The sequence below is a fragment of the Corvus kubaryi genome, unplaced genomic scaffold, assembly GCF_017639235.1.
Source record: "Corvus kubaryi isolate FWS band 111438036 unplaced genomic scaffold, C.kubaryi_AGA036_p1.0 37357, whole genome shotgun sequence".
NCBI classification, from domain to species: domain Eukaryota; kingdom Metazoa; phylum Chordata; class Aves; order Passeriformes; family Corvidae; genus Corvus; species Corvus kubaryi.
In genome coordinates this window covers 16879715-16948567 of record NW_024581117.1, presented here as the reverse complement: position 1 = coordinate 16948567, position 68853 = coordinate 16879715, and the positions used below count along the sequence as shown (strand labels likewise).

Genomic DNA, 68853 nt, shown 5'->3' with positions numbered 1-68853 from the left:
CTCCTGTTCCAAGGGTTCATCCTGTTGGAAACCCAGTAGCACTTGGTCCTGCCAAGCACCAAGCCCGTGGGGCAGAAATGGCATCCCTCGCTCTCTGCGGACACACGGACGGATCCCAATGCACTGAGGCACCACTGTGGAACCAGAGGGAATCTCCGGCCTCCCTTTTCTGCTAAAAAGAGCATCCAATGTCTAGGCATGCTTCTAAAAACAATCCCATGAGGGCAGTTTGCTTGAGATAAAAGTACTGTCGGCTGGCTTACGCCAGGTGCCATCTTCTGTGAGGAGACAGCTCAGATGGCACAGTGACAGCAGACAAACAGTCACTGCTTGTAACACAGCAAACTACAAATGCCAAGAGCTGATGCTTGTGCATCTTCTTCAAAAGAGTGTAGAGAAAAAAGCGAGGGAGGTTAAGAGCAAAATTTTAAAATGCTGCACCAGGCTCTGTCTAAAAGAGTGTACAGATTTATAAATTCTAAAGCCAGGATGTGTTCTGTAGAGATTAACCAGAAATGGCTTCATATGAATATTTGCTCCTGCTGTCATCTCCCAGGAGAAGGGCAGTTTCTCCAGTGTGTCCTGCAGGTAGCAGAGGCAGCACCCCATGGCACAGTGCGCTGCAATTGCTCCAGGTGTTAATTTTTGGGAAATGAGCCAAATGCTGCTGTGGTATCTGTTGAGTTCACACTTACTGGCAACCAGAGCACCCGCTTGTGTGTTTGCCCTCAAAAGACAGCCTTAGTTGAAGCTCTGCTGTCACTGCACAAGGAACTACTGATGTGAAAAGTTTTCCCTTCTTTTGCTGCTGCCCATCTCTGCCTTTCCCCCCCTGCAACTATTCTGCAACACAATTGCTTCAAAATGTTCCTTTGCATAACCTAAATGCCTTGGGGTGTTCGTCAGGTTTGCCCTCGATGTCTAAAAACCACAGTGCTTGTATGAGGATGGTCCCAATGTTCCACTTGCAGTGTTTGAAACCCAGCCTTTATATCATGAGGTCAAAATTAACCCTAGGGGCCACAGAAACCTTTAACCTCTTAGAACTCTCCTGAACACCTGGGCAGTTTGGCTATTGCCACTCTTCCCACTGATAAGTTTTATGGAATAGCCCCAGGAGTCAGCAGCCTTCAAATCCTTCTCCTTCAAATCAGCTGGTTTTGGTATCCTTGTGGTCTAAGTAAATGTCAGCCCCAGGTGTGGGAAGTTAGACTGATGAGTGGTGGGACAGCCCCAGGTGTGGCCGGTGAAGGTGATGAGGGGTCCCACCTGATTCACGCAGAATAGAGTAGATTTTAATCCATGGATTAAGGGAACTAACAGACTGGATAATGCTATAGTGGCTAGTAGTTCCTGCCTTATATTTTGTGCAGAACAAAAACTCTTCTCAAAAGATATGACAGAGTGGTTTGGGTTAGAAGGGGCCTTAAGGAGTGTCTTGTCCCCACCTTCTGCCATGGGCAGGGACATCTTCCACTAGACCAGGTTGCTCCAAGCCCTGTCCAGCCTGGGCTTGGACACTTCCAGGGATTCCGGGGCAGCCATAGCTTCTCTGGGCAACCTGTGCCAGGGCCTCACCACCCTACATGTATCAATTTCTTCCTGATATTCAATCTACCCTGTCCTCTGTCAGTTGAAAGCCATTCCCCCTTATCCCAAGTCTCTCTTGGAGCTCCATTTAGGCACTGGAAGGGGCTCTGAGATCTCCCCGGGGCCTTTTCTTCTCCAGATGAACACCCTGAGCTCTCTCAGGCCAGATCCAAAGCTGAGGGGCTCCAGCCCCAGATAATTAATAACTAGGGTGGACTTAAAAACTGGGTTTTTTTGGTGGTTTGTTTGTTTGTGGTTTTTGTTTGAGGGTTTTTTGGGGGTTTTTTTGTATTTTAACCAAAAAATACCTCTTTTTTAAGGTTTTTACCGCCTCCTTCCAAGTGAGGGCGCCACTTTCCCGCTGCCCTTCCGCCCTGAGGGGGCGCGGCTTTCCTGCCGCCCCCTCCGCCCTGAGGGGGCGCGGCCAGCGGGGAGCGGCAGGCTCGGGGCGGAGCGCGGCCGCGCCGGGACCCCGCGGGAAGGAGGAGGAGGGAGTAAGGAAGGAAGGAAAGAAAGGAAAGAAAGAAAGAAAGAAGGAAGGAGAGAGCCGGCGGTAGCAGGAGTGATGGTGAGCGGGGAGTGCGAGGCCGGTATGGGGAGAGAGAGAGGGGTGTCCCGTCGCGGCCTGCGAGGTAGCGAGGCCCGGGCCTTGTCCGGCAGGGGCCGGGTGTGGGCTGGGGGATCCCGGTTGGACCTCAGGGGATGCCTGGCCGAGCTCGGCCGCCGGCGGGGTGCAAGGGTGGGTGGTCAGGTCCTCTCTTCGGCCCCCACCCGAGGCTCATACCCTTTACGTAAACGTGTCTCTCTTATTTATGCACTGCTTTACTTATTCCCCACAATTACCTAGTTTTGGGGTAGAGAGGATTAGAAACGGTGTTTTCGCTTGTCTGTGTTTATTTCACTTGGGTGGGGCAGAATGGTATCTTCCTCAGGATTTTGGTGAAGGTGCTGATTTGGCTAAGAGAAATCGTGTTTGCTGCTTAATTATATATTTTTTTAGAGACACTCTTTGCTTATTGGCTATTATTTTTTATCTGGAAGCAAACTTCAGGACTGCTTGGAATATAGCTGGCCCTAGCCCACGTTGGCATGGCATGAATCTTGCAGTTCCTCAAATCTGGAAGGGGTTTTTTGGTTGCTTGGTTGGGATTTTTTCCCTATCAGCAAGGGAAATTGAAATCACAGCTGCTGAGTGATAAACAAAACATTATCTTTGTCTCACTCCTTTGTCCCACTTGGTTACTCCATTCCCAAGAACCCAATTGCTGTTGCTTCTTTCTGCTTTGGTGTGGAGCTGTGTGCTGCCATGGGTAGCCTGGGACAGCACCAAGGGCCTGCACAGCTTGTGTTTGGGTTGCTTTCAGCTGCCAGAATTTGACACTGGGTAAATACTTTGCTAATTGTGCAGGGGGTGGTCTAGACTGGCCTGGGGTTGCTGGAGCCATGCTGTGTGGTGAGGCTGTTCTCACCTCAGTCCCTTCTGTGCCAAAGCTTTGCAAAGAAAATTGCTACTTATTGCACCTGAAGACCTGCTCAGGTCTGCTCTTCTATTCACTAGACTATTCAGAAGCTATTGCATAGGATTCATGGCTTCTGGAAAGCTTAGGAAGTTGGCTTTGTACTTGGGGACTGAGGTTTCCTCTGGAGAAACACTGATACATAACGTTTCTCCTAAACTGTGGTTTCACTTTGCCACCCTTCCTGTGATCTTAGCAAAAGGCAGTGTGGAAATTTTCTTACCTAGACAGAGTAAAATCTTTCTTTTTCCATGTCTTGCTCATGTCCAGTCTACTCAGAACTTCTCATCCTCTTTCTATCCTTAGAAGTTGTGTCTGAAACACTGAGCAGGGAAGGGTCTGCTGAGGTAACGCCTCACTCACTTCCCGCCTTGGATTTCTGCAGCAGTGTTTGGTGGTGTGGAGATAAACCTAATCACAGCATTTATTGCATGTGGTTTGCCTGGTCTGGCAGCAATCACAGCCTTGCTGTGACTCCTGTGGTCAAAGGGATTCAGTAGAGCCCCTTTCTGAGTAATGATTTTGGGGTTCTGCTTGTCTCTTCTTCCAAACACACAACTCTGCCAATAAAAAGATGTCTCCATCTCATCTTCTGCACCAGCTGCTCCCACCACAGAACAGCTAAGGAGGACTTGGGGTGCTGGTGGGTGATGGCTGGCCATACCTGAAACCCCCCGTGCCCTGGGCAGCAGGGTGGGCGGGGGATTCTGCCCCTGCTCAGCTGAGATCCCACCTGCAGAACTGCCTCCGGCTTGGAGGGGCCCAGCACAGGAAGGACGTGGAACTGTTGGAGTGAGTCTGGAGGAGGCATCAGGATGATTAAAGGGATGGAACACCTCTGCTATGAGGAAAGGCTGGGAGGATGGGATTGTTCAGCCTGGAGAAGAGAAGCTTTGGGGTGACCTAATTGTGGCCTCCAGTATCTGAAGGAGCTGAGAAGGTAGGTGGAGAGAGACTCTTTACAAGGGACAAGGGGGAATGGCTTCACACTGACAGAATGTTAGGTTTAGATTAGATATTAGTAAATAATTCCTCCCTGTGAGGGTGGTGAAGCCCTGGCACAGGTTATCCAGAGAAGCTGTAGCTGCCCCTGGATCCCTGGAAGTGTCCAAGGCCAGGTTGGAGGGGCTTGGAGCACCTGGTCTAGTGAAAGGTGTCCCTGCCCATGGCAGGGGGATGGAATGAGATGATCATCATGATCTCTTCTGAACCAAATGAGTCTGTGATTTTACTATTCTATTGCTCCTGTTTTTTGCATCCCAGGCAGTGAAAGGCATTCCCTTTCAAGTACTAGCAGGCCTACTATGTGTTTTAGTCCTGCCCTTAGAGCATGAACTGAGATTTAGGATTCTGCCAATTGATGTAGTAGCAGGTGTTCTGGTCTATTTGCTGTGGTGATTGTGATACAGTTTTCTGTATTAGGAAATATTTGAAATATAGAAATTTGCATGTAAAAGTCATAATCCTTTGTGTTCTGAGCATTTCCTTTGTCTCTCTTTGCTCATCAAGATTTATCCATGCCATATCAGGAAGGGCATGTGACAGATATTGCAGGGGTCGAAGGGTTCTGTGTGTTGGTGTTGATAAGATGATTTTTGAGGATTCTGCCCTATGGTTGGACTTGCCCAAGAGCAGAGCCCTTAATGGATAATAGCAACATTCAGTTTGTGCTGATACTGGGGGCTTTGTCCAAGGCTTGCATAACGCTGCTGGGAAGCTGTGCCAGGGCTTGGTGCTGCCTTTGTTCATGGATGCCTGCTCCCAGTACAATTGCCTTGCTAGGGTTTCCTTCTGGACAGCTTCTGCCAAGACTTCATGTCTTAATGCTGCGGGTGCCTCTGTGTATGCTCTCAAAATATTTCCAAGAAACACCCATTTTATTGTCCAGAAGGCATGCAGTGATCTGAGGCTGAGAGGAGGCCAAGTGGAGGAATGATATGTGTCCAGATGAGCCCCTGCATGCCGGGAACTGGGTGCCTCTTTTACCCTAATTATTGTGGGTGTCAGCAGAGGATGTTTCCTTGCACATTCTTGGAGCTGGTGACCCACAGAGATCCTTGATTAGTTTATGTGCAGCATCCATTGGGTGGATCCTGTTTCTTGTGAGGTCTGTGCTGCCTGGAGTGTGCCTAGATGTTTGCAGAAACTTTTATAAATTGGTTTGCCTAAGTGAGCAAAGTGAACACGACACCTTGTGTGTATTTTGAGTTAAATGAAATTTGAACTTGCACCTGATTTTTGGAGGCCTTTGGGTTCCTGTAAAATCATACATATTTTGAGCCTCCAATCAGCCTTTTCCCATTTTGTTTTGGTAGTTTTACATTCCATCTCCGCAGTGGAAGCTGGAATGCTGTTGATCTTACTCTGACTTGCTGCCTTGTTTGTTTTTGTGCTGAAGCTATAATTAGCCATTGTTTAGCCACTCCTCTTGAACTCTCAGGGCTGGTGGGACAGTATATTCATGCATTCATTTTGCAGACATTGTACATGGCCAAAGAAACCCCCCAAACTGCTGTCATTCTGGAAAAAGAAAAAGTTTCAGTATGGCAGGGGTGGAAATAAATACAAGGCAGATGAAACTAGTGGTATTGGGGACCTGTGGTAAGATGAGCGTGGCCTGAATGTGGTTTTAATTTCACTTAGTTCCGCCCATACATCCGAAAGTTCATGATTTTTGATTTCTGAGAGATCATGCATCCAGTGTCGCTCTGTCTGCCCACATCCTTTGGTCAGGATGGACACCACATGGTCCAAACCTCGAGCTGTAATTAGGAGCTGACTAACAAATATTCCCTGCCTGGTGCTGATGTAAAGATATTTGTCAGGCTGGGGTTGGCAGAGAGGGATGGAGGAACAGAGTCATTACTGGGGTGCGAATCAAAACACTGTAGGCACAGACAGCAATAAGCACCCTCTGAAGAGGCTGGGGTAGTGTTGCTCAATCCCATTCCCGGCTCTCCAGTAGGAAGTTGGCAGGCTGGTGGCTCTGAGTCCAGGACTTCCCTGTGGCCAGGCTGGTTATGCTGGTCAGATGTGCCTTTTGTGGACAGAGCACGTGCAGGCAACAAGGTGTCAGTGAAGGCAGGGCTAATTGAAGCTTTCCTTCTGCTTAGGAGCAGAATAAATAAGCAAAGCTGCCGTGTCCTTGCTGGCTTTCTGTGGTTTGTTTTCAGTCAGGAAGCTTCTACTCGGAAAAACTCGTTGTATTGGAGCAGAGGCCTTAATTACAGTGGAAGTACCGGTATTGCACGTGCTCCCATAATTGGAGCTGACCTAACTTGTGCTGTTGGAGCCATCTCCCTTGGCCTTGATTTGCTGTGTGCTGACTTGTGTGACGGCCACCTCCTGCCTCAGCTCTGGGGACGTGAGGGAAGCTGATGGCAGATACAGACGTTCAGGTTAGGGTGTGGGGAAGTGGTCAGAGAGTCCTTGGTTTGGGAACCGTGTGGATTCAAGTGAAAGCTGAGAATGTGGTATAAACTGACAGAGAGCAGGTTTAAATTGGATATTAGGAAGAAATTCTTCCCTGAGAAGGTGGTGAAACCCTGGCACAGGTTGCCCAGAGAAGCTGTGGCTGCCCCTGGATCCCTGGAAGTGTCCAAGGCCTTGCTGGATGGGGCTTGGAGCCACCTGGTCTAGTGTAAGGTGTCCCTGCCCATGGCAGAAGTTTGGAACAAGATGGTCTTTAAGGTGTCTTCCAGGCCTTTCTGTGATTCTTTGATCTTAGCACTTCCTCTTTCCACAGTCAGCCTCATGGTATTGCATAACATAAACTTTCCTTTAAAAGCGACTTTTATTCTGTGGCCCCATTTTAAACCCACTTTTATAGTTCTTTTGGAGGAAGGAAAGTTCAGCTGATAAAATCTTTCTTCTCATTTTTGTCACAGGTAAACTCAGGCAGTGTTTCCATTTCCACAGAAACAGAAGGCACTTGTAACAAAACTCTGAGGTTCTTCAGTTTATTGCCTTTCTGCTTCTCTCTCGTGCTTTTTTTTTCTTTTAAGCTTTTTTATGTCCTAAAACTCACAGCCGAGGAAATGCTGTTCTGGCAAAAATACAAAATGTGCTCTCATTAGCTTTGGCATTCCTCCCCTCTCCCTCTTCTATCATCTCGGACAGAAGAGCATTACTGCAGTTAATTTGTGCTCTTTTGTAGTGGTGTAAGGGCTATCCCTGGAACCAGCTCAGCTAGCTAATGGCTTTTAGAAATAAAGTACAAAGGATGTATTCCTAATCTGTGCAGCTAAAAATTCAATATGTAAACTGCTTAGGTAGCTGAGTGCATTATGTCAGTACAAATGAGCACTGCAAGTCCTAATGATAGCAATTAGTATTTTATCTGATACCTGGGTCTGTCTTACTGCTCTGCGAATTAAAAACAAATCCTCCAGTGGAGATTTTTTTTTTCTCCCCGCTCTTTAGTGTGCTAATAAGTTGGGTTATTAAACTGCTTCTGAAATAATCCTGTGTCTTGTGAAGCTTTTGTGTGGGGAGGGTTCTCTTACAGAAATAAAACCAGCTTATCTACTCTCTTCTAACGGGAAGGGAAACCTTTAATTTTTGATGCCTTCAAAAATAAGCAGGTTATTGTCTTACATGAAATTCTGTTCTGTAGACAGGTTTAAAATCAGGTCAGCCTGTTGTCTTTAGCCCAGCTGGGGAAGCAGTAAGAGTTTTTCACTCTGAGCAGCATCTCCAGGGCTGCAGGGGAAGGGATTCCGATGGCTGGGCTACACAGAAGCTGTTTATTCCCCCTGCCTCTTCCCTGTAAAATGAAGAAGTGGTATGGGACTGCAATCGTAGAGAATCCCAGAATGGTTTGGGTTGGAAGGGACCTTAAAGATCATCCAGTCCCACCTCGTGCTATCAGCAGGGACACCTTCCACTAGACCAGGTTGCTCCAAGCCCTGTCCAACCTGGCCTTGAACACTTCCAGGAATAGGACAGCCACAGCTTCTCTGGGCCTCACCACCCCCACAGGGAAGGATTCCTTCCTGATAACCCATCTAACCCTTCCCTCCATCAGTGTGAAGCAACACCCCCTTGTCTTGTCACTCTGCCCATGTAAAAAGTTATTCTTCCTCTTTTTTTTATAAGCTCTCTTTTAACCCAGCATGTTCTTGGGTGTAATAAAAACATTTGGATGCAACCTTCTAAATGCCCTGTGGTTTCTGTGGAATTAAGTGAATAATTCAGAAAGTAAAGATCTCTCATGTCTTGCTGGATACTTTCAGGGAAAGGAGCACATGGGAAAAATGGAGTGCATGGTTAGCCAGCGATCTGAGAAATTGTAATTCACTACTAACTCATCTTCCATGCCAGTTTTCACTGGGATTTTTAATCCCAGTTGTTAATATCCTCCTAAAATGATCAACCTCGTCCTTCAAACTTCTCCAAGTATGAAATGAGTGAAGAAGGAAAGTGAGAAATACAGAGAAAACTTTACCTGGTCAAACTGTATCACTTGCAGATTGATTTCAGGTTGGGTTTTTTTAAAGCTTTCGAAAGGGGAAGAAATTCTTCCATGTCTTAGAATGCACATAATGAAAATCTTCTGTTATTTGTTCAAAACTTGGATATACCACTGAGTTCCTGTATGTCAGTGCTTAGAGGTTTCAGTGACAACAAAATGTGCAGTCAGCTGGGATCTTCTGTCCAGAGCTTTCTCCAAGAGTGAGGTCAATTGCTTGCCAGATTTATTTATTTTAACTTGGCCGTTGACTGGAGTGACTTCTGTTAAGAAGGTCATGTTCCATTTTGAGTCAGGGCTTACAGCATTCTCCATCTTCAGGGGAAAAAAAAGCACAGCCCACTTTATATTTGATGCTGCAGCTTGCCATGAGTTGAGAACAGCTATTAAGACACCAGCCCATTAGTGGCTCTATTTCCATCCTTTAAGCACAGTTCCAAAACTGAATGATATCCTAGCATTTCCTCCTAGGCAAAGAATCAAAGTCATTGTTGCTGGTTAAACGAGCATTTCCAGGGATTTGCCAGTGAAGATTGTGCAAACTCGCTGAAACTTAAGTACCACCTCTGGTTAGCTGGAAAAGGTGGCTCTTCCCTTAAATTCTGAGGTTAAATCAGCTGTGTGCTTAGTGGCTTGGAGGACTGGGCATTCATTAGTTGGGACATTGCCTAATTGCAGTGGTTTGTGGGGCCCCCGTGTTTTGGAGGCTGAAGTGGCTCTGGTGTATTTTTTAATTGCCCTTTGCCAAGTGAATAGGTGCTAATTTGCATTCTCAGAGCTGAGTGCTGCCTGCTTTTGCTGAATTCAGTCCCTTCAGTGTCCCTTCAGCCTGTGCTAGGACATGGATCTAAACCCTTCTCTGTTAAGGGTAAATGCTGTTAATTCTGCTGGAATTTATGTTTGGCTTGCTTAAATACTTTCAAACTCTGCCATGTTATATGCATTTTACTGCTTTTCCAAAGTAGTGAGTGTTCATTAGTGTTGCTTTTTGAAAAGAAAACCTGCCTTCCTCCTTTGATTATTTGGAAAAACTTGGCTTTTTTTTAGACTGTTAGTAGCCTATCCAGTTGTGTTGGAATGACATGTTACCCCCTAAAAAAAAGCTGATTAAATGCTCCTTCTGTTGTTGGCTTGACCCAGAAGTGAGACTTGTGAAGGGTCCTGAGAAGCAAAGTTTTAGCAGTTTTTTATTTAGTGGTTTACTGAAAATTTGCTCTGTTCCTATCTGAAGTCAAACAGCACAGGAATCAAGGATTTATTCCTTCCAAGGTTTAGTTACAAATCTTTTGAAAGGCCCCGCGTACTTTCCCTGTTGTTTGCGGGGTGAAGATCTCCCCAGTAAAACTGGGCAAAACTGGGCTGGATGGCTGGTCAAAAGGGAGGAGGGATTTGGAAGAGGGCTCTGTTCTTGCTTATTCTGCTTATCTCTAGAAACCTTTTCGCAGAGAATTGGATGGAAGACCCCTGTTTAGGGGGAAATGTCCTTTTTCTTCTGTGTACATCCAGTTTCCTTGCCCTGTTCTGATGCTCTTGAAGAGCATCTGGTTTGAAGCTATTGATTAGGAACTTGGGCTGTGTCCCGACAGTAATTCCTGGTTTGACATTGTAATTGTTCTTGCATCACCATTTTCTGGAGGTTATTTTGGCAGCAGCAGTGTTTTCCTCTCCTGTCCTCCCTTGGTGTGTAATGTGCTAATTAGATCTTTAACTTAAAGACTTGCTAAGTGCTTCCATCTTCATTAAAAATCCAGCCCAAGTTACTTAATAGACCTGTTTTTGTGGTACCTTCACTCACTACTTGATAATTCCTTAGAAAAAAATTAACACAGTTACTTCTCTTGGGCAGTGGTAAGATCTGGTGGTGGTTCTTGAAGCTCTGCAGAGAACCTTACTTTGCTCATCTGCTCTTGGTGCTTCTCTCTCAATATTTGAAGTTTCTCAAGGTGTGTATTTTTATCTGTGACTCGACTGGAAGTGTATGAAAACTATCTCCTACCTGTTGTATTTGTAGGAGTTAAGGAAAGCATGGGGTCTGCATACTGAAAAAGCACCTTTTTAATCAACAGTAGGCTTTTTGATGCCCTACTTGTTTTCATTTGTGTTTTCCTCAATATCCTTCCAGTTTTCCTTTGCACAGGATGCCATTATTCCCTACAAGGAAATCCTTCAGATGTATTGGGAGAAAGTCACAGGCTTTGTGAATGCCCGGTGTGATGGACTTGAACCCTGGCAGCTCATTGGGTTGACCTTTTCTTCCACCCTTCTAAGTGTGTGGCTGCGTGGCTTCCTCTGCCAGCCTGAGAGTAAGTATTTGAAATAGGGGATTTTCTTACCTCGGGAGGGAGGGGAGGTGGGCCTGAGTTGTTCCTGGACAGTGGAAGGAAAGAGGGTGGAACAAGGCCAAACACTTGTTAAAATAGGCTTTCTGCTGTCACCTAATATGTACCAAACTCTCATCTAAATTAAGGTCAAGGCTTGTCTGGTAAATGAAGCTCCCCTGTTCCTTCAGAGAGTGCATGGAATGTGCTTCTGTCTCCTTCCCTTTCCCTTGTTTCCCTTTTTACTTTGGCTAAACCATTTTCTTGTCACAAGACTCTTTTCTTGCCCAAACCCTGGGGAGATTTATGGAGAGCTGGTCTCCTGTGGGCTTTGTCACTGCTGCAAAGCATCTGGATAACAACACTTGATTGTTTCCCTTCCTGCTGGGGGAGGAGACGTGGTCTTGGTTCTGTGTTGGGGGCACATTTCATCCTCAGCGTTCAAGGTAATTGCATGTGATGGTGGGAGGATATTTTCTTCTTTTAATTTTTTTTTTTTTGTATTTCTGGAGTATCTTCCTGTTTTGAGTGGTTTCTGATACTGGCAGCTCTGTAGTGGAGCTGAACTCTGTAGAACCTGCAGTTTTCTCTGGTCATGAGATGGCCTGAGGTCCCTGCCATGCCCTCAGAGGTGCTTTTCAGTTCCCACAGGCCTTAGGGTTACACTCCGGTGGCAGCTTGTTAAAAATAGCCACGTTTTTAACTTGATGTCTCCTCCTGTGTCGCTGTTTCTCAAGAGCCTTTTCTCTGTAGAGCTGGGAGTAGCTTAACAGTGGGAATGTCTGTAAGGAACAAATTGGTATGAAACTTTTGTTCAGGACACTTATCTTACTGGCTAGTATTTGTACTGTTGCACAATGTATTTTTTTAAAGTATTGACTACTCTTAGAAGTTCTGATTAGATTGTCAGAATTTTTCAGGAGTTTGCAGTCTTTTCTTGCTGTGAAAATTATTAATGAAACTGTGCACACTAAGATGTGCAACAGAAATGTTATTATCAGAGCACTAACGAGTATTTGCTACAGAATGAGCTAATTAGTGTCCTTGGGTAGCTTTTCCGGTTGTATATATGAAGTGAAATATATATGAAGTGGGAGGGAAAGTGTAGATAAAATTGCGAAGTCTTAAAATGGTTGATTTTTAAACTCAGTTATTTTTTGGTGTGTCCTGTAACTGCTGGTGTGCAAGTAGGACTGGGAAGGCATTTTCGGTGGCTATAAAGCATCTGTGTCATCCTGATTTTGTTTCTGCCTTTAGAGCTACCCAAGGATTTTTCCAGTGCTTGTCATCAGTGGCTTCTCTCATTTGAGTCTTTGGGCTGTGGTAGAATTTCTGCTCTTTCCTCCATCCACCCCCCTTCCCTGAGTCACTTCCTGGTGCATCAAATGGGGCAAATTCACGTCGTGTTGTGGCTGACATTATCATAAATGTCCCTGTTCCCTCCCTTGGTCTGGGAGCCTGTTTCACACTGCCGTTCTTGTTCTCTAGTAACTATTCTGGTTTGAAGAGGAAGGAAATGATAGTAATTCCTTACCTTTAGCAAACCCTGAAAGAATTCTTTTTCTTGTAAAATTCCACACATGGGTGCGAATTCCCAGGTAAGTAAGGAAGCAGGTCAAATAACTCATTCCTGTAGATGGCTGCTGTTCTGCAGTCCAGATGTTTCCATGGCATGGTCCATCCCTGAAAACCTTGCTCTTGGATTCACGAATCTGTCTCACTATGTCCCCTGGGTCACTGTGTTATTTCAGCTTGGGTCAGGAATGCTGAGCTTGATCATGAGCTGCATCAGAAGTTTCTTTTATTTTGTTTCTTAGGTTCATTTTTGCCTTTTGTTTTTCAGGTTTGACATCCCGAACTAAAAAACAGTTCTTTAAACTGCTGAGAAAAATGCCATTTGTTGGGGCTATAGTAAGTATTTGAACAACTACTTAGAGGATTATTCCAGGTCCTTGTTTCAACTCTCTTGGAGAATATACAGTTCTGTGCATCTTCATTGTCAGGTCACTATGATCCTAGTGGTCCAAGAATATAGATCTGGAATGTCTTCTGCTGCCTCCTGGTTTAATGATAGATACAATTTCTACCCAATCTTTTTGTATCACTCTCAGAAAAAAGGGAATGCTGCCTTTTTAACTTTTGAGCTATTTATATCAACCAAGAATGAGCGAATTCTCCAGTAATGTTTTCTCATTGTTAGATTTTAAGAAAATAATTTTATTTCTGGAAGAAGAGACAGAATTGAACTGGAGCTGTTCTTCTGAAACACTGTGAAGTGTGAGATAGCCAAGGGTTTGTTGTGCAACATGGAAGGGTATTTATTTTAACCAAGCAACTGGCCATAATGAGTTTAGGGCTCAGATAACAATTAGCAAAAGTTAGCAGAAGGATATCAGCACTTTGTGTAATCATTAAAATGACAAACGAGCTGTAGTGTTTGGGAGCTGCTTTTTTTTTGCTTTTGCATAAAAACTTGAAAGCACGACTGTAAGCTTATTTTAGCACGTTAACGACTCTGGGATGAAGAAATGCACAGCTGGGTTTCTTTTACCTCGTAAACGATGGTATCACACTTGATTGCACTTCCTGCTGCTTGTTGTGCTGGTGTATCTATGCATTGATTCTGGGGGTCAGATCTGTTCCAGGCAGTTTTGTCCAAAGAGAGTAGCACAGACGAATTTTTTTCCTTTTGCTGTGGACATGGAAGGAGTCATCCAATTCCTCCCACATTCCTCTGGAAGGGATTAAATTCCTTCCCTGTCCTGTTAGGTGCCCCAGCTTTCACCTCCTAAACTGAGTAGCCCTTGATCAGACAAATTCTCTTCTGCTTATTTTTGCCTGCCGGTTAGAAAAGGACACTTTAATCCCTATTGTTCCCTATTTAATCCCTATATCCCTTCTCAGGGCTAACACTGCTCCCCTGTGCCAGGGCACTCCTGCTGTGTCCTATCTGTGTCCTCTTTCTGCTCTTTGATAGGCTGATACCTGATAACTTATCAGTTGCTCACAAGAGGCCTTGACTTTGAGGCATTCCAATGTCCAAAAGTCAATATCCCAACACCTGTGTTGCTTGGAAAAAGAATCTTTACTTTGGTATGTGTTGTGAGAAGAAGTCTGGGGTTTCCTGAGTGCAAGATGTAGGTGGGAAGAAAGAAATCTCTGAACTGTGTCTGTGTGGAGATTTCTTTATTGTGTCTCTGTTTTCATGAGTTTCTAAACTGTGCGTATGGTGGTAGAGGAGGCAAGGTACAAACCAATGCATCTGAAGACCCCTACAAATTAAACCGTGACTTAAAAAGGTTTTCTGGATAAAAATGTAGGTTGTTTTCTTTGAGTTTTATTTTCTCAAGCACTAAGGAAAGTTGTCAAAGCTCCCAGTGGAGCAGTTCCTGTCTGTTCCATCAACACCACTGATGTAGGCAGCGGGTCCTGTCCTGCACACACTCAACTATTATTTAGAATTTGACCAGTGCCATTGTTTGATAAGCTTTCTTCTTTCTTTTTAGATTCAAAAGAAGATCGATGAAGCCTTGAATGATGTCACTTCCAGTTTATCCTTCCTGAAAGATGAAAAGGATTATATCAAAGCACTGCCAGAGCAAGGCATGAGCCAGCCTGAAGTGCTGCAGAAGATGAAAGAGTACAGCTCAAAAGGTGAGTCTGTACTGCAGCAGAGGTGGGTCTGCTCAGACGACAAACATGACACTTCCTTTCTTAAATGAGTCCCAGGGACTCCTGCTCATGGTTTCAGCTTAAATATTTTGTCCCCTTGCAAATTTTTGTCTGTTTTCCTTCTAGACGTGACTGAGATCCATGAGTTCAAATACTGTGTTCAGGTATCTACATTGAAATTCTGTTCCTTCCCCAGGAATTCTAGGCTGATGGAGAGATGGGAGAGCTGAGGAGAAGAGAAACATGGAGGGAGTTCTCTTTTTGGATTGCATTTCTCTGCAGTTACCTTGATGTTTGACTTTTACCAGAAATGCATTTTCCATTAAGCCCCAGAAAACATTCACAAGCAACTTCCAAGTAGGATTGTTAGGGAATTTCCAAGACTATGACCTCAATTAGAGGAGCAATTGTTTGTTCTTTGAAAAAGCCTTTTAAGGAAGAGTCATGATGATGTTCTTCTGGCTTGAGTCCACTCAAGCAGTGTCTGACACTTAATTTGAGTTGCCTCTCTCATGTAAATATGTTCCCCCTGATTTGTGTACCTGTTACTCCTAATGAGCAAATGTGGGTGACTTCCTGTCTAGAGGAGAAGATATGACTGCCCTGCTGCTATCCCAAATTTGAGAAATGCCTTGAATTTTCTGCTAGAACAGTGCATCTGCTTCAAATTCTGAAACAAACAATTTCATAGTTGAGTATCCTGGAACAACTTCCTTCTTTTCTACTGCTGTGTATTGCTAATGTTTCTTCTGTCTGTGTTTTCTCTTAAGTTACTGTTTCCTTCCTTCACTGGGTTCTTTTTTTCTTCTCTTAAGGCCCCATTGAATTCTCCACTCCCCTTTAGAAGTTGCCTGGAAATACCTGTTTAGGTGAAATTTAATTGAGGTGCCAGCACTGTGGATTTTAGCAGTGCAAACTTGGCCTTTCCATCTCTTCTCAGCTTACAGTGGTGGTGGGTGCTCTTTGAAGGTGGCTTTAATTTAGTGTCCAGTTGGTTGAACAGCAGTTTGGGGAGACTGATGGGGATTAAGCGGATTACATATTAATGTAACTGCTTGCTGCAGCTACATGTTGCTTATGTGCTGACTCTTTAGTCATCATTTACTTGCTGTTTGCTAAGTTCACACGATGCCAGAGGCTCAACTTCACACACAGCTTGTTCCTGGGCCACAAAACTCAGGGAAATCTCAACAGCTGAGTCCTCCTCTACATAACTGAGGTGATTTTCTGTGTGCTTTTCCACACTGGCTGGGAATGGCTGTGTTTGTGAGCAGTGTGCTCTTCCCTCTCTTCCAGGAGATGTACGCTGGCAGGATGGGAAAGTCTCCGGGACTGTGTACAGTGGTGAAGAGAAACTCACCCAACTGCTGGTGAAGGTAAAGTGCAAGGAGGCCAAATTTGCATCTTCGGGGTGACCAGAAACTCTTCAGAGCTCTTCCAGCATCCCAAAATAAATAGAGAAGATCTAAAACTTAAGTCTGGGAAGGGGAATTAGTGGCAATTTGGGCAGCGTAACGCTGGCCATGTAACTGTCCATGTGAAAACACCTCGTAGAGATAACTGGTATCCAATCAGATGAGGTGCTGTTTTGAGTGAGAAAGTAAGTAGTAATTACAAATGAACTGGAGGCCGGTACTGAAACAACTGTCACTGAGCGGAACTAAACCCCTCTTGGTTTAAGCAAAAGAAAAGCATTGTGAAATGTTTTTTTGGCGTGGCTGTGTGGTCCAAATTATAAACAATGGAGCAGTGGCACGCTTCAGTGGTGTCTTTGTGAGGTCTGTTTACCTGCTCAGAAACTTGTCCCTTTGGGGAGGCTGGAAAATAACCTAAACAGTCTAAAGGTTTGTTTTCAAGTACATCTCCTTCCATAGTTGTTTTGCTAGAAAGGGAAGTCTGGCCCTCTTGCTCCTGGGAACAGCTTTTGTAGCAGCTGTAATGGGCTCTGTTTGGTGGTTGCTACTGCTGTTTTCCTCCTCATGTTGACATTTTCTGTGCCGCTTTTGGGGAAACAAAGCTCAGAGCAGCCTTTCTGGAGGGGCCTTGGCTTGGATCACTTTGTGGAAACATTCCCTTTGTTTGTGCTGATTATTCACTGGTTTGTTTTGCTGTATTTTATTTAACATCCCTGCAGGAGGTTGGGACTGGCCTGTTCCAGCCTTGAATCCACAGTTGTGGAATGAGCAGAAATACTGTTTTCCACAGCTACTTTTGTTGTGGTGTGGGTGGGCATTTGTGCTTTTCTACCAGCTTTAGAACCTCTCTTTAACAGTAAACTTGAGAACAAGTTCTGCAAAGTCACTTTTTTTGCTTGTTTTGTGTAAAGCAATTGCAGGATGTATGCTGTATTCTTTTTTAAAAACACCAAAATTGTTAAATCTGTTCTTACAAGATTGTTGTGCTGTAGAATCATTCCAGAGGTCTGAATGCCTTAGAAAAACTTTTTTTTATTTTACTCCTCAGCTACAGCTTCCCAGCTTGTGGTATCTACCTGCAGGAGTAGTTAAGTTCTGTAGTGTTCTTATGATAAAATGCAGCTAATTTGCTTCTACAGTGCACATGGGGTGTTCTCAAAGCCTCATCTGCAAGTCTTAACTTTCTCTCTTTGTTTTCTGAAGGTGTATGAAGAGTTTGCCTGGAGTAATCCTCTCCATCCAGATATATTCCCTGGTCTGAGGAAGATGGAAGCAGAAGTAGTGAGGATTGCCTGTACGCTCTTCCACGGGGGCCCCAACTCTTGTGGTGCTGTAAGTAGCCTGTCTTTGACTGCCTCCTGAACATTTTGGGTATTTTTGACTTTGATAAGTGCAAATCCATCTTGTGCTCTCCAGAGGAGACTGAGGTTAAGCTCATTCTGGTGTATTTCATGCCAGCTGTGTGTAGGTTGCTTAATTCCTCTTCTTGGTGAAGCTTTATGAGAAACAATTTAACTCAGAGAAACAGTTGTGTAAACAAGACTTCAGCTTTTTTCCCCCACTCTTAAGTGACACATCTGCTTGATGGCAATTAGAAAAGAAAAATGCAGCCTGGCTAGTTGTCAGTGGGGAGTTTTGAACAGAGAAGTGTCACTCTGAGAAGCTCCCCTCAGTTTTGGTCTCTGAGCCAGAAATCTGTGAGCCTGCCAGATTGCTAAGCTCAAAGGCAAGGCCAGCTGGCTGGCCGGCTACTCACCAACAAGCAGGCATGGCATATATTGTCAGCTGTCCAGCTGGAAAGCTGCGTTTCCAGGCTTATGTCGCCTTCCAGTGCAAACCAGTTTTACAGCCTCGATAAAATTCTCAGCAAGAGTCCAAATGTGTGTTTTTAAACTGATGGTTTCAGTGTTGGAAGGCAGTGTTGACACAAGAGCTTATGAGCTGAACTGGCCTTGAGTGGGCTTTCCCTGTCAGCTGGAGGCTTGGTCGTGTTAAGGAGTTGAGTACTGGAGTAGCCTTATAGAAGGTGTGGTTGGGATCAGACTCCCAGTAGGGTTGAAGATGAAGCTTGACTCTGTGGGAGTGCAAAATGTGATTGTCTTTGATAGGAGGAGGTGACACCCTCTGACCTGACTTTTCTTCTCAGGACTGTATTCCCTGTACCACCCTCAAGTTTAGAGGAGGAAAGTGCCTCTTCGCTTATAAGAAACATTTCACCTCACCTCAGCTCCTTCCTGGCTTGCAGTGCTGAGAACACGAGGGAAATTATCCCTGGAGTGGGGCAGGCACTGGGCATAAGGCTGTTGGAACTTGTTTCTATCAGCAGTTGGGACATCAGCTGATACAACAGGTGGAGAGCTGTGCGACTCTGATGGGTGCTTGGGAAACTTTGCTTGCTGAAGCCTGCACCAGGGGGCCTTCGGGTTTTGTTACATAAAATGCATTGTAAAAGTGTCAACCTTGGCCCTGGGTGCTTCCCACTGAAATGGGAAAGTGGAATTGCCTAAGAGAAGGTCAGAACGAGTATAAAACTGCCACAGGCAAAGTGAGATCTGCACAGCTATACTCCGGGGAATTCTGCTTTTTCCTCTGTCCTCCTCTCCCTCCCGAGGATGGTGCTGCAAAGCAAAGGGGGAAGTGCACAACCTGCTGTGGGATTCTGTCCTAACTGCTTGAACACAGCCCAGTTTGCAAGGAGAAGGGGAGGGCTGGAAAGTTGATCATTTGGAAACAGAAGATTAATTGCACCCCTGTAATTATCATGTCCAAATGAGTGTTTCCAGTAGACTTTTTGTCTTCCTCCCACTGCTCTTCCTGACTATAAAGTGCCCAGAGCTGCTGATCAGTGATGGAGAGATGTGGGTGGGTGTATGGAGGTCACATGCTCTTTAAGTAGTAGGACTCAAAGACTTCTCTTATTTTCTTTTTTTTTTTTCCCCAGAACTGAATTAACATTTCAAAATAATTTCTGGAGGCTTGGACAATTACAAAGTCATTTAACAAGAGCATTTTTTCAAACTGGTGATTTGATTTCTGTCTTAGGAAGGCCCTGCTGTAGCTTGGTGGCTCAGAGTGCTGCAGTTATACTTCTATAACCGGTGAGGCTGTAAAGCAGAGAGGTTTTAATGCTAAACCAGAGAAGGTGCAATGCTCTGAGTTATCTTTATCTTTAAACTAATCTGTCCAAGAGGGCCTGCTGGCTCCTTCTACTTAGAAGGCCTCTGGTTCACTTGATTCGACTTTTGCAGTGTTGAAATTTAGAACAACTGCTTTTTTTCCCCCAAAATTCCTCACTGCCACCTCTGAGAAGCAGAGTGTCATAGTGCCAGGCCCCTGTCCACTGGATTTACTCACCTGATTTAAGCAGCAGGGACTGCTTGGCTAATTTGTTGGTGCGTGGTGGTGGTCCCTGAAGGCAGATGGAACTTGTTGGTGTTTCTGGAGAGGGTGTCTGCTTCTGTGCTGCATGGAAAGCACAAAAAAGTTTCTGTCTGGACTTCTCAGTGAGGCAGTTTCACTTCCTTTGTGCTCTGGTTTCCACAGCACTTTGCAGAACAGCACTTTGTGGGAGCAATATTCTGCTGCTCAGTCTGGGAAAAGCAGCCCAGTGACACATCCATGCTGTTCCCAAGGTTTTCGGCAGCCTGGGATCTCTGTGTGGTCCTGCCCTGTGTCATGTGGACACCTCCCTCAGCAGGATCTCTGGGGAGCTTCCTCTTTGAAGGTTTTTGGTGCGTTTCATAAACGCTAAAATGAAACCTGTCTTTTTTACATTTCTGAATGTTAGATGAGCAGCTTGCATTATTTACAGGAGTTACCTTTAGCTGAGCCATGTAGGCTGTAATTCTCCTTTGTTTAAACATGGGCATAAAAGCTCTAACAATGCCCTGGTGGTTGGGGGCGGTTCAGACATGCCTTTGCCTTAAATTGCTCTGGGATGTTTCAGGTTTTTAAGCAGTTTTAGACAGACTCATTTTCAGCAGTAGATGGATGCTTCCTATTTCTCACTAATTACTACTGTTGTTCTTACTTTTAATTGTGTTATGCAAGAGCAAAAAGACAGGAATTGGTGAGTTTGGGCACCTAGAAGATTCTAATCACATTCTTGAAATGATTTGGAAGGACTAATTAAGCTCAGCACACAGAAGAGGAACAAGGGAGTTTGTTCTTGTCTGATGTGTGCATGTGTTCATGTTCACAAGGTGCTTTGTTTTGCAGTGTTGGCTCTGTGGATTTCCCCTGTAATGTGGGGAGAAATCACCATTTTTATGCAAGCTTCAGTATTTTTTTTTTAAGTAGCTTTCTGAACTTTAAAAAGAAAGGGCAGCTTTGAAGTGCAGGGAAAACTTCTGTGTGTGGGTGACGTATGTATTTGATGTGGATCTCTCTGAATTCTTCTTCCACTTATTCTACAGCTGAGGACAGGAGAGAGAAGGCAAAATCACCAGATGCAAGCCTAAACCTCCTGTAGAAACTCGTTTTGTCTCTTCTCCCAAAATTCTGGGGCTTCCAAACTTTGTTGCACGTTTGAAGTAGGGAAATGAGAGTGATGTGTCTTGAGGGGGTCTTAAGCTGTGCAGATCTGTCAGATTTTATCTGTAGTGATGAGCAGGTTACCTTGAGAGACATAAGCTGTGGAATTTACAACCTGCAGGTTTCCAGGGGTTTTATGGGAGGCTGCCGCAACGTTATGATTGTGCAGTGGATTGTGGTGGGATTTTTTTACTCTGTTACCCTAGAAATAAGTTGTAGTTTGCTTTTTTTTATTCGTGGGGTAGTTCAGCTCAGTGAAACTTTCTGTCAGCTTTGTCTCCAGGGTCTGAATGGACATGTTTATTCAGGAGAAAATGGAAACAAAACTTCAGAGACCATGAACCAAAGTGGTTCGTTAATGTCTGACAGTTTGACAGTGACATGGTGTCTTGGTTTGAAAGACAGGCATCTGCCAAGAAGGCAGGAGCCTCCCTTGAAATGAAAAATGCAACCCCCTTCCCTCCAAATTATTACAATTTTGAAATTAAGGGGCTTTCAGGCAAAAATATGAGGAATAGGAATATATATATATGTATGGATAAACAGGCAAACAGCAATATCTATGGCAGTAACAGCAAACAACCACAAACCCAGTCCCAGCCTTCTTGGCTGTCAGGCCCTTTCCCCTTGGGTGCAGTTCCGCTCGCAGCCGGCAGGGGCGCTGGCAGCTCCCGGTGAGCAGGGCGCGTGCGATGGTTCCCCCGCGGCTGCAGGGGGCGTTCCAGAGTGAGTTCAGGGAGCACGTGGCACTGGTGGCCTGGGATCCCGGGAAGGGATGGGACAAAGAAGCTTCACAAGCCCCTGGGCAGCCGATCCCGGTGTCCGGCCGGACCCTCAGGAACAGCAGGCTGGAACAGCAGGGACAAGCACAAATCCTGGGTGGCAGACGAGATGGATCAAACTCCGGAGCTGCAGCGGAACCCTGGGAGGTCTCAGCAAGCAGGGCGTGCGGAACTACAGAGTAGCGAAGGCTTGAAGCAGTGACAGAGGCAGGGCTGCTGCAGCCCAGCTCCCAGTGGGGCAGGGGAAGACGGGCTAGGGAATCCCGGGGTTTCTCCCTGAGGCACCCAAGAAGATGGTGAACCTCTTTTAGTAAGGTGGGGTGTTAGGGTCCCAGTGCAACAGCCGCTCCAGTGAGCAAACTCCACTCATGGTAGAAGGAAAGCAGCTGAAAGCAGAAGCCTGCAGTGCTGACGAAATCCCTCCACAACAATGGCAGCCTCTCTTCCTCCCAGCGCTGAGAACACCAGCCTGCCCGGGGTGTACCCAACCTCCAAGTGAAAGAGAGTAGCCAATTCGACCCCTCCCTCTGTGGCCACATCTTTTGTTTTTCTTAAGCACACAATAATTTGTTGCTCTGGCAACATATATGGGGAAAATTCTTGAAGAGAAAAAGAAAACAGGAGAACTCCTAATAACCCCAACACATGGCCAAATAAATCCTAGAATAGGGACCACGTCTCTTATTGCGGTTGTAATGTTGAGGTTCCAGAGCACTGGGATTTGGAGGGAGGGAGGGAGCAATGGATATACTGAGTTTGGAAAGCAGGAGGTATATTTATTCCCTGTGCTCTCTCCTCTCCCCTCCCATTTGGAAAACAACAAATAAATCAAGAACACAAAATGTCTGTTTATTTTCCTTTTTCCCCACGCTTTGCCTGGCCTGTGAAGATAGTGCAAGGTTGCAGAGCTGCTTAAAACAATGCCTGTTTCCAGCCCCTTTTCCGCTTGGCATGGCCTGAGCTTGTGGACTTTAATTGAGGGGAGAGAAGAATGTGTGTGAGCCCTTGGCAGGTGCTGAATCACCGTGCATTGGCTGGGTGCCAGCGCTGCAGGCACTGGGGAAGTTGGATCCTGTGACAGTGATTCAGGTTCTGGCTACTGAAGAACCGAGTTTGCTGTCGGTGGCTAAGCTGATAAAGCTTCCTGTAAAGGAGCAGGCTCCATCCACAGGTACAATCCATGTGGACCAAGAGGATTCTGCTGTTGGAGCTGTGCTAGGCTGCTCCAGACTCTAGCACTTCTCTGTGGTGGAGACTCGTGGTATGCTGACTGTGGGCCAATTTAGGAAGCTGAGCTGGCTGAAATTCAGCTTTTTGGGTGGAATTTCAGCTGCCTAAACAAGCTTTCTGTGTTGTTGTCTGCATGCCAGTCTGGGTGCCTGGGAGAAGGATCCATCCTGGGATGCTCTTCCTTACCCTGCGGCTGATAAGTGTTGGCTCTGACCTACCCAAAACTGCGTGTGGCTCAGCATTTCCATGCAGGGGATAAAGCCAGGCTTTGAGGAAAGGCTTGTTACATATGAAGGCAAGATGTTGGTGTTTTGGTGGAATAATTGAAATGGGAATAATTGAAAGGCTGCTTTTTCAAGAGCAGATTATCTAGGTGAGAGTAGGGAATGCTGCCCAACAAGGAGCAGGCCTGGTGTTCAGTAACATGAATGCAAAGATCCCCAGGTCCTTCCTAGTAAAGTTTTCACAATCATTGCAATTTCCTAAGCAGTGCTGCAAGGATAGGTACAAGCATGCAATAATCCCATTCCTCTTCTCCCACCTAGTGGGAAGGCAGTCTGTGTTATCACCAGCTGGGTTTTTTTCCCCAAAGGTAATCACTGACAACCTGACAGATCTTTTCATAAAGGATATTGAGAAGTGAGTGACACAGCCCATAAAACCAACACTGTGTTCCTGCCGCCATCCATTTGCTTCACAATTAATGCAGCGGTGTCTTTATCCAGTGTGAGGCTCTGTTAGGTTTTATCTCTTGACAGCTGTTGCTTTTAAAATTCCCCCAAAAAGTAGAAATTCTGTGGTGTGGCAGTCGCTTCTGCGCTGCCTGTGGCAGCAGCTGCTGCTGGCTTGGATTGTGTTAGGAGCAAATCCTAGCAGGCTGTGAACCTTGTTCCTTATCTCTTAATATTTAAACTTAGTGTTCAGTCACTGTCATCCAGTCACACTTCTTGGCATTTTTGGGGTTTGCAGCCACGTCAGCGGGGAAAAACCAAAGGAAAACAAATACAAATGTGATTTGGTCCTTTTTATGTTTATTTTTGAGACAGAAGAGGTTAAAAGGGGAAGTTGCAGTTGGTTCAGCAGGTCTGAGGAGCAAAATTAGTTCCCCATAAGCAGTATAAGTAGGTTTTGACTCCTCATTTCCCTGAACCTCTGTATAACTGTCCCAGCTACCCCATATCCTCAGGTTATGGCTTACCCAGTTAAGTCAGTCCTGCAGGCTGCTTGAAAAACCAATCTCACATTTTCCCAGGTTAAAATTTTACTGGGGAAGGTTGTGCCCAGTGTCCTCTGCATGCCAGAACTCATAAAAGCTTACCCACAAGAGACGGTCCACTTGAGGAATTCCTTCCTGTAAAGAGTTTAATTTATGTATTTGCACCAGCTCTTGAGTTCAAGTATGCAATAGTAAACCTGTGTGTGCCTTCCTCTCTTCCACCTCCTGATGCAAACCCTGTGGTCAGGGTGAAGAGGGCTGGGACAGCAGGGTTAGTGGGTGGTGTGGATACTGAGGGGACTGGCTGGGGAGAGGAATGGCCAAATTCCTCGTGGTGTAAAATTTCTTGGGTCCCTGAGGGCTTAGAAGCTCTGGTATTGAGCAGACCTTGGCTGGCCTCTGCAGAGAGGAGGTGGGAGACAGCTCCAAGTCTTGCAGCATCCTGGGTTCTGGGAAAGTTTTGTAGCTCAGGAGTGGTGCCAACCCTGAGCTGACTCTGTGTCTCAGCGTGGCACTACTCCAGACCTAATAAACCCTGCTGGACTTCATCTGACTTAACACAGAATCAACTTTGTTGTTTCCATATATGTGGCATAATTAATCTGTAATGCAGATAAACAATCCCCAGGTAATCAAGAGCTTGAATACGAGTAGTTTTGTGAGGTGAAGTGACTGTGCAATGTGGTCCCCTCCTGTTTGGCTCCGGAATTCAATACTTTTTGTTTTCCCTTTCCCCCATCCCAATTAAACAGAGGATTCAGCATTTAAATGTGCATTTTCAAGCCGAGTGTCAGAAAGTTGCCTCATGCTGTTCAGTGGCTTCTGCCCTTGAAACCCTGAGCTGTCTCATGCATCTCTGAAGCAGAGACGAGATGCTGTGCCTGCATCCCCTTTTTGCTTTTTCCTCCTGCAACATCCATTGTTATTTTTCCTTGTTTGCTTCTTTTCCGGTGACAGATGACATCTGGGGGAACTGAGAGTATCCTGATGGCCTGCAAGGCATACAGAGACCTGGCTTATGAGAGAGGCATTAAACAGCCAGAAATGTGAGTGGTGCCACCACAGCTTTTTCCTTTGGGGGCTTGTGGGATTTACTGTGCCCCTTAAGCTGAGGTGGCTGCTGGACTTCAATAATCCTTCATTTCATAGCTCATTACCACCTATTCCTTGTCTATCTCTGTCTGGAGGAGGGAAACCTATGTAGAAAGAAGCAGTTCAAAAGCACAAGAAGTTTTAAAGCAGCCTGGGGGCAGAGATGTTGCTGGGGGGGGCAGTCCTGAGCAGATGTATTCTGGCAATACCTGTCTGCTGCTCTAGACAGCCTGCTCTGATCAGCTCTGCTCTTGAGCAGAGATTGTCAGGCCCTTTGAAGTATTCAAGGGTTTGGATTTACTCAGATCAGAGGGTTTAGCCTGAAAACTCTGAGGCTGGAGTTGGGCTGGTTGGAGCTCAAATGAGGAATTGTGCTAATCATTACACTGCTAATAGAGGATTTGCTGTCTCTGATGTGTTGCCTCTTTTCTAGACGGTGCATGGAAAATATTTTTCTGGTTAATTGCTTTGAGGGGGAAAATGTAAAAATAAATGAAACACTGGTGGTTCTTTTCTTCCCTCTCTAACATTTAAGGCTCTGATAATTATATGAGGCCTCAGAAAACAGGGTTAATTAAGGCTGTTCAGCCACTGCCACTCGAGATGGGAGATAGCAAAATGTTATTTTCATTTGATCTGTTTCTTTTCCAGGTTGGTCCCGGTGAGTGCCCACGCAGCCTTTGACAAGGCAGCACACTACTTTGGCATGAAGCTGATCCAAGTACCACTGACCAAGGCTATGGAAGTGGATGTTCAGGTATCACTTTAGGCTCTTTCTGTGAGGAAATTAGCATACTACAGCAACTAGCAAGAAATCTACCTGTCCAGGTAGCAAGTCAGTGGATAAAGGGGGAGGAATGCTTTCTGGAAACAAAGACAAACAGCATGGATAAATGCCTATCATTGCAGATGAGGTTTTATTTGAAATAACTGGATGTTATCCCTTTGTCCCATGGGATTCATTTAGAATTAAGTAATTTATGTATTTCAGAAATAGCCCCAGATTTCAGAGGAGGATGAACAAAAATATTATGGTATTTCCAAGTGGATGAGTGGTTGTAGCTCGTTGCTTTCCTTTCTGTACACTTTCGTGCATTGGTTTTTAAGACCAGACTCTGCATGTTGTCACTCTTTATCTTTTTTGGCAGGATGGCACTTGGTAAATGGAATGTGAGCATCTTCTCTCTTTAAATCTTCAGGCAATGAGGAGAGCTATCTCAAGGAACACAGCCATGCTGGTCTGTTCTGCTCCCCAGTTCCCACATGGAATTATGGACCCCATTGAAGAGGTGGCAGAGGTAAGACACCCCTACCTTTAGGAACTTGTGTGTTGTAGCAGTAAAACCAGCACAAGAAGAGTAGAGGGGTTCCAGGATGCCAAGCAGTGAATTTGGTGGAGGGATACCACTGGTTGGAAGGGTATTACTGTCCTCAGAAGGTGTTGACCAACAGCAGGGTACACAGGATGTAGTTTGGGAGTGAGGGGGAATGTGTGACTGTGAGACCAACCAGAAGTGCTCGTTCTTTGCTACCTGAAAGAACACCTAAATGGCCCACTTAGTGAAGAGACTTTGATTTAGGGCCTGCTGGTTGTAGCAAAATTTGTGTGGAAGTCTGAGGTATGTGTGGAGGGAGTACAAGTCAGAGAGCTGGGATCTTATTTTCCAAACACACTGATTTCTTTCCTCTCTGTGCTCCAGTTATTTATTTTCTATGTGACCAGCCAGAGCCTCTCCTCTGACCTTACATTCATTTGACTCACGCACTTTTACTTTATTGAGGATACTCCTTTCAAACAATGTTGTCACATTCCTTTGGCAAGCACAGCAAACTACCAAAATGCCACATTGTTTTTCCTCTGTGTGGAAGGCAGAAAAAGGCGTCCCACAAGTAGCCAGGCCTTCCAGATCTTCTGTCTTCCGCAGCTTGAGAATGGTGTGATGCTTTCAAAGGGTTCAGTGAACATTTAACCATGAAATGCCAAATACGTTTTAGTGACTGGAGTTTGGGTACATAATTTTGTTCCCTGATCTCTTGTTCACATGCAGCTTGCAGTGAAGTACAAAATCCCCTTCCATGTGGATGCCTGCCTGGGTGGATTCCTTATTGCTTTCATGGACAAGGCAGGGTTCCCCCTAAAGCGTCCCTTTGACTTCAGTGTGGAAGGTGTGACCAGCATTTCTGCTGATACCCACAAGGTAAGGAGAGGGGAGAAGGGTCTTCCAGTGCTTTCATTTTTGGGGTGTGATTTGTGTTGCCATCCTGACCTTCAGGCATTTCTTCTTTACTGTGTGGAGGAGCACTGAGGTGTAGGGGTAGGGGCTGCTCTGCTCACATGCATTGTGCAGTGTGCCAAAGTACAGAACCCTTCAGGTTGGAAAAGACCTCCAAGGTTGATTCCAACCTGTGACCAATCCCCACTTTATCAACCGGACCAGAGCACTGAGTGCCACATCTGATTACTCTATGAACACCTCCCTGGGCAGCCCCTCCAACCCTGACAGCCCCTTATCCCTAACTACCCTTTCCACAAAGAAATTTCTCCTGATTTTCAGCCTTAACCTCCCCCGACACAACTTGAAGCTGTTTCCTCTTGGCCTGTCACTTGTTTTCTCTGGGCAGAACCTGACCCCCACCTGGCTCCCCCTCCTGTCAGGGAGTTGCAGAGAGTGAGAAGGTCCCCCTGAGCCTCCTTTTCTCCAGGCTGAGCCCCCCCCCAGCTCCCTCAGCCGCTCCAGGTGCTCCCCGACCCTTCGCCAGCTCTGTTCCCTTTCCTGGACATGCTCCAGGCCCTCAATGTCTCTGTCCATGAGGGCCCAGAACTGGACGCAGAACTCAAGGGCCCTCAGGACAGAGGGATAATCACTGCCCTGGTCCTGCTGGTCACACTATTCCTGATCCAGGCCAGGTGCCATTGGTCACCTGGGCACACAATAGCTCATGTACAGCCACTGTCACCAGCACCCCCAGGCCCTTTTCCAGCTTTCCAGCCCCTCTGCCCAAGCCTGCAGCTGCAGGGGGTGGTTGTGACCCAAGGACAGGACCTGGCACTTCGCCTTGCTGAACCTCTGCCCATGGATCCAGCCTGTCCCAGCCCTCTGCAGAGCCTTCCTGCTCTCCAGCAGATAAACAAATGGAATCTTGGTGAGGACTTGGATGCATTCCTGTGCCCTCTTGCTGCTTTCTAACCCTTTCTGTGCCTCTTGCAGTATGGCTATGCTCCCAAGGGCTCCTCGGTGGTGCTCTACAGTGACAAGGAGTACAGGAAGTACCAGTTCTTCGTAGCCCCTGACTGGCAAGGGGGAATTTATGCCTCCCCCTCTGTGGCAGGCTCCAGGCCTGGTGGGATCATAGCTGCATGTTGGGCAACCCTGCTGCACATCGGAGAGTCGGGCTACATTGAGGCTACAAAGAGGATCATTAAAACAGCCCGTTTCCTCGAATCTGAGTATGTGGGTGTTTTAGTGTTTGGATCCTGCTCTTAAACCCTGGGCTAGACTCCTCCTCCCAAACTGCTTTTGTTTTGTTTTTTCCTGGTACCTGCTGGGTAGGGACCTACTGGGCAGTTTTGGGAGAACATGCTGTGTTTGTGCCTAGATAGCTGAGGGGCACAGAAGGGAGGGGTGCAGGCACCTTCATTCAGCTGACTTTGCTTCGAGAATTCCTTCTGCCTCAGTGGTGGCTGAGGGGGAATCTGGAGGGAGGACAAAAGAAGGGTTATACTCCTCCTTGTTGGGGTGCTTGGGTGACTATGTGAGAGAAGCTGATTTTCTCTGCTGCTCTGTCTTCCATTGCTTTTCTGTCTTCCCTCTTTCCCAGTTCTTCCTGAGTTTGCTTAACTTTAGGGTATGTAATGACCTGGCAAATCGCAGTGGCCTGGGCTGCGTGCGTGATTTTGGGGTGGGAATGTGCCATCTGTTCCCTTTTGTAGCTTTTCCTTTAAGGCTCCAGCTGGGTGAACAGAATGTCTGAACCCTGTAACCCTGATCAGTCATTTCATTTCTCCTCCTTCTTTTCAAGATTGCGAAAAATCGACAGCATCTTCATTTTTGGGAAGCCAGAGGTGTCTGTCCTCTCCATTGGCTCGGACACTTTTGACATCTATCGATTATCTAATTTTTTAGCTGCAAAAGGATGGAACTTGAATGTCCTACAGTTCCCACCAAGGTGAGTCTGTGGAGACCAGGGAGTGATGTCTTTAGCCAGGGTATGCAAGATGGTCAACTTCAGGCCATGTAGCTCTCGTTATTTGCTGGATGCTGTTGTCCATATCCGATAAATTGTATGTAGAATTTTCCTCTGCAGAGCAGGAATCACTTCTGTAATTGCCATTATACAGCGGTGAAGATAAAGTAATAATAATTTTAATGAGCCTGGCAGAGAACATATCTGAGGCTCCCTTTCTATTTACCTTTATCTAATACAAGCAGAAAAATATAAGTAACCAAGGCTTTATCTCATGTTTAGTTAACTGAGGGTTTGTAGATTGATTGATTTATTTTTACTATCTTCCTCCTGCCCACTGAAGATGAAGGCAATTAAAAGAACAGTGAAGGATTGATAATTTTCAATGTAAAATTAATCTTTGTCAGAGACTTTCCTTAAGTGGGAAATTGGGTTTCTGTGGACAGAAGTGGCCAGTGCTCCCAGATGTAGCTGCACTGAAAAAAATTCTGACTGGCCATGTGAAGCAAAGTCTAGAGAGCCTGAGGTGATAGCTCAGAGGTGGGTGCCTCCTTCTCGTGATAGCTTACAAGCTGCAGAGGAAGGAGAGGGAAATGATGCCGGGGTCCCCGTGCTTGCAGGCAGCTACATTTTTCTCAGCATGGGTACTTGGAATGAGGTGAGAAACTCTAACCTAATTGTGAAGTCAGGAAGGAAGGAAGGAAGGAGATGGTTTTAGCAAACATTTTGCAGGGATTACCCTCAGTGGGAATGCTATTTTAAGGAGATACACGGTTATCAGTGGCCACAGAAGGGCTCCGTTGCTGTTGGTTGCTCAGAAAACGTGGAGCTGTGTGTACTGGAGGTAGTTAATCTCTGCCCTCTACCCTGCCTGCCCAGCATCCATCTCTGCATCACGCAGCTGCACACAAAGCCCGGCGTTGCTGAGCAGTTCCTGAAGGATGTCAGGGACAGCATCCAGGACATCATGAAAGACCTCAATGCCAAGACCACTGGCATGGTGAGGAGGCCAGCACACAGTGAGGGGGTGTTTGGGCTGAGGGTATTTCTCCTGTGTAACAGCCTGCTCTTCTCTGCTTAGGGAGCCATTTATGGAATGGCCCAGTCCGTCCCAGACAGGAGCCTGGTAGCGGAGATTTCCCAGGCATACCTGGATGGCCTCTACAGCACGGATGTTCCCAGCAGTGAAAAGCACATGAATGGCTCTCCCGGCCACCACTGACTGTAATGCAACAATCGGTGCCTTGCCAGCGAGCACTGCGGTGGTTCCAAAGGTTTTGTAGGGAAAGAGATTACAGTTCCTTTGTTCCTACAATTGCAGGTCTGAGGGTGGCTTGATCTGGAAAAATTCCTTCCCTATCTTAATCTGTTCTGAAATCTGCATTGTTTCATGCCCAATTTCAGTTTTAGGGCTTTTCTTCCCTCCCACCTGCCTGTTTTCATCATGGCTATTGATGGTGAATTGAATGTCCATTCCACAGCTCCAAATTCCTCAGGTATTCTGCATGTCACTTCATTCCGTGTTGTTTCTCCTCCTCAGACCTGGTATTCAGTCAGTGTCCAGCCAAGTGTTAAATTTGAGTTCTCACGTTGTGTGCCATGGCTCCAATCTTCCCAGAAATTAATGGTAGACAATAAATTGGCAATTTTGTTTTCTTCGGAGTATTCCTCTAAGCTGCTGCATTTAACAGACAGTGCAGGGAGCCTTATATCTGTTAATGCAGAGCTGATAAATTGGCAGAGGGAAGGCAGTCATGGCCTCCTTTTGAAATTCCCTCTGGAGATCTCAGTGAGACTGCAATCAATATCTGCTGAGGGGGAGAAAAAGCCAACACAAAATCCTTTTCTGAAATCTCTTGAACAACAGCAGAAATAGAAATGAAGCAGGCGGCGTAGAGAGGGGAACTGGATGGTACTGAAAACCCCAGGTACATCATGGCTGTTTTGCTCCCCTGCCTCCTGCAGATGACATGCATTGACCACCCAGGAGTGCTGTTTTCCCTTGCACAAATCTGGAGGGAGGTGCAAAGCTCATTTCACTGTTCAGAACTTGAAGGTTTTACGCTGTCCCTTCATGATGCTGTAGCAGAGCCAGCTAGGCCCTGGCCCATGTCACAGACAGGGATGTCATGTGCAGACAGTTTTTTTACCACGGTCTTTTAGTATCAAAAAGGTGACTTTTGTAATAGCAGTAATCTCAGCTCTTTGCACTGATTCTTTAAGGCACATTCTCAAAAGGGCATTCACCATTGTGCCTTGATGCTTCTCTGGCATTTTTTTTGTGGCATGCCAGAGAGGGTTAGAGGGTTCAGCTGTTGACCGTGACCTTGGTTGTGGTCATTTCTCTATGGTACTAATTCTGAAAACAAACCTCAAAGGCCTCAGAGGAAGCACCCTTGCCTGTTGGGTAGGATAGTAGTTGTAATGAGCCAAGTCCCTTCACAGTATCACAAAGATGCTGGGAGAGCTTGGAGAAGCAGAGGAAAGGATGCAGCAGGTTGGAAGTGTTCAAGCCTTGGACATGTGGCTCAGCCTTCCTATTTTTCCTCACTGTTTTTAGGGTGAGAGAGTTTTCTCAGTGCAGTTGTGGCCTCAAGGACAAGCCAGAATCTCTTAAGTAGCATTGGAGTTACTCCTGCAGGGCTTTCCCATGTTTCCTCTCAGCTTTTTGCATGGAACAGAGAGTTTCCCAGGGAGAATCCCACACGTGGGCAAAGACTTCATGCCCTGTCTGCACTGTCCTGTGCAAGGCATCTGAAAGCATCTCTCTGCTGTAGCCTGTTAGCCTGAAGCTGACCCTGGTTGAAGCACAGAATTTTAAGGAATGAGAAGGTCACTTACCAGCCACTGCAGCCTTGGGCCTGGCCATTGTGGGAAGGATCCTGGCTTTCCAACAGCTTTATTCCCTGTGCTAGGAGATGCAAGTATTTTGGCCCTGAAATTGATGACTTTATGCAAGTCTCTGAGCCCTTTTGAAATCACTGAATTGCCCGAGAGTTTCTTGATGGTGATATCAGCTCTGGCAGTTTGTATTGGACCTATTTATTCTCTCAAGGTCCTGCCAATGTGACCATTACTGTATCTCTGAGTTTGCAGTACTTTGGAGACAGTCTTGAGTGTCTGGCTGCTGTGATGGTTCTCTTTGGGACCGAGATTTAACAAAACAAAAGGGAGGTACTCTTTTTGTTTCTGCTTTAAAAGAAAGAAGGGGTGGAATGGGGTGGGCTGAAGGAGAGAAACTCCCTTCTCTTCCTTCCCTAGTTGCATTTTCCTCCCAGGAAGTAGATGGATCTAACAGATCAGTGCTCCATTTCACATTTTTGGATGTATTTGAAGATGTTATTTGTAAGTCAATGTATTCTGTTCTGGGCTTTGCTTATTAATAATATTTGTGGGTTTAATTGTTCCACGTGTATTTGTCCTATACTGTAAATGTAATCCTGTGGTCAGGAATAGGCCACTGTAGTTCCCTGGTGTGTAGTTTTTATTCATCCTTGTCGCCTAATATGTAAAATGCATCTACTTTATCATGCCAAATGGTCTTGGAAAAATGGATTTACAGGCTGTGTGATTGTTTAAAAGACAAAAAAAATAAGGAAGAATTTGATGGACTGGATTATGATCTGAAACTGGACGGTACTTTTAGACCTGGAGGGATCCTTGCCACTGTTAATTCCTGCAGGATTTTCCAAGGATGGTCCTTGTTTTCCAAGTGGGACATTCAATTTGTTGATTGTACAAAGCACTCCCAAGGGATTTGCCTGTTCTTAGGTACTAGAATGAAGAATATCCAATGGGATGGACCAAGAAGAGATGTGTGTCTTCATGCCATGGATTTCATCTGCACTTTTCTGATGACTTGGGGAGAGGGAAGCGGAAGGGTTGCGTACAACACAATAATACCTTGCCCAATAAATCCATGTGGACTTTTTAATGGACAAATGGGATAAGTTGATCTTATGGCAGTTTTCTGCATTGCTCTGATATGCCACTGTCGAACTGGAGGCTGAAGTAGCTGGAGAGCTGGTGAAAATGGGCCTGGTTTGTATTAAAATGGTGCATTTAGCTATCTAGGCTCACCGAGTTCTTATTTTTCTGCTTCAGTGCTCATTTGAATGAACGAGGACCTGTTGTTCCTGGAATTTCCTCATGCACAGCCTGGTCTGTGGCAGGGAGGATGGCTTATGAATCTTGCTAACTCTGCCTGAGGGCTGCTCTGTGTTTCTGTCGAAGTGAAGGTGGTGTCCGTGTCTGCATCTTGTGTGTGATGTTCAAAGATGCTGGAAGTTAAGAGCTATGGATTTTCTATTAAGACTTTGTAGAACTTTAAAGGGTTAAAAAAAGAGAAGAAAAAAAGACCCGAACTGGGCATTTGTAGTGTTTTTCCCCAGACTGTTGTGCTGAAAGCAAATGCTGTTGGTTTTACAGCAGATACTTCATTGTGTCATTGAAGACCCTGCACCACCAAATCCACCCACAACCTCGCTTTGGGAAGTATTCCACCCTAAGCAGCCTGTGGTCAGGTGCTGTGTTGCTTTTGTGCCTTTTAGTTGTACTTTCCCTGTGTTTGTGCCTTGGCTACAGCACAGCTGGGACTTTACATAAGCAGTTTTTACCTGCTCCGGCTTTGATCATCTCTTTGTCTTTCAGACCCCAGTCACTCTGAGGTGAAGGGACCTGCCATTTCTGTGTGAAGTTTTTCCGTGGCAGAAGCACCTTCTTGAGAGCAGGCAGGGCAGTACCTGCCCTTGGGAAAACCTGTTGGTGTAATTTGATCAGTGAGGCCTCTTTCCAAAGAGCCATCAGGTTAAACAAGATGTTCATTGTAACATCTTGAAATATTGTAAACATTTTCAGTTGGTATCCTACTAAAGGCTGGTTTTAGTGGGGGTGAGACCACGTGCCTACTGCTAGCGAGGGGTTACAGCAATGACAAATCGCACAGCACGATGCTGCTTGGTTACAGAGAAGCCAGAGGGTTCACAAAACATGTTTTAGGCAGAAAGCACATTCCAAGAGGTAAAAAACAACAACATAGGGTCTGGATGGGGGCAGGCTGGATGGATTTACTGGTGCAGTGGTGTAACATGACTCTGGAAGGACATGGCCTGTTGGTGTGAGTCCAGAGGAGGCACCAAGATGATCAGAGGGGATGCAGCAGTTCTGAGGAAAGGCTGAGAAAATTGGGATTGTTCAGCCTGGAGAAGAGAAGCTTTGGGGTGACCTAATTGCAGCCTTCCAGTACCTGAAGGAACTGACAAGAAACATGGAGAAGGACTTTGTACAAGAGCATGTAGTGACAGGACAAGGGGGAATGGATTCACACAGAATAGGTTTAAATCGGATATTGGAAAGAAATTGTTGTTCCCTGTGAGGGTGATGAGGCCCTGGCACAGGTTGCCCAGAGAAGCTGTGGCTGCCCCTGGATCCCTGGAAGTGTCCAAGGCCAGGTTGGATGGGGCTGGGAGCAACCTGGTTTAGTGGAAGGTGTCCCTGCCCATGGCAGGGGCTGGAACGAGGTGATCTTTAAGATCTCTTCCAACCCAAACCATTCCATGACTATGATATTCCATGACTCTATGACTGACTCCTGGTAAAAGGCTCAGTAGTGAAGGGGGTGTGGGATCTCATGGCTAATGGGTTTAAGGATGGAATTTGCAAGATCAGAGGTGGATACATGCACCCTGAGAAGTGCCTCCATCCATCTGAGCTGCACTGGGGAGGTTGGCGAGGTGTCGGGCAGTCTGTATCCAGGATCTAGCTTGGAAGTGGGAGAAGGTTCTGGGTGCAGCCATCTAGGCAGGACACAGTGGCTGTGTGTATCACTGGTCAGGAGAGGGAAGCTGCCACCTGCTCGATGAAGCTGGCCAGGTTGATGTCTCGCTCTGATAAACCCCCGCAGTCGTGGGTGCTCAAGGTGATGTGAACCTAAGGCAGACAGACAGACAGGCTGAGTATTGCTGACAGAAACAGCAGGGCTGGTTTCCCCCAGTGCTGCACCTGATGAGGCAGTAGCTCCAAACTTGTTAGCAAAATTCCCTGGGGTGGGAGAGGCACTCTGGCACTTTTCCTGGTTTTTCTTCTTCCTACAGCTCATCCTGGCCACAAGCTGTCACTGCCACCCCTGCCCTGGTCACAGCAGCCACCTGTGCCCATTTCCAACTCACTCTTTTCCCCAGAAGCTTTTTCTGTGGCTGCTACTTGATACTGATTTTAAAAAGCAACCCTGGTGCCAGCCTATGGCAGCTACTGCTCAGCTGGACAGGGAAAAAGGAGGAGGAAAGGATCTGTGATAGCCACAGGCTGGCTGTGGTATGGAAATAGCATCTGAGGGAAGAGGTCCTTCTGATGTGAACAGGACTCGCTGCTCCTGTTTTATCTCTCAAAAAAGGGATCTGCTCCCTAAAGTTCTCTGCTTTGTCCCCACAATCCCTGTTTCTTACCTTATTGTACACATTGAACCATTCGGGATGGTGATCCAGTTTTTCTGCCTGTAGAGCCACTCTGGTCATGAAGCCAAAGGCCTGCAAAGTAAGAAGAAAAGTTAACTCTGAACCTGCAATTTATTGGTTTTCACCCCATTACTATTAATTTTACACTGCCTGTGTCTAGATAACTCAACCAAATGCAAGGCCTGGGATAGTCTGGGAGTTTTCTATGGGTTTTCCTCTTCCTGAGGAGTGTTTCCCAGACAAACTCTATGCTGGGTCGAGCACTTCGGGTGTCTTGGGTAGGCTATTTTGCTCAGCCATTCCATTTCAGGAGAGACACAAAGGGGTTTCTTTGGCTGAGCTTTGCAGAGGGGACTCCCTGCTCCGCAAACCGAGTGTCCCAGTCTGTAAAACTTCATGCCCCTGGTGCTCATACCCGGTTGAAGTCCTTGAAGTGGAACTCTTTGAAGATGGCGTCTCTGCCTTCCACCTCATTCCACCCCACAGCTCGCAGGTTTGGCAGCAGCTGCTCCCTCTCCTCCGTGCTCAGCCTGTGGGCTTTTCCTGCCTGGCACCATGGGAAGGAAAGGGAAGAGAAGATCAGTGTGGCAGAGGTGGGATGAAGCAGATGTTCAGAGTAATGAGGCATCCCATGGGTCATGGAGTTATGGGAACAAGGAGGCAGCTGCAGAGTGGGTGGGAAGGTTGGAATATCAATGTCCTCTGCTCCCTGCCTGGAATACTTTCTGCAGGTACCAAGGAAGTCCAGCTGGTTCCTGTCACTGTTGTACCAAGAACGGTGATAAACGACGCAAGTCCAGGATGAGGTTCAATGGCCAAAAGCGGCTATATTTAATTATGTAAATCAGCTTATATAACTTTGTTCACAAGAGTGGCATAACATCATTGGGTGCTTGACCATCCGCCTCCCAGAGTGATTGGCTGAACGGTATAACACCCATTTCCAAAATATTTTTCCCAGTGTGGAAAACAAAGACACAAACAACTTGCACCTGTGGAATAGTTTACAAAACTTCAAACTGTTTTCCCAGCTACTTTGCGTGAGAAAGGAGACTTTCACAGGTGGCTGCAGAAAGCTAGAAAATCTCTCTGCTAGCTTTTTAGTATCCACAGGTCCCTTCTATCCTCTCACCTACAACATCTCACACAGTGCCTGAGGTACTCCGAAATGATACCTGTGTAAAGTTAAACTCCAAATTATATTTTATTTTACATATAATCTTCTGGGGGAAAAAATAAAGCTTAAAAAGCTGAAGCTCTTATGATCATTTCTAGATCTGAGAGTTGCTTTAGGGGTCCCAAAGCAGGAGGGCTTTTTATTTATTTGTTTGTTTGTTTATTAGGAGCCTGCTTTTGAGGAGAAAGAAGTGTAGATCAGAGATGAGTCACACTAAGCTGCAGTTCAGCTCCTTTTCCCATCTCCTTTATATTACAATGGAGTTTAAGAGGCTGTTTCTGTCTGTGAGGAACAAAGGGCAGAGGGAGGGATTGTGGTTGAGCTCTGCCTTGGGCAGAGCTGCGGGTACTTAGTTTTTAAGGGGTGGTAATGGGGAAGCAGCAGTTCTTGGCTTTGCGGAGTGTTTATAGGCAGAGATGAAACTAAAATGAAGCTCTTGGGCATGGGGGCAGCCTGAGCCAGCTCTGCCCTGGCTCTGCAGGGAAGTGAGTGCACAGGGGCACTGCTCTCTGAAATGTTATGTTCTGGCAGTTAAAATTCTTTCACAGAATTGCAGATTGTTCTGAGTTGGACGGGACCCACAAGGATCATCAAACTCCAACTCCTGGCCCTACACAGGACAGCCCCAAGAATCCCACCATGTGCCTGAGAGCGTTGTCCAAATGTTCCTTGAGCTCTGTCAGGTTTGGGTGAGTTGATCTTTCCAGTTGGTGATGATAAAGAACAATATCTCTTCGCGATATCCTTTCCTTTATGTGCTGTAGAGCCACGTGTGGCAAGTTGGATATAAGTCTTGACAAATCTGGCCCAGTTTTTTGTGGGTATTTGGTCAGCGGCCCCTTGAGACACTTTGCTTGGGCATCAGTGCTCAGAAATGGCACCTTAAACAACTGAGAAACTGAGGTAGATCATCCTCTCCTATGGCTTCTCTGTTCACAGGCTGTACAAAACCAAAGAACCAGCTGTGAAGCTGATGTTTTTGTGGGTGGTTCTTGCATGTTTTTGGCAAGATTGGAAAGATGATACCCCATTCCCCTGGCTGTGTGGGTGCCTACTTGTCTGTGGTATCCGTGACCCTTAGACTGCATGGAATGGAGAGTGCCAGGGTGTCACTGAACCTTAGCACAGGATGTCTGGGGGTGGGATGCTTCCTGTTCCCTTGGCATTGCAGCTGAAAGGAGTTTTGGGGAAGGCCTTCCTTGCCTCTGCATATTTTGGCCTCACTGCATTTTGGACAACCCCCTGCCAGCCCTGGCTCTGTCACCCCCCTCCCTACCCACCAAATGTCAACCCTGTCCTCTCTCAAGTCCTGGGCTGGGAGGGAAGGTAGTGAGTAAACATGACGTAGCTCAATAAACCTCAGCCGTTGCCCTTCCCTGCTGATGGTGTGATAAGCTGGGCACAGGTTGCTTAGCAACTGGATAACGTGGGGCAGAGGATGGCTCTGCACGGGGCGCTGGCAGGGGGGCACCCACAGGGGGCTCTGATAGGAATAGAGCAGGGGCTGCACCAGGATTTGGGGCCAGGGGCTAAAACCTGCTCCTTATCGGTGCTATAGAGAGGAAAGGTAAAAGCTGGAGTTGTTGCTTGGAGCAGAGGGGTATGGATGCAGGGGGCTGGGTTCCAAACCAACCTTCCCTGGGCAGAGCAACAAAGGGACATGGTATAATTGTTGTTGGACCCTTTTCTCCGTTGACTATGTGGGAGGATGGCCCCCGAGGCTTCTTCCAGCCCAGCTCCTCTCAGGCACCCCTGCACCAATGGGAGGCATGGGCCAGGATGAGGTTTGGCCCACAGACCACACAGAGCCAGCTCCTCTGGCTGTGTCTTGTGATGGCAAACCCTCTGCCTGGAGCACCACCCTGCCCTCCACTCCAATCCCTCGTTCTTCACCCCAGGACATTGGCCAGCCTGCTAGTTTTGTCAGGATGGCATGTTAGTGCTTTCATGTGCTCTCACTCCTTTAAAACACACTCTTCTCATTAGAGAAATGAAATTATTTTGTTTTCTTCTGCTGGCTCTCAAATGCCAAGGAGTTGGGATTTTAATTTTTGGTTTTTTGCCAGCAGGAAACCAAGTAGATACATTGTGCAACTGAGGGAAAGGAACCTGCATGGGAAATTGGGAGAGTTTGAACTCTCTGCTCTAACTAGAATCTTCCCTTTCATAGAATCCCAGAACGGTTTGGGTTGGAAGGGACCTTAGAGCCCATCCAGTTTTACCTCCCTGCCATGGGTAGGGACACCTTCCACTAGACCAGGTGGCTCCAAGTCCTGTCCAATCTAGCCTTAGACACTTCCAGGGATCCAGGGGCAACAACAGCTTCTCTGGGCAACCTGTGCCAGGGCCTCACTACCCTCACAGGGAGGAATTTTTTCCTAATGAAAGGTATGACTTTCCACCTAGGAGAAGGTACAAGGGACAGCCCTGGGTAAGCAGGCAGGACTGGAATGGTGTGTTCCACAAGGCCCATGGTCTTATGCTTTCGTGGAAAAGCCGATTTCCAGCCGCCCCAGGCGTGTTGCAGGGCTGTGCAGATGGAGCACACGTGGGGGTCGTCCTTGTCCTACAGAATGTGAGAGGGGGTCGTTGCTGGCAGACCCTCTCCCTCCCCCTTATAGAGGAATGAGCCTGGAGGGCGCTGCCTTTGGAAATTCAGCAGCAGCTGATGGAGCTCCCGCGTTACTGATTAACCACTCGCAGCGCTCTGCTCCTTTCTCCCTTCCCTCCTGCCTCTCCTCAGAGCGTGGATCTGCCGCTGAAACATTTTTGCCTTCTAAAAGGCAGAAGAAACAACCGGCTTTCCCAGCAGCGACTTACCATGGCCCGCGGGTCTCCGTGGCCTCCCTCCGCGGTGCGGGTCGGGTGATGCTCGCCGCGCCGGATCCCGCTGGAGCCGGGGATTGTCCGGGATGGCGGGAGGCGTGGCGAGGCTGTTGGGTCCACCCACGGCCAGCCGAGCTCTCCTAATACTGGCCGCCTGCCTGAGGGGCCGCACGGGGCCGTGGGGCTCCGGAGATGCCCAGACAGGATCTCTTGGAAGCCCTGCACGACGGAGCCCCGATGCGTTTTCCCCCTGAACCGCCTACCCCTCTCCTGGGGGTCACTTCCTTAACCTGGGGCACAAGGAAAAGGTGGAGCGGGATGGAGGGGGCAGTTGAAGCCGATACCGCTGGATGCTGCTGGCAGCACGTGTGAGGAGTGAGATGGTGGTCCTGGCTGAGCGTATGCATGAGCTCAGTGTACCCATAATCACCAGATCATTGTCTGGGGCTACCGGGATTATATCTCAGCACGTAGACGAAGAGCCATGGAAATGGGGCGGAAGAAGGCGAAGTGCCCCACAACACTTCCGAGCGCTTTAAAGCTGTTTTCTCCCGTTGCCGAGGGAATGGCGTGTTCGTGGATGCTGAGTGCTGCTCCCTGGCATTTTACCTCTCCAGGCCAGGTGGATTTGTGCCCATGTCCTGCAGCACATTGTCTGCTAAACCCACTCACGTGATGGGCAATTTACCAGTGCTGACAACAATTTTTTACTGTACTGGTGTATGTGGTACACAGAAATTTAGCCCCCTGCTATTCCCTCATGGCTTTTTTCACCTTTGAAGCAATTAATTCCAGATTTTTTTTAAATACATTGTGACATAACATCCCTTGTATATACTCTTGTGGGCAAGATAGAGGGAAGTAAATCCTTCTTTTTTTTTTTTTCTTTTTTTTTTTTTTTCCCCTCTGTAGGTTTGTTTGCCAGGGTAATGAAAAGGAAAAATGAGCATCTTTTGTGTCCTGGGAGATACTGAGTGTCTGTTTGGGGAGAAAAGACTTGGAGAGCAATGAAGCACCCCAGAAGAAAAAAATTACGTGCAGATGCAAGGCTGGAAGCTTTGCTGTGGATGGCAGGAGGAGGTGTGCTCTGAGGTTTCCAGCAATGAAATCAGGAAGTGGGGTTGCTTGTAAGGTTGAGAAAGGCCAGCAGAATATTTTCTTGGCCTAAGTTGGAATTGCAAGATTGACAGTTTCATCACAGTCCAGCAGAAGTGTCCCTGTAAATAATAGTTTGAGCAGGTGAACTGAGGGCAGCTGGGCTGGGTAACAGTGCCTCTGTTGGCCTCCCTATTGATCTGGAGATGGGCAGGAAGCAAATCCCTCATGTTACCTGGCTTTTGCTCCACTGGATTTTACTCCAGCCTACCTGGGAGCTGATCCTATTTCCCTTGTTGACACGTGTGCTGCCAGTGCAGAGTAACTGATGGCCACCTCAGCTCCCTAGAGGTTGAGAACATGAGGAGAAATAGGATTCCTTACACTGTCTTCTCATTGCTCAGCTCCTTTGTAATGGCATTTTCTCTCCTGGGTGATAAATCCAGCCTTAACTGCCAACCTTCCATGGGAGGGGTCTCTTGCACAGGGATGGGCTGATCCTGAAAAACAACAACAGGGCCGTGATTTTCCTCACTCTACACTGTGGAATTGTGTCCAGGGAAATCCTTTGGCTGACTCAAACTTCTGAATGTCTAAGTTCCCGATTTGCACAGCTTTAATTTCCCTTTCTGAGATGGGACCCTTTAGGTTTGTTTTTAATGATTAATTGAGGGCGTTGGGCAAGGTGTTTGCTCAGAGCAGTTTTCACCCTGTGCAAGGGGTGAACCTGTTTACTGGATTTTTGCTCTTTTTCCCTCTCCATTTTGTCTGTTTTAGAGTTGTGCTGCTTTTGGTGGCAGCTAAACCCACACGTGTACAGGATTCTGCATATTTGGTGGGAGGTCTCATATCACTCACCTACGGCTATTTTGTCAATAACTTTTTAACGAAATATATCGGACCCTGAAAGCTGCTTTGCTTGAGAGCAGTGTTCTGTCTCCCATCTCAATATTTGCTTTTTGAATTTTGCCCTCCCTCCTCATTTCACTTTCCCTGAACCATTTTGATGGCCCAACAGAGCAACAAGTGTTGTTTGGTTGGTTTGGGTCTCCAGGCTGAACACCTCCAGCTCTCCCAGTCTGTCTTTCTGTGAGAGGAGCAAACAAGAACAGCAAATCAGTGCCCAAAGGGGCTCCAACGAGCTGGAGAGGGACTTTGGACAAGGGCCTGGAGGGACAAGACAAGGGGGAAGGGCTTCCCACTGCCAGAGGACAGGGATAGGTGGGATATTGGGAAGAAATTCTTCCCTGTGAGGGTGGGGAGGCCCTTGCACAGGTAGCCCAGAGAAGCTGTGACCCAAAGGGTGTTTTAAGCCAGGGTGGGCCAAACTCCTTCATCATCTGCAATCTGAAGCATTGCTCTCATGGCACAATAGATTTAATTAAAGAGTTTGTTTAGCACTGGGGGAGGGGGGGGGGGTTTCTGGCAGGTGTGACAAAAGGGCCCAATAAACAGAAATGAAGCATTAATTAATTATGTGTGAGATTTCCTCTTGTAGCAGTGTTTTATCAAAATCAGTGAGGCCCTCAGAGCAATGAACAAAATAAATTGGAGGCTGGCAGAAATTGGGGCTTTGTTCTGCTCACAGTGGGTGTTAGGTGAAGGTTCTTTGTGTCAGGCAGAGTGCAGGTACCCTGCATGGAAAATAAGGTGGAAAAATAGCAATAAAATGGCATAACCACTTCTAATAGGTTGAAAACATGAATCCCAAAGTGGGAGGTGACTGTTTTCCAAGGGATATCAGAGCATACAGGAGTGAGCAGTGTTTCATTGAAGGGAGGTTTCCCAGAGGAGGATGATGCAAACCTGGGTTGTCCGAAGTATCCAAAAGCACTTTGCTGTGGATCCCTTCTGTGTCAGACTGGTGCTGTGTCGGGGTCCCTTCCCCCTGCCATGTGGTCCTGGGAGAGGGGCCCTGGGGGGAGGCACGGGGTTTCCCTGGCCTCTGGTCAGCCTTGTTCCCCATTGGTTGTTTTGTGTTCCCCCTCGGGTCCCGTGATTGCCGCAGTTCCTCGGCAGAGCTCCGGCCACGCGGCTGGAGAAATAAGCATCTCTCTGAAACATCTACCAAGAATCAGTCCATATTTCTTTTCCATGGGCCTTGTTGTTTGATACGTGTGTTGCAGTAATCCCCCGCTGTAACAGTGCCGGAGGACACCGCCTGTTCCAAGCCAATGCATGGAGAAACCTGGCATGGTTTAGATTTGGAAACTCAGAGTTGGGACAGAATAATCCTGTTTGGACTCTGTGTTTGCCCTTGAAACCAAAAACAAGGGCCCTGGGTCCTGGCAGCTAATGTACCCCTGTATCACAGGTCTTGTCCTCCAGCTTCCCAAGAGTTTGCTCCATGGTCCATAGCAGACAGTGGTGAGATCATGGAGTTTGTGGCCTTGCCAAGGTCACCCAGGTCCCTGCAACAGGATGCATTTGCCCCGGGGGAAGGCAGTCCATCAAAACTGCCTTCTCCCCACCCCTTGTTTTGTCTGGTTTGCTGATGGATTAGTCCTGTAACTTGGGTTCCCTGGGCACAGCTGGAGCCCGGTGCAAGGCAAGCTTCTTGTATTCGTTCAGCTTGTTTTCTGACTTCCAGTCCAAATTTGAATCTCTTTGCTAAACCGGTTGGATTTTCTGGCAGATTTGCAGGGGTTGCAGAGGGTAAGTATCTTGACAGATCTGGAAACCGTTTTCCCATGTTAAAGAGTTTTGTTCCTTATTTATTCAGGGAGAGTTCGGCACTGCATGTTAGGCGGCTGCTGTACAGCCACATCTTGTCACTAGGGGTCAGGAAAATGCTGGAAAACCAGAGGTGTGCCTGAGACGGCAGTCCCTTGCAGGAGGGCACAGGATGAGGGCTCTCAGAAACCTGCCTGATCCCAAAAACCGGCAGTGGTTCCTGGCACTGCCACCCCTGCAAAAGTGTGGCTGTGCTCTGTGAAGCGGCTTTTCAGCTGGACCTTCGGATCAAGTTGTTTCCCATGAGAAGCATCTCCAGATCCTTTGGTGTGTTCCAAAGCATCGGTGCCATTGCTGCGACATGCTTGCATTGAGGGTGTCTCTCCAGCCAGATTGCTGGAGATCATGGAATGGTTTGCATTGGAAAGGACCTTAAAGATCATCCAGTTACACCCCCTGCCGTGGGCAGGGACACCTTCCACTATCTCAGGTTGCTCCAAGCCCTATCTAACCTGGCCTTGGACACTTCCAGGGATGGGGCAGCCGCAGCTTCTCTGGGCAACCTGTTCTAGTCCCTCTCCACCCTCACACAGAAGAATTTCTTCCCAATATCCCCTCTAAATCTCTCATCTTTTAGTATTAAACCATTCCGCTTTGTTCTGTCACTCCAGTTTCTGATGAAGAGACCCTGTCCAGTTTGTGGGTCCCTATTGCAACAGGCTCTGCTAAAATCTTGTCCCCATATAATTTGGCCGCCATTGCTGTTTTCAAGTCCTGGAAGTCCTCGGGTTTTATTCCCAGCTTTGCAATTGCAGAAAAAAAGCAGTAAGGGGACAAGAGAGGGGCCCTGGGTGTGGATGTAAAGGTGAGGTCTGTATATACAAATGTTTTATTGGGCAGGATTAGAGAAGGCAGGGAAGCTTTTGAGTAAACAAACCCTCTGATCAGAACCAGAAACATCAGGCTCCAAAGCCAGATGAGAACAGTTGCTCAGAGATTAGTGAGGTATTTAACACCTGGGGATGCTTTAGAAGGAAGGAGTGACTGTAACATACAGGACATGGTGAGAGGAGAAAAGATATGCTAAGGCAGCGGTTTCCTTGGAGACAGAGAAGCAGTTTATGCGCTGTGGGACGTGATGAGGTGCTAAACGGGACAGGGGCCAACTCCAGGAGCTTTGCTGTACGGTAGCGTTGTGAATTTTATTTCCTAGATCTGCCTTTGGGTGCTGTTTCATTGTAGTGTTGGGGGGTTTTTTGTTTGTTTTTTGGTGGTTCCCCCCCCCCCCCCCCCCCCTCGGATCAGGGCTGAGAAAGCAGATGGAGTAATTTTGGGTTTTTTGTGATAAATGGTCCCCCGCTGGTTGGGGGGCATGCCTGTCTGTCACGGATTGACTGTGGGAGTGTGCTCGGGTGCTCAGCTTCATCTGCAGCCCTCCCAGGAGGTGAGCTGGGGAAGTTTGGGAGCACATGGTAGTATCCAGGCGTGGAGCGTGGTGTGCAGGGAGCTGCTGGAGATACATTGTCGAATTGTGCATTTTTCCTAGTGCAGAACCTGCTACTGGAAACTCATGATATTCATGTCAGGTGCAGCACTGACTTTTTTTTTCCTTGTTAGCATTATACATACTCTTTTGGTGAGGTTACTCTCTTGTTTACATTACCACCTCTCTTCCTCCTCAGCCTAATGGGAAAATTGTGTACGTGGCAATCTTAAGAACCCAAAATGCCACTGTGCCTCAACTGCTGGGGGTAGCGAATTAGATAATGTAGCAGCTTGCTTCAAAGTCTGGGGATAAAGAATTCTGGAGGCAGGCACAGTGAGGAGGGGAGAGAAGAAATTCTACAAAGTGCCATTGATTCACAGCCTGGTGAATCGCGCTGAAACCGGGCCAGGAGACACTTCAGAGACAGAGAAGTGGGTATTTGGTTTATTCGGATCGCTCCTCCAAACACACACACCCCAGTGCTCCCTACAACACAGTGTTAAGGGTTAATTATGAATATTCATCACATTCCTTGGGACAGGCGTGGTTATACAAATTATTTCTCGGAAGTCATTAATATCATTAGCATACAGGTCATGCATGCACTGTATGTGTGTCCTGGTGGTCGCACTGAGGAAGGTTCCTCTTCTTCCTCGGGGGTCTTTCTGATGAAGGCCAGTAGTCTTCCTCACAGTGCCCTTTTCACCTTTCTCCCTGGGAATGCGTAGTCCTTTGAGGAGTGATTCAGCAGTCTCTGAGATGATCCTTGTCCCCTCTATCTTGACAAGATTAGGGTGAATTCGGCTTCTCAGGCTTTGTAATTAACATCTTCTGTCTGAACTAACATTTGCTGTCTCCCAATAGTTAACTTGTGCTTACATGAGTTAGTTATTGACTGCCCTTTCCTCACTGGGCTGGGAAGTTTGTAGATGTGCTACAGCAAAATGGAGCTGTGTGTGATTTCAGCCAGCTCCACTTCCCTCTGTGACAGCTTTGTATTGCTTGGAAGGGTTTTGGGCTCAAAAGGAGGGACCTGTCACTCACAGTGGTTTGTTTCAGCTCTTGGACTTCTGCTGACATCCCTCTGAAGTGCTGTTGAAGGTTGTCTGAGTAGTGCCTTGGACCTGGAAATTATTCCTCAATGTTTATGACCTTGCAAAACTGAAGTGTTGGAGCTGGAGGGGAGGAAGGAGAAAGGGAGGTGATTGTTTCTGATCCAGAGTAGAAAATCGCTGGTGCTGTGAGCTCCTGCAGGACATTGCTTGGTGGCACCAGCTGTCCTGTGTTATCATCTCAGAGCTAATGTCCTGTGGCAAGAGAGCTTTCACTACAACTGCTGCTGCTGTTGCCTGCTCGAGGCACCATGGGGAGTGAAGATGTTGGTGACAGTGTTGTAGTGCTGGGAAAGAGACCCAACTGTTTTCTGGAAGGGAATAGATTTAGATTAGATGTTAGGAAGATTTAGATGAGATATTGGGAAGAAATTGTTCCCTGTGAGGGTGGTGAGGCCCTGGCACAGGTTGCCCAGAGAAGCTGTGGCTGTCCCATCCCTAGAGATGTCCAAGGCCAGGTTGGTTTGGGATTGAAACAATCTGGTCTAGTGGAAGGTGTCCCTGCCCATGGCATGGGGTATAACTGGATGATCTTTAAAGTCCTTTCCAACCCAAACCATTCTAGGGGCCTGTGTCTTGTAGGATTTCTCTCAGCCATGAGCCCCTCAGAAGGTCCTTGTCCTTGGAGAGGCTGGTTCTCATGCTGGTCACACAAAGGGAAGGAGAAGAGTAGGAGTGTGTCCCACAGGGGCAGACAGTGTTTGTTCATGGGATGGGAGGGTTTCCAGTGTGAGGGTGTATTGGGGAATCTACCTCTGATGTATCATCAGGCTGAGGAGAACTCATTAGTGGCTTTGGACAAAATGGAAAGTAAAGAAGGCCAAGGGCAGAAGAAGAGGGAGAACAAAACACGAACTTTTCTCCCCAAACTCCTATTCCCATTGCAATAACAAAAAGGATGAAGAGCTCCAGGGCAATTAGGAGATTGTGATATTGACCACCATGACAGCAAGGACTAAAGCCAGCAGGATCAAAAAGCAACTGTGGGCAGTAGCAGTGGCATCAGTCAGCGAAGGGAGTGTTTTCCTCCATGTATCAATCAGCAGTTTACAATAAATGCCTAGCATGGAAATAAATAGAAGTTCTGTGGTGGTGTTGCTGCAGACCTGAGCCTGAGGCCACAAGGAGCTCTGTGGTAACTCAGCCGTCTCTTCTGATGCACAGTGGAGCAGGTGAGGCTGATTCACTCAAGCCTGGTGACTGCAGCTGCTCTGCCTTCTTAAGCAGGTTTATATGACTGATGGGTGCCTTAAATCAGCTGAAGGGTTTGAGAGTGCCTCACCCCAATAGCTCCTTGGAAATTCAGTCTTGCTTTTGTAGGCAAATTCAGCATAGGGCAGGAGGGAGAACTATGATATTTGAAAGCAATTGCAGTTTTGGGCACCCTCCTGGTTCTGCTGCAGTTCTCCAGTGCACAGATGTGGCTGTTGTGAGGGGGAAGGAGTGAGAGCCCACCCAGTGTCTCTTACCCACTTCATCTGCACAGCAAAATTTGGGATCTGAATTGTTGTGTCTGGAGCTTAAGTGTGGACTGCAGCATCAGGCTCCCATTTTGATTAGTGGTGTATAGCTTTCATTAATTAATGCTTTAAAATATCGGCTACAAACCTGCTGGTTTGTGGGCTACAAATCAGAGAAGTCTGACTCTAGGTGCTGTGGTTCTGGGGCACATTTTGGGTGTTTGTTGCCAGAAGTCACCAACCAGGAGGGAGGAGTTGGGGAAGTTTCTTGCTGTTTTTGTGGTACCATCTTCTGATGAAATTTGAGGGGCAACCTGAGATATACACCAGTTTTAGTTTAAGGGTGACTAGACTGGCTTTTATTTCGCTTGCTTCCATTTACACTGCTGGCAGATTTAGTTGCACTTTAGCATGTAGAATTGTGGTTTTTCCTTACAGAGCTCCAGAAAGGGTATTTTAGAGCTTGCAGGAAACCAGCAAAGTGGAGAACAGGTCAGGACCTTTCCCCTCTTCGCCCTATGCCTCTGTCTTCACTGGCAGTAAGCATAGTGCAAAAGCCACCTGTCTTATTTTCCTAACCTCTGTAGTCAGTGATCAAGTCTGCCATGTCAACAAAAAGCATGAAAACCTCTGTTTTCTGCTGAGGCAGAAAGATAATTTGTGGCTCGGGCATGACTGAGATGTTAGATGCCAAAATTATGACCACTGTCAGATTGGCTGGATAATTTTTACTCCTAAGCCTTCCACCAAGATGATTTTCAGTGCTTAGAAATTAGTCTTACTCTGCAGAGCTGTCAGTGTCTCCCAGCTGTGTCAGTGTGTGCTCTAACAAATGTGTGTATATATGATATAGCTATTTCATCATCATTCCTTGCACTTCTCCAGACACCTGGGAAGCTTAAGTGCAGCTCTCCTCTCCAAGAGGTCACTTTTGTTAATTTGTGTTTTGGTTTGTTTTACAGTAGTGTAGAAAATTTCTATAACAAGCTGCTTGTTGTGGGATTGTTGGTTTGTGTTTGGGCCCCCCCCCCCCCCTAGGCTGTGTAGACACACAGGGAGAAAGGTTTCATGTTTTGAGTAGATTATGCTTGAAATGTGTTGGGGTTTTGGGAGTTCCCCTTCTGTTCTTTTTTTTACTTGAGGAAATTTTCCCTTATATGTTGCTGGGGTGACAAATTGCTGGGTGCTTGGGAGAAACAAAAGACCTGACCATAGAGGGAGGGGTCCAATGGGCTACTCTTTGTCACCTGGGCTTGTGGGGATAGCTCTCCAAGTTCCGGTGGAGAGAAAGGCTGGAAAGAATTCGTCAGCACTGCAAGTTTCTGGTTTTTTTTCGACTGCCTTCCTTCTACCGGAGAAACCCTGGGATTCCCAAGCCCGCCTTTCCCTGCCCTGCTGGGAGCCGGGCCGTGGCCGCCCTGCCTCTGTCGTTGCTTCGAGCCTTCGCTACTCTGTAGTTCCGCACGCCCTGCCTGCCCAGACCTCCGGAGGTTCCGCTGCAGCTCTGGAGTTTGATCCATCGCATCTGCCACCCGGGATTTGTGCTCGTCCCTGCTGTTCCAGCCTGCTGTCCCCGAGGGTCCGGCCGGACACCGGGATCGGCTGCCCAGGGGTTTGCGAAGCCTTTGTTCCATCCATTCCTGGGATCCCAGGGCACTGGTGCCGCGTGCTCCCCGAGCTCGCTCCGGAGCGCCCCCTGCAGCCGCGGGGGAACCATCGCACCTGCCCCGCTCACCGGGAGCCGCCAGCGCCCCTGCCGGCTGTGAGTGGAACTGCACCCGAGGGGAAAGTGCCTGACAGCCGAGAAGGCTGGCACTGGGTTTGTGCTTCTGTTTGCTGTTACTGCCATAGATATTGTTGTTTGCTTGCCTTGTTTTATATATATAAATAAATAAATAACTTTTATTCCTATTCCTCATCTCTTTGCCTGGAAGTCCCTTAATTTCAAAATTATAATAACTTGGAGGGAGGGGGGATTGCATTTTTTTTTTTTTTTTTCATTTCAAGGCAGACTCCTGCCATCCTTGGCAGATACCTGTCTTTCAAACCAAGACAAAATGGATGTGAGGAGATTTTATTTGTAGAGGTAGGGAATGAAGCAGGGAGAAATTGGGACCTCAACGTGTTTAAGACTCAATTCAGAGTAAAAGTTTGTATCCTCAAAAGGTAGAAAGTTGTTGTAAAGGGGGGCTGTGCTGAGGTCTCTTGTCAGGTCTGAAAGAGGGGTAGATCCCCTTGCAGAAAGGAAACAGCAAATCCTTTGGGAAAAGGAGCATCTGTTTGCAGACCTCTGCCAGCACTGATCCATGGCCACGTTCATCTCCACCCCCACTGGTCCTTCCTGAGGACACTTGGCCCTGTAACAACACATCTCTTCCTAGCAGGAGGCAAGAAATGCAAAAAATCCATCTGAAAGAGTTTTTTGCCTTTGTTTCTTGTGGTGAAGGTGAGCTGAGAGCCTGCAGTTGCCTCATCCTTTTGGCTATGCTTCCTGACTGTTTTGGGTTCTATTATTAGTAGCTGATATGCTGGTGGAGTCACTCTCCTCCTAACTCTGCTAATTAATCAATGTGCCCCATGACAGCTCTTGACCATTAAATAATATTCATTAGTATCCAGACCCCAACAGTATGGATGAACCCATCTATCTTCATTCGCTTTTGGATTTCAACATCAGGAGCAGGAGCCAAAAGTGTCAGTAAAAGGGCACTTTCCTTCCTCATCCTAGTGAAAACTGACCTTGATGATATTTTTCTTTCTTCCCTTCCCTGCCCTTTGTGTCTTGGTTAAAGGAGAAGATGGCCAGTAGCTTCAGCTCCTCTCCTTATCCCAAGTGACTATCCTAGGGGAAAAAGGAGACAGGATGCTCTTTAGAGGTGATAAATAGCATATGATTATCCTTGTTTTGTAAGGAATCCAATAATGTCTCTTGGGTCATGAAGGAGAGAAAATGAAGAGCGATATTTATCGATGTCCGAGTTACCTTCTTCCTCCTAACAATTCACTTGGCCAGTGGTGGAGCCACATGTGCACACAGGTAATCCTAAATTGTCCAAACCTGTATGCATAACCTCAAAACTTGGAAGGAGGAAATGTTTTGGAAGTGTTTCCTGAGCCAGCCAAACATCTGGTGTTTTCCTGGGAAGCCATGGCTGTGTGCTCACCCTTGCTCCCCAAAATGAGAGGATATTGCTGTCCTTGCTCGTTGTCTTGGTTTGAAAGACACGTGTCTGCTAAGGAAGGCAGAAGCCTCTCTTGGAATGGCAGATGCAACCCCCTTCCCTCCGAGTTATTATAATTTTGAAATCAAGGGGCTTTTTGGCAAAGATGTGGGAAATAGGAATAACAGTTCTTTACTATTATATATCTATATGTGTATAACCAGTCAAACAAACAGCAATAACTATGGCAGCAACAGCAAACAATCACAAACCCAGTGCCAGCCTTCTCGGCTGTCAGGCCCTTTCCCCTTGGGTGCAGTTCCGCTCGCATCCGGCAGGGGCGCTGGCGGCTCCCGGTGAGCGGGGCAGGTGCGATGGTTCCCCCGCGGCTGCAGGGGGCGCTCCGGAGCGAGCTCAGGGAGCACGCGGCACTGGTGCCCTGGGATCCCAGGGAGGGATGGAACAAAGGCTTCACAAACCCCTGGGCAGCCGATCCCGGTGTCCGGCCGGACCCTTGGGGACAGCAGGCTGGAACAACAGGCTGGAGCAGCAGGTACGAACACAAATCCCGGGTGGCAGACGCGATGTATTCAAACGGGGAACCCCCCCGGAGGTCTGGGCAGGCAGAGTGAGCAGGGCTACAACGTAGCGAAGGCTCAAAGCAACGACAGAGGCAGGGCGGCCACGGCCCAGCTCCCAGAGGGGCAGGGAAGGCGGGCTTGGGATCCTGGGGTTTCTCCAGCAGAAAGGAAAAGCAGCCGAAGAAAGCAGACTCCCTCTCTGTCCAAATGAAGGAGACCGAACTGCCCACACACCCAGGTGAAAGAAAAAGAGCAGCCAGCTCTTTTGTTTTTCTGAAGTATCCAGTCATTTGTTCCCCTAGCAACATGTAGGGGCAAAAATTCCTTTAACCGAAAAAACACCCCAGGAGAGCTCCTAAAACCCCAACACTCATCCATGAGGTTATTTCCTGAACGTTCCTGCAACATGGCAAATACTTGGTCGTGTTGGGAAGTCGTGTAATTTCCTTCTTGCCAGGTGAATCTGCCCTGAAGCAATTCCTCCTTTTGTCAGATTAAAGTTATTTAAATTGAAGAGCTAAAAGGACTCAGTGAGACCTCCTGAGATGTTGAAGTTTGTCCTCTGCTCTTGGGTTACACAATGTGATCCTCCAATCCCCCATGAATGTCCTGGGGGTGGCGGATTTGTCTGCTGTTAACAATCCCATGGATGACCCAGAGAAGGATTGCACAGCGGATAAATTCCCTGTGTATCTCAGACCTTTTGGTGGGCCTTACTTCCTGTGGTGTCGTGGGTGTTGGAGATGAACAACAGATGATAATTTTGCTCTTTGCAGGCTGCTGTACTCAGGCTTGCTCTCTGGTTTTCCAACAGTGTTCCTAGAATTAGTTTTTTTTCTTCTGTCCTCCTGTAGATCTTAATTTGAATCCACCTCTGTTCATAGAGGTCTGAGAAGATGAAAAGCAGTCGTTTGCCTGGAGCCACCACTGTAAGTTATTTATACAGTGATTAGTTAAAGCTTCAGATATTTAATGCAACCTTTAAATCACATACCCACCAACAGCAACTGGTCATATAAAACTTCATTGAGTGGTATCTATCACTTACTGTTTTTCTCAAGATGTGCATATATTTAATTTTCCAGTGATCTCTTGCTGATATTTTCTGCTGAGGAACCAGTAAATTGAGGGGCTTCATAAAGTGTTTTGTTGCAAGGCTCTGAGTGAATTACTTGTAAAGGGAGCTCAGAATATAAAAATTCATCTTGCAAGGAAGTTGCCCTGTTGGATGAATCCCATCTCTATGTTAAAACAGACTCAAACCTTAAAACAAAAAGTATTTTCACCAGATGAGTAAAGGCTCTTCCACCCAGCCAGCTTTGAATATTCAATGTGGTTGGTTTTGCTTCTGTTTTTTTCCCTCTTCTGCCTCAGCTTGTGGGACAACAGCTGGTTTGTGCCAAGGGTTCAAAGCTGTACCTGTAAACAGTTGAATTCAAATGAACGGTCAAAATTTAATGGTTTTAAGTTGGCTCAGAAAGCCAAATTCTTAAGCTTAGCAGAGGAAATGGAACTTGAAAGAAACATAGGTAGAAAATGTAAAGCTGAGTCTAATGAACTTCATATTTTGAAGAAAAGGGAATTAAAATAAATGAGACAAGGTTATGCCTTCATCAAGTAGCAAGAGAATATTCCAGTTGTTGGAGCTAGGCTGAGCCCAAACCAGCAGAGACCCTTGAAGTGAAGCATTTGGGCACCTTATCTCACCCCCTGGCTGTGTTGAACTGCTCCACCAGGGTCTGTCCGTGACCTCAGCTGGACCTGACAGTGGCTGGGACTGGGAGCAAGAAGCCTGGGATTGGGTAGGTTGAATGCCAGCTTACAGACTCATGTGCTTCAGTGAATGTCTCGTCTTTGACTCAGATGTGGGATTTCTCTCATCCTGGAGGCAAATTTGCCACTCATTTCTGTGGCAAATAAACTTCAGGCAGAGTTAGCTGCTCCTGTTGCTACAGCAAAGGCCTCTGTCTTAGTCTGTGCTGTAATTAAGTCATTAATTTAATACTCTCTGAATATTTCCTCATTCCTTTTTTTGAAATAAGGATGGAGCCAGTTCCCTTTGGCTGAACTGTACTTGGTAGGGCTGAGTAATAAAGACAGAGTGGCAGGTAAAGGTGATGGAGAGTCCTTCCTGTGCCTTCCCACACAGCTTTGAGTACTTCACTCCAAGTCTCATAAATAGGGGCTTGACCTCTTTTTAACTCCAGTTAAAAGCAGTGTAGCCCCTTCCCAGCATTGCTATGGCACAAGGAAAGGGGGAAAAAAATGTCCATAGACCTCAGAAGACCTTTTCCAGGTGTGAGTCAGTTCCTGCTGTATCTGAAGTTCAGAGCCAAAGACGATCTCACTACATTGTATTTAACTTTGTCCAATTCCCTTCCCATTTTCTGCAGCAATAAAATCCCTATTGCTCTTTCATCTCTCCCTGTTTTTTCCCAAGTAGTTTCTGTGAAAGTGATGTTTGGGGGCAGTAAATCACAAAATGAAAGCCTGCATTCATAAAATGCTTTATGCCCCCCTTCATCAATATTTCAATGTGCAACACAGACACCAGCATTTCATTTTAATTATGCCTCAAATTTCCTGGCAGAGGGATAAAGCTGAACTCTGCAAGGCAGCCCAACCCCATCCCCTCACTGCCATGGGATCCCTGCAACATCCAATTATCCATGGGTTTTGTTCATCTGAGTCACGGGGCTGTGTGCATGCCCGGCGCACAGGAGGATTTCCAGCTGGGCTGAGTCTGGCCTGGCTCCTTCTTCCCTTGCCTTGGGGTGGGAGGAGGTCTTGCATGTGTCTGTGGGAGCTGGTGCATTGCCTGGAGCCTCCAGCCGGGTAGGAAGGGCAATTCAGCGCAAACAGAAGGTTTGGGAAGATAGGCTCTGACAGTGATTAGAGGCAAGGGAAGGCCTCCCTGCTACAGCAAGTGTCACATTTTTTTAAATTGTCCTTCCTGAGGTTGCTTTAGTTGCAAGGACTGTTCGCGTTTGCAGAAGAGACAGAACATAACCGAGATGTTCAAGTCACTGAACAACACTGGCAAGTCGTGCCTTTGTGTAGGTAGCCCTTTTTGGGATGTTTAAGAGCTGGTCACCTGCAACTGAGGGGCAATACAGGAATCAATAGTTGTTCACTCAGTTAATGTGCCAAACTGCAAAACTCTTTGCCAGAATCACAGAACAGTTTGGGTTGAAAGGGACATTACAGACCATCTTTTTCTACCCTCCTGCCATGGGCAGTGACACCTTCCACTATCCCAGGTTACTCCAGGCCCCATCCAACCTGACCTGGAACACTTCCAGGTATGGGGCAGCCACAGCTTCTCTGGATAACTTGTGCCAGGGCCTCCCCACCCTCACAGGGAACAATTTCTTTCTAATATCCTTTCCAAACCTCCCTCTGTTAGTTCAAAATCATTGCCCCTTGTCCTGTCACTATCAGCCCATGTAAAAAGTCATTCTCCCTCCTTTTTATACACCCCCATTTAGGCACTGGAAGGGGCTCTCTGGTTTCCCTGGAGTCTTCTCCAGGCTGACCAACCCCAGGTCTCCCAGCCTGTCTTTGAGGCAGAGGTGCTCCAGCCCTTGGAACATCTTTGTGGCTGATACTGCCATGTCCTTCCCAAAAATCCCACAGCAGATGTTCTCAATGTACAACATTCACAGGTATGTGAGGCAGGATGAAGATCCATGTGATAAAATGTGGAAGGAAAGGAGGAGGGCCCCTAATGCAAAGGAAATATGTCCCTTGTGGTGGTGCTCTTCCATCACTGTCAATTAGCAGGAGTGTTAAATCTGTAGCAGCTGGTGTGGGGTATGACTGGAGAGAGGGCACCAAATAGGATGGTTTATCAGTGTAATTCAATATGACAATTTCTGTGGTCTTATCCTGAAGACAGTGGGCAAGGTGGGGAGAGGGAGCGGCACTCGTGACACACACAAATGCTAACTGGAAGGGAAAGAGGCATTCATTCATTCCTTGTTAGCACATACAGACGTGAATGTACTGATTTATGTAACTTCCCAAAGCCTGGCTGCTGCTGCCCACAGAACCCTTCTTAAAACACACATCCAAATTAAGATGCCATGCAGCAAATAAATTGCTCCGTGTGGAAACTTTGTTTGCAAAGTCAATGGTTTTGCAAAAGCTTATTTAAAGCCCTTAAAAAGCCAAAACAAGATGTGTGGAGAAACAAATATCTGTGTATTGCTGGTACCAAGGACCATGAGATGGTTTTGAGGCAACAGTCTCAGGGAAAACAGAATGTCACAGCAGCTCAGGCTTTCAGGGACAAGGGTTGGCATCTTTGGTTATGGATCTACTAAAATTAATTCAAGTCCAGGCAGCACCAAAGAAATTATTTAATAAATGAATCACCTGCCCAAGCACAGCAATTTGGGATTCTGTAACAGAAGGGTACACGTTTTGAGCTGAGAGGGGAAGTGTGGGATGTGTTATGCTTCACCCAACATCTTAATGCAGCATTTCCTCTGCGAAGGAAAGTGTGAAAAGTGAAGTTAAAGCTGTGATCCCTGTTTTTTTTCTCTCCCTAGGTCTGGTGACTCCCTTTTACTCAGAGCTACAGCAGACTCGCAGACGAGTTCTCAGGTGGCGTTATCCACAGGGTCGTGGGAATTTTCCTACTCTGTATGTGTGTATAATGCTCAAACCATATTAGGGCAAGAATAGAGCTGTTTTGGAGAACCTTTCCTATGATCTCCTTAAAGTTCCTCTAAAAGAGTTTTCCAGCAGTCCTGCTTATAGAAAAATTAATCTGGTTGTAATGACAGAAGATGAGGAGCTCAGGGTAAGGCAGAGGACCCTGAAATAAGGTTGATTTGCAGAAATACTATAATAGCTCAAAAGATAAGTCTTCATCTGCAAGCCTGGAGAGAGTCATGAAGGCTGGGAGCTGTTAAAAGGATGTGCCATAGGAGCAGAGGTAGGGACAGCATCAAAAAGCATTTCTGAAGAGGTGGGAATGGCAGTCCCTCTTGTTAGCAAGCAGTATTTCCTTGCTGGTCTTGAGATGTCACAGACCATCCTAACAACCAGTGGTCTCAAACAGGAGAGTTTAAAAGAAGCTGAAATTTATCTGTCCTCACAGGAAATGAGTGCTGGCAGGTTTGGGTTGATCTGGGGGAGAAAAGAGTTGTCTGGATGGGCAGAGTTGTTTGCCAGGTGAATTTGCCTCCCTGCATGGTCCAGCAGTTGCTGTAAGTCAGTCTTAAAGAACCTGTGGCTGATAAATGTGGCCTGTACATGTGTAGTTAGCAAGGATTTTTGGGTTGAGACCTTTTGGTCTGGACCCTGAACAACAGGACTGTTAGGGAGGAGAAAAGGAAAATGGCAGTGTTTTCTGAGTGCCTGCTCCTCAAATACTCTTCGGCACATCCTGCAGCACAGAAATAAGCAGAAGAGATCTACTTAGGAGGTTACAGGTTTGCTATCCTTGGATCCTGATAGAATACACTCTGTCCCAGAGTTGTTTTGCATTTCACCAGGGAGTCTTTTGTCTAAAGGGCATCGCTGCTACAGCAAAGTGGAGCTGTCCCTGCCCCTGCTTTCTCCAGTGGATATCACATTTCATTACCCTGATGAGCCTGAGCAAATTCTCTTGGTTGTGTTAATTTGCCCACGAGCCAGCCTGTATCATGTCCGCAAGAATTCTGTGACATTTTCCAGCCTCCCCATCCCTCCCGGTTCCAAAACCTCGAATAATAATTGCAGCCTTCTCCCTTTTTCTACTTCTTGCTTCTGAAATGAAGGGCTGAGACACCCCCTTTTCCTCAGCATGCGGAGAGTGTCAGCCCCAGGCTGGGTGAGCATGCAAGGCGTACCCCTCTCAGTGCTCTGTGTGAGTGTCCTGTGGGGCTGGCAGGGCTCACAGAGTGGGGTGATTTGCACAGCCTCAATTTTTGCAGTTTGGAGCTCATCAGTGGAACGGAGTGGGGTGGCTGGTTTGGCATCATCCTATGCTTTGGGCTGATGTGGCTGGCAGAGTAGAGTGCTCCTATGCACTTAATGCCTTCATACCTTTTTCCCCCTCCCCAAAGCATGGGTGCATCTCTAAGGAAAGGGCCACATAGCGTTGGACGGCAAATGTTTTAAACCCAGGATGTGAATGCTGCCATTTCCTCCACACCTTTCCTGTGAGGCACTCATAATGATTTAAGTTTAGATGCATGGGGGCAGGTGAGAAATAAACTACATGTGTTTCTGTGGTGCTGCTCCTTTGCCACAGCTCCAGTTTGATCCATATTTTGGATTATGTTGATAGTACAGAAGAGTTCAGGCTTTTTTCCAAAATATTTGTATCCAGAAGTGTGAAGTGAGGTGGTCAGACACTGAATAGGCTCCCCAGGGAATGGTCATGTCCCCAAACCTGCCAGAGTTCAAGGAGCATTTGGACAATGCTCTTCAGGCACAGAGTGGAATTGTTGGGGTGTCCTGTTCAGGGCCAGGAATTGGACTTGATGATCCTTGTGGGTCCCTTCCAGCTCTGGATATTATATGATTCTATCAGATGTGCTTCTGCATTTATCACAGAGAATATTAATGCATATTATTTTTGCTTTAAATAATGATACGTGATGATAATTTTGCTGTTCTACAAGCCTGAAGCTGAGCTATTGAAAAATCACTGGTGCTTCTACCAGCCTAACCTTAAGGACAGATACTAATTTCTCAAGAAGTCAAACAAGCTCTAACAGGACAGAGAAAATTAGCTCCTGATTATTGGTAGTTTTGAGAGAGATGAAGGAACACTCTTTCAAACTACTTCTATGCTTATTTCCCTCATCCAAGCATCCCAAGAAGGCAGCTCAACACTGCGAGGCTGCAGCCATTCCTCCTGCTCTCTACTGGTTATTAGGCCATTGGGATAACGTTGGTTTTCCATATTCAGGTTTGAGAGGAAAGGTTAATGCACATTGGTCCATAAACTCCACTCTGGAGGCACTGAGAGGCTTTGTATGGAGAGCACGAGAGCCTGAAGCACGTGTGGACAAGAGCACTTCCACGAAGAGAACTGATTGAAAGAGAGCTTCAGGATAAGTGTGTGAAGGGGCCTTTGAATGGGTTTGGCTGTAACACAAAGCTGCTCCTGGAGAGCTCTTTGGCAGAAGGAAAGAGGCTCTTGCAAAGAATTAGTTGTGTGTTGCATCAAAAGATGAGGGGTTAGGGATTGGAGTAAATGGATCAAAGAGATCTGGATACAGAAACTAGAGCAGAAGATAATGACAGGCAAGAGTCACCACTAATGAAATGTGGAGCCCTGAGCACTTAAAATGCAGTGAAGAAGGTCCAGGATCTTCCCTCAGCCCTAAATAACAGGATAGTGAGGTGGCAGCAGCAGCAGGTGCCTGAGGTACATTCACCCAGGTGGAAATGGTAAGGAAGGAGATGTCAGTACAGGTGGGAGATGGCAATGGATGCCTGGATACTCCCAGAGAAACAGCTGGAATCTGCACAACGTGTGCACAGGTCGACCTGTGGTGGGAGGTGGCCAAATTACAAGGGACAGGCTGTGAAATGTGACAGGGACTGAAATAGATATAGAGGCAGAGCTTTGAAGCCATCCACCAACAATGGATCCCACTGACACTTTGGATGCTGATGACCCACCAAAACAGGGGTCCAATTTGTGCGGAAAAGCCATGCTATGAAAAGCCACTGTCCACAAAGGAGATAGAGGAGTCCTGCAACGTTATTCGAATAAAGGGAGAAAGTCCACTGGGGCATACCTCCCGTGTGGTTTCTCTCTCTGTTTGGAGGGTGCAGCCTCCTTTCGTCCTAAACTCCGGTCTGCATGTTGTCCTCTTCCTTTCCCCACTGGCTGAGGTACTAGGAAGGCACAGCCTTCCCGAACACCTACCACATATTCCCTCCCTTCAACATGTCATTTCCCCCCAAAGTTCGGAAGTTCAGGCTGTCTGAGTTCTGAGGATCCACCAGACGTTCAGACTGTCTGGGCTCTGCAATAAAATTTGCGCAGACCCATTTCTCCTGTTACCCTAAAGTTTAGGAGTTCAAACTGCCTGGGTTCTGTAACCAAACCCATTAGGCTTGAGGTCGGTACAGGCATTAAGACGCATTTAGAGGACATTAACACCCATTTTTCCTAAAGACTCTCATCCATCGAGTTGTTTGTAAAGAGATCAGCACCCATCTTTCAAATTCAACCTCCAACCCCCAGGCCAAAACCAGGTGCGGTGCTTTAAAGGCTTCAGACGCAGAGCCAACAAGGAGGAAGCGGTAACAGAGGAGGATGTTTAGGGTGTCCTGAACTCGGCCACCTTCTGAGGTGTTTGTTTCTCTCTCCAGGAGCCTGCAATCCCAACCTCAACACCTCACCAACTGCTTAACCTCCGGGGACATCAGCATTCTTTCCTGGGACAAACTAGGACCTACCTCAGCCTGAGCAGACAGATGATTGTCAAATGCTCCGAGCCCGGCCAGAAGCTGCTGTGGTGAGTGATTTCTAGTCCAAAGAGATTTTTTTTTTTCTCCCAGCATCCCTCTGAGACATTTTCCTTTGCCCCGAAAGGCTTTCTCCCTGTGTTGAGTCATGCTTGAAGCAGTGCTTGGATACTAAGTGCTGCTGAGCTCTGCTTTAAACAAATGAAGTTGATTTAACGGGGCTGTAGGACGGCAGGTATCTGTGTTATTCAAGAGTATTGGCAGTTCGAAGGCCGAGCACTAAAAGCACTTCATTTTTATTTCAACTCTTAATTGAAAATCAGCTGGTTTGTCTTGTTCTCCTCGGTGCTGCTCCTTCCCTGCTCCCGGCTCCCATCCCCTCGCGACGGGATAAGGGCTGTTAATGTGACACCCCTGCACAATGTGTTTGTCAAAAAGTGGCACGAGGCCAGGCTTTCACTTGTGGTTTATTAGTTTAATTAAGCAGGGCCTTGCAAATACTTCTCCGTGAGGCAGAAATGAGAGAATCTAATGTTTCTTGGGCTGAATCCTTACATCACGTTTAGCCACCTGGTGAAGGCACCAAGCTAAAAACTTGGCTCCTGTGATTAACCTTGACTGAATTCATAATATCTTGGAGTCACATTATTGCTGACCTTGTGCTTTGCTACCTTCTCATCTTTCTAATTTGTCTTTTCTTTCTGCCTTTGCAATAACAGTCAGAAGTGTTAAAAAATAAAAACCTCCTGCTGCCTCGTGGGAGAGAGCTCCTTTACTTGCAATGGTTTTTAAATTAATTAATTTTTTTTTTTTTTACTTTCAGTAAAAAATACTTCTTGTTATACTTCTTGTTATTTGTGTTTTTCTGGCATTTGTGCACACAAACACTTGCATGAGAATAGCTACTTAAGAGTTGTTTGGAGATGACCTTGTCATTTTTTTTTTTTAAATGAATTTGTGTGATGATGTGCTGGATACTGCCAGCCACCAAGATAATTCGGCATTTGTTCACACAAAAAGAAGTTCTTCCTATGTGCTATTTTAGGAGACGGTCTTGATGTTGTTTGTGAGAAAAGCAGTGTTGAAGCTGGGATGTCCACAAAGAAAACTCCAGTTGCTGCCTGGGCTTCTTTCCAGTGATTTGGTATCCTTTGTGGGTGGTTTGTTTAGTTTAGTTTAGGGGTTTTTTTGAGGTGTTTTTTTTTTTTTTTTTTTTTGTTTTTTTGGGGTTTTTTTGGTAAGGTTGTTTGGGTTTTTTTGGTCAACCAGACCAGAGCACTGAGTGCCACCAACTGTTTGTTGAATACCTCCAGAGATGGTCACTCCACCACCTCCCTAGGCAGCCCCTTCCATTGTTTAACAACCCTTTCTGTGAAGAAATTCTTCCTGATATCCAACCTGAATCTCCCCTGGCACAGCTTGAGGCCAGATACCTCTTCTTTACTAGGAATTCTGAAGCAGAAATGTGGACTCCGGGACCTAAGCAAGTAAAATACTTGGAAAATAACTTGCTCATCCCAACATCCAGCATTAGGAGCAATCTCTTTGTGAGACTTTCACCCAGAAACACTAGCAAGTGTAAAATTTGGTAAACACATCCCTCTGGCTTTGTTTTTTTAGTTTAATCTGGAGCATATTGAACTGTCCTGTTTACTGCCTGGTGTAATTTAAGATGTTGAATGGAAGTGCAGCATCCTTAGGTGAAAGCTGCTGGCTACCCAAAACATTTTATCGTGGTGGAATTTGTAGTCTGGTGGATTTAGTGAGGATCATCTCCTCTAGAAAGAGATTTAATCTCTCAGCTAACACTCAGCTGACCTGTGTGGTGCATCACAGGTTCCAGCCATTTCTCTGTGACTTTGGGAAAAAGGTGCTTACCAGATGGTATGTTTATCTTTCATCAAGAGTGGGTTTATCCAATATGTCAATACAGAATTTTCTCTCTGTAGGTCAAGAGGAAATCTACATGTATATTTAGAAACGCAGTGGAGCCATTAAATTAATTTGTCTTTGCTTTAGTAAAGGCGCTTCTTGCCTTTAGAGAATGATAATGGCGCTAGATTAGTGTATCCAGGAATACCATTGTGAGTGGCAGCTGGAGAATGAGAACTCGATGGGATCTAAAATTAAAGAAAAATGTTTGCAATCAGTTTTGTGCTTCGTTCTCCTCTTAGCCTGGCTACCTGAGATGTTCAACACATAATTCTACAATTATGTGGTGTATTTTTTTTTTAAGGGAAGGTATTGTATGTCTTCTGTAAGAAACTCTCAAGATGTTATTTTCATGCAAATAGTTTTGTGTGCTAAATTGAGGAACTTAAGAACCACAGAAAATACAGGAAATGTGGGCAGAATGCATTCAAAATGTAAAAGTTTCCTCGGAGTTGTCAACAGCTCTTTAAGAAGTCTGCACCTTTCAGCAGCTTTTCTTTGTGATTGCTGGGGGGGAAAAAAACCAACAATTACTGAACTGAAAATATTGTAAGTAGCTTGTTGCACGAGGAACAGCTCTGGAGAGGGATAAAGCCACTACCTTCTGCAGTTTGCCTTTCTGGCTTTGACAAAAATCGAGACGACAACCTTCTTCTTTTTCTAGTTGCCGCATCTAAAGTAAGAGGATGACCGGGTTTCTTGATGGCTTTTCCTTAAGGTTTCTCTGACACCTTCTAGGATGTGTCCTTGTGCTTGTGCCTTTCCTTCAGCAGCAACCATAGCAAAAGAAACCCAAATTTCCCAGTGGAAGGATCTTTATTGCTCGTACAAAAGATGAGTGTATAAGCCTTGATTCCCAAGGGCCAAGCCAGCCTGGAAAGCATCCTCTTGAAATTGAGTGGGGTATGAATAAAGCAAGTGACTTTTCCCCACCGCAAAGATGAGTACTGTACTTCACTGCTGCGGATGATTAAAGAAAACAATTGCACTCTGACAACATGCATTGACGTTTCCAAATGAAAAAGGAATGAAGAACAGATTCTGTGAGGCTTACCACTGATGAGAATGGATCTCCCTGGATAGCAGCCTTTTTGAAAGTCGATTCTATTTCTTTTTTTTAAAATGCTGCCTAGAATGGGCAATCCTGTCACGGGGACAAGTGGTAGATCAGAGGAGTTCAGGGGGTAATCTGGGGCACAGAAATGACTCTGCACTCGCACTCATGAGCCCACTGAAAGGCAAACAAGAAAAATGCCTGAGTGAATGAGGACAAAGAGGGAAGGGGCATCTGGGTTAATGCTGATAAATGAATATTTGACGTTTAAGTTCAACTTCCATTTGCTTGCAAATGAAAACTATTGTGTCAACACTGCAAGAGATGGGCCATGTGGTTTTTTAATTTATCTTTTCCCCCCCAAAGGTTAATTCTTCTTTGATTTAAGAGGAAAAAAAGAAGTGAGAAACATTGACTTTAAATGATGGGCAAACACACACAGAGTCTTGCCTTCCTGGCAGTGCTCGCTGCACATGCACAGCACAGCCCTGCTCCAGCAGCTGGCAGGGGGCTGGAGGTGTCCAGGATGCCAGGTCAGGGAAGGAAGAGCTTGCCAGACAGGTTTCCTGTACAAATTTTTTGCTTCTTGTGATGCTTGCTTCCAGCCCTAAGGTTAAAACCCGGATGTTTACAGCCACATCTTTTTATAGGCAGCAGGTGATAGGTAATTTTATGTGAAAAATCTATTTAGTCCCCTGATGGAAGAAGTAAACTTAGGTGATACTTGTTCTCCCGTGAATTCTTGGCATGCCATAAAAAAATCCTGTTGCAGTTCTCCAAAATATTAGCTGTAAAACTTGTTCCTTGTTAAAATTACAATCAGAAGGTGTAATAAAGGGATTATTCAGGCATGCATTACCATGGAATGTTCATCTTCAGGCACTTGGATTTTGACTCTGTAATAGTACCGTGCTTTGCCTGGTAAATCTTGTGGTGGCTGCTGGGGTAGAAAACACAAACCCTCCTGCTGTGCCTCTCCTCTGGTTCAAAGACAGTCCCACTTTCAAGTTTAATCAGTAGTTTTATTGTTGCTCACAGGCAAAAGATACCGATCCCAAAAAAACCCCAGGAAAACTGGGATGGAAAAGTTGAATACTGGGTGGAATTGCACGTTCTCCTCTGCTCCTGCTGGTTTTAATTGATCCTTCATAATGGTGTGTTCTTATTTGGGAGGGGTGACCCCGGGAGGGTGACAGGAGTCTGTTCTGGCAGACATCCTCGCCTCTGCCCAGCCCATCCATGGTGGAACCAAGCTCTTGGTGAAGCTGTGCTGGAGCAGACCAGGGAACAGAGAGTTCTTTGGATGTTGGTTGGATTTCTCTCCCCAGGTGGCTCTCCCAGAACTGTTTCTGTCCTTGCAAAAGGTCTTTTGGCTTCTTTTTTTTTTTTTTTCCATAGTGTCTTAGACCTGTCTATGCTCCTGAAACACTAAAGGGTGTGGATATGGCTCAGTGCAGCAACTGAAAGGTGGATCTGTCAAAAAAGGTATTGAGAGAACTGAGCTGATGCTTTCTCAAAACAAACTAATGTTGTTGTTTTCCAGAGCAGAGTCCCAGTGATCACAGGCAGTGCTGCAATGGGAGAGGTCCCCCCCTGAGGGAAAGCACAGGGAAATAATGGACTCATTGAATGATTTGGGTTGGGAGGGACTTTAAAGCTTATCTCGTTCCTCCCCCTGCTGTGGGCAGTGGCACCTTCCACTAGACCAGGTTGCTCAGAGCTCCAGGCTGGGAAGGTATGAAACACAAACTGCTGGAATCTGTCCTTGTATCCACGCTGGTGCTCCCTGTTGGCTTTTCAATGGCATTTGAAGGTGTCTGTCTAACAGGAACGGTTTGGCACAGGTTCATGGGGGAAATTTAAGCTATCTTATTTTCCAAGAGTACTGTTTTGTCTAGAGCCTCCTTGGCCTTGTGGGCTGAGACTGCATTTATCCTGTCTTTGTAGAGGGCACTTCACTATTTAAGTGGGATAATATCAATCTGTTGGTGTTCAGTCTGTCCCTGTGTGTGTGTTAATGTTATATGTATTATATATGTTATTGCAACCGTCTCTTTCTCTCAAAGACCCCTGAAAAGCCAGTCTGGGGAAAAAGGCTTGTTTTGAACTCTGAATCACCGGTATTCTCTGGAGTCTCCTACAAGCCTCAATTTGGTTTTCAAAGCTGGTAAAACCAATCAAATTTAGGATGCTGTTCATTTTGCTGAGTGTGTACTACCCCCACCAAACATTCTTCTTGGTCAGTTCAGCTGCCACTTTCAATCTCTAGTCCATGTTGTGCTGCTTTTCTGTTTGAAGAGAGATACAAGAAAATCACTCTGTAACAACCAGGGCTCTGAGGCATTTCCAGCCTTTGAAAAAGTTGTACAGGATTTTTCCTCTTTTTTTTTTCTTTTTTTTTTTTTTCCTGTGGTTGCTGTCTGCATAGGTAAAACCCGGCACAGCAAATGCTGATAATTCAGCTAAAATGCCCAGTGTTTAGGCCTTGTATTCTTAACTGTGAGGAGGAAAAGAGGCATTTAGTACTGCTTTGCCAGGAATGGATATGGAGGTGGCAGCAGAGAAGTCAGATGAAGGGTTTTCTTGGAAGCTTGGTGCAGGATTTTTATGCATGGCTTCCTGGCTATCTGCACAGGTATTTTATATAAATAGGAGATTGACATCTTTATAGACATATTACAGATGTGTTCTCATCTCAAGGTCACAGTTTTCCTTGTTTCCTGTGTGAGGCTTTCTCCATGCCTCGCATAGCTCTGGGACTGGCGATCCATGCTGGGAACTCTCCTGTCTCATACTTTTTACCTGCAGGGATTTCTCCTGTGAGCCATAACGTGCTCATGCATTTCCTAACTGCGATTGGTGCTATATAGATAACATCTAAATATCAATTTTTAAAAAACTGTGTAGATTTGAAGGTCTGGAATGGTTTTTTCCCCCTGAAATCTAGTAAGTTTGAGGGGTTTTTTGTAGGTGTGAAAGTACTGAAGGTCTTTTTTTTACGTCTTAATGGTGTTCCCCTTTTTTAGAGGTTGGATTTGGTCTTGGAGCTCTTTTACAACCCTAATGATTCTATAGGATGGGTTACTTAGGAAACCAGCTGGATTTCTACTTCTTTTAGTGTGAGCTTGATGGCCAAATCATGTCAGGTTACCAGAAGCATCACAGAGACTTAACTGACCTCCCACCCCCTCAAAACCTCTAATTAAAGGGGTGAATAACTTTGCAAGGACATACCAATTGTGATTCCCTGATCTAGAGGAGTAACTTTTTTTTTAATATAATTTGTATCATGCATGTCCCCTTCTGTCAATTCAGATTTCATTTTGCAAATGATCTCTGATAGTCCTGTAAAATCCAGCTTCAGCAAATGTTCCTCCTGGAAACTTCGGCTGTGTGGGGAGACTGAATGCAAGAAGAGTATGGGCTGGAGCAGGGAATTCATGGAGGTTGCTAGAAGGCACTCTTGGGAAGCTGCATTCAGCATTTGCCTGTGGGATTATGCCAAGAAACCCAACCCCCTTGACAATAGCCAGAGATCTGCCGGGATGAACCACGCTTCTCACAGAGATGTGATGGACCTCCGTTTATTCTATTGTCAGACCCATAGTTACACTCTAATTCCTCAAGCACGCATAAGCAAGCTCCATACTGTTGGATTACAGCTACTGTTCACGCAGCCTTTAATAGCAAGCAATTGGTTACAGATTAATATGCACATGCCTAACTAACATAAGTCTTTCTCTTTCTATGGTCAGCATCCCCCTCCGCAACATCCTGTCGGTTTGCCACATCAGCATTGCTCCTCTCTTTTTTCCCTAGTCAAGGACAGTTCACTAATATAGCTTGGATTGTGCACGTACACATGTCCCTGTTCACTCAGCCATTTCTCTACACTTGATTTTCCAAGCTATTTAATGGTATTTTCATACAACCTCCAGGCTCACCACCTTCCCTGCTTTTCTCACCTGCAGCCTGTTCCTCCCCACCAACCTCAGCTTCCCTCACTTCCCAGAGCAACACCTTTCCCATCTAACTTTCAAGGCTCTCTCACCGTCAGAAATTCCTGCAGCTGGGCCTGGAATGACATCCCGCTGCTGGAGTAAGTTATGAGGCATGGGCTGGATCTGCTTCCCTGTGGTTCTTGGATCTCACCTTGCTCTCCACGTCCCTTTGTTGGACCACCTCTGGATCAGGAGACTGGAATGTCCAAGGACGTTTTGCAGCAGTTGACTTCCTTTTCTAGTAACAGTTGTCCTGATTTAATTCTGAGAGGAGGCAATCTCATTCCACTGCTTGTCCCTTAAGGACTTGTGATGAAAGGCACAGACTTAGAGCAGAAAACAATTTGTTCCTGGGTTCAGCTATTTGATATTTTCTGTGGTAAGGTTGTCCTTTGCACTGATTTATCTAGAAAGGCCTCTGGGCATTCCCAGATGCTGGGCAGCCCGAGGGGATGTAAGAACAGGGAATTCCGTGCTGTTGGTGCCTAATTTTCCTGCTGACTGTTTTCTGCAGGTGGCTGTTTCCTTTAAGCCTCAAGCTGGGAATGTGAGCCCCTGGTCTGGCTCCTACTGCACCTCCACTGTGCTGTTCAATCCCACCAGCAGAGTGTCTCCCAGGCTGAGAAATAGCTGCTAAAGCACATGAGAGCTCTAAAAGATTGTGAATGTGCTCAAAACACCAACAAATTGACCTGTACAGGGTTCCTCCTGTGAGCACCAGTATAAAAAAACAGGATGGGAGAAAGGAGACAGGCTGGGTTGGCATGAGATGACAGAAGTAAATTGCAGGGGAGCTTGGGGTAATTTCACTGCACGCTGTTGAAAAACTGTGGTATGTCCAGTCTGGAAAGGCTTTCTGGAAGGCTGTGCTCCACCAAAGCACATTTGTAATGGGTGTGTTGAATGATGGGATCTTCCATGTGGGGTCTGCTCTGTGCCTGCCCCCATTTCCATGCTGCAGATGGGGAAGGGGTCCTGGATGTCATGGAATCCCAGAATGGTTTGGGTTGGAAGGGACCTTAAAGTTCATCTTGTTTCAGACTCCTGCCATGGGCAGGGACACCTCCCACTAGACCAGGTTGCTCCAAACCCGATCCAACTTGTCCTTGAATGTTTCCAGGGATAGGGAAGCTTCTCTGGGCAAGATCAGGGTGGGTACAGCTCTCCACAGGTCCCCCTTAATGGGCTGCTCTTCTTGGGACTGTGCCAGCAGCCTCACAGCCCCTGCACTGGTGAAGTGTGACTCTCAGCCCCTTTATCTGCAGTGTCCACTGGCTGTGCTGAGTTCCCTGGGGGGGCTTCAGCAAGGGGCAGGATCCTGAGAAAGAACCCACACCCTTGTCTTGCTCCCTTCCAGTCTGGGGGATTCCTGAGCTGAAAGTTAATCTGTAACTTCATGTGTAATAGTCCTTGATGGACTCTTGCCAGATTGCTCAAGCCTTTTGTGTTCTGGGCCCTTTTCGTGCCCTGTTGTAAGGGCTTCATGCCTAGTGTGACAGAGCTGGAGACTGTTTCAGTAATGCTTCAAAGTCTGTGTTTTTCCTGGTACGTTGGATTTTTGCTTTTACTTCTCAGGCCTCTGGCATCCCCTGACCTTTCTCTGGCAGGAGGAGCACATTGCAGCACTGCTTCTGATATCTTTTTTTCCTCTCTCTTAAGATTTTTTGAGAAGGTGATCTGCTGTCATGCAGGGTATCAGGCCAGGGCTGGGGGGAGGTACTCTGCAACCTGTTGAGTTTGTGTTGGAGTTTGGTGCTACACCACAAACTCTGCTTAAAAAAATGTGTGTTCTCAGCTCTGCCCAAAAAGCAGAGCTCAGGTCAAACTCTGAGCCAACCAGTGTGCTTCCCCCTTCCTTCCTGCTCTGCTTTCCCTGTTAATATCTGCTGGAAGAGCTCATGTCTGTCCTCTCTCAATGTCAACTTGGGCATGTCCAAGTCCCTCGTGCAGAGCTGATGTTCTCACACTTCCCTCTCCTCTGGGTGTTTTCTCTTTGTTCTTCCTTTATTTTTTTCCTTACTGTGGGTTATTTTAACACAGTAAACATTTTTCTGACAGTTAGTGGCATGAATAAATCCTTTTCCTGTCCTGCCCCCAGTTTATTATTTAAGGGGAGAAGATGATTAAATCCGGCAGGGCTGATTTGAATTCTCTGTTCGCAGGAAGAGGGTGGCTGATGGGGGTCTGTCAAGCCACAGAGTTTGCGTTCATCAGCATCTTGGGAGAAACAGCAATGCCAGCTGCTTAAAACATCTGGTTCGGGTTGTTCCCTCCACTCCCCATCTCTGCTTTTCTTTCTTTCTCTTTTCTTCCGGAGAGTTCAGCATTGCTGACTCTAAATGTTGGATCTAGTGGGTTGACAGCTTGGTTTCTGCTGTTCCACTCGAGCACCAGAGCCTGAT

At 46.5% G+C, this 68853-nt stretch overlaps 2 protein-coding genes and 3 long non-coding RNA genes across 9 annotated transcripts in view; 3 read left to right on the top strand and 2 right to left on the bottom strand.

Moving 5' to 3' along the window:
* Positions 1-2013: 2013 nt before the first annotated feature.
* Positions 2014-33089, top strand: SGPL1 (sphingosine-1-phosphate lyase 1). Of its 3 annotated transcripts, none has more exons than XM_042033551.1 (14): positions 2014-2158; positions 10715-10880; positions 12739-12806; positions 14402-14549; positions 15864-15943; positions 17186-17314; positions 24701-24789; positions 25487-25592; positions 26035-26133; positions 26884-27033; positions 28045-28283; positions 28856-29002; positions 29900-30020; positions 30102-33089. In XM_042033551.1, exons 1-14 carry the CDS (start codon positions 2156-2158, stop codon positions 30240-30242), a joined length of 1686 nt encoding a protein of 561 aa, XP_041889485.1. In that variant the 5' UTR covers positions 2014-2155; the 3' UTR covers positions 30243-33089. The 3 variants fall into 3 exon arrangements, with proteins under 3 accessions (XP_041889485.1, XP_041889484.1, XP_041889486.1); XM_042033550.1 differs by having other exon boundaries at positions 10700-10880; XM_042033552.1 differs by lacking the exon at positions 29900-30020 and having other exon boundaries at positions 10700-10880; positions 30102-30234.
* Positions 33090-34714: 1625 nt separating this feature from the next.
* On the bottom strand, positions 34715-39578 carry PCBD1 (pterin-4 alpha-carbinolamine dehydratase 1). The gene is made up of 4 exons (XM_042033553.1): positions 39470-39578; positions 35888-36019; positions 35464-35544; positions 34715-34948 (listed from the first exon to the last, which is right to left on the bottom strand). The coding sequence occupies exons 1-4, from the start codon at positions 39470-39472 to the stop codon at positions 34850-34852; spliced, it is 315 nt and encodes a 104-aa protein (XP_041889487.1). The 5' UTR covers positions 39473-39578; the 3' UTR covers positions 34715-34849.
* Positions 39579-45547: 5969 nt separating this feature from the next.
* On the bottom strand, positions 45548-56833 carry LOC121667237. The gene is made up of 3 exons (XR_006016977.1): positions 56823-56833; positions 45808-45811; positions 45548-45638 (listed from the first exon to the last, which is right to left on the bottom strand). It is a non-coding gene; the product is annotated as an uncharacterized LOC121667237 (long non-coding RNA).
* Positions 51570-65106, top strand: LOC121667236. Of its 3 annotated transcripts, none has more exons than XR_006016974.1 (4): positions 51570-51972; positions 55597-55690; positions 59369-59514; positions 60510-65106. It is a non-coding gene; the product is annotated as an uncharacterized LOC121667236 (long non-coding RNA). The 3 variants fall into 3 exon arrangements; XR_006016976.1 differs by lacking the exon at positions 60510-65106 and adding an exon at positions 59952-60384 and having other exon boundaries at positions 55597-55651; XR_006016975.1 differs by lacking the exon at positions 60510-65106 and adding an exon at positions 59952-60384.
* A 2454-nt stretch (positions 65107-67560) lies between these two features.
* Positions 67561-68853, top strand: part of LOC121667235 — an 11339-nt gene continuing 10046 nt past the window's right edge. The window contains exon 1 of the long non-coding RNA XR_006016973.1: positions 67561-67996. This is a non-coding gene — a long non-coding RNA (uncharacterized LOC121667235). The remainder of the gene's footprint in view (positions 67997-68853) is intronic.

Bases quoted from the DNA above. Each gene is read 5' to 3' on its own strand.
- SGPL1 (XM_042033550.1), top strand. The intron at 25,593-26,034 runs GTATCACTTTAG...TTAAATCTTCAG, and splicing joins CTATGGAAGTGGATGTTCAG to GCAATGAGGAGAGCTATCTC. The intron at 26,134-26,883 runs GTAAGACACCCC...GTTCACATGCAG, and splicing joins CCATTGAAGAGGTGGCAGAG to CTTGCAGTGAAGTACAAAAT.
- PCBD1 (XM_042033553.1), bottom strand. The intron at 35,545-35,887 runs GTATGAGCACCA...CTTACTTTGCAG, and splicing joins ACTTCAAGGACTTCAACCGG to GCCTTTGGCTTCATGACCAG. The intron at 34,949-35,463 runs GTAAGAAACAGG...TGTCTGCCTTAG, and splicing joins GGTTCAATGTGTACAATAAG to GTTCACATCACCTTGAGCAC.